The sequence below is a fragment of the Lutra lutra genome, chromosome 2, assembly GCF_902655055.1.
Source record: "Lutra lutra chromosome 2, mLutLut1.2, whole genome shotgun sequence".
In the NCBI taxonomy this organism is placed as follows: domain Eukaryota; kingdom Metazoa; phylum Chordata; class Mammalia; order Carnivora; family Mustelidae; genus Lutra; species Lutra lutra.
This window is the reverse complement of record NC_062279.1, coordinates 83641654-83713742: the sequence shown is the minus strand read 5'-3', so window position 1 is coordinate 83713742 and position 72089 is coordinate 83641654. Positions and strand designations below refer to the sequence as shown.

The 72089-nt window shown below is 36.7% G+C and overlaps 1 protein-coding gene across 1 annotated transcript; it reads right to left on the bottom strand.

Annotated features, from left to right (window-relative positions):
• Window positions 1-16565: 16565 nt before the first annotated feature.
• On the bottom strand, window positions 16566-53243 carry MAP9 (microtubule associated protein 9). Its single transcript, XM_047717830.1, is given in 18 exon segments — window positions 16566-20561; window positions 27087-27219; window positions 27400-27545; window positions 27677-27719; window positions 27721-27790; window positions 27793-27835; window positions 29470-29513; window positions 29516-29536; window positions 29539-29557; window positions 30694-30862; window positions 31895-31965; window positions 33775-34013; window positions 35490-35583; window positions 43424-43653; window positions 49807-50127; window positions 51255-51339; window positions 52093-52243; window positions 53118-53243. Coding segments are annotated over 17 exon segments (1926 nt in total). The 5' UTR covers window positions 52168-52243; window positions 53118-53243; the 3' UTR covers window positions 16566-20438.
• Between the last annotated feature and the right edge of the window lie 18846 nt (window positions 53244-72089).

Here is a 72089-nt window from a genome sequence, read left to right as displayed (position 1 = left end):
TTATCAGGGGCTGGTTTCTCCTGAAAAATACTCCACAATCTCCTTTCTCTGATCATACTTCAGGGACAGCTCATCAGATGTAGCACTAAATCCTAGGGTCTTCATATGATTTGTTCTCTTTAGCAAATCTCTCATTCAACAAATGTGTATTGAGCATGTACTAGGGATTAGGCATGGTGCTGAGAACAAAATTAGGAAAAAGAAAAAAAAAATCTTCCATGCCTCCTTTGAGCTCACAGTGGCGTAGAAAATTCAGAAAAATCTTAAACAAGATATTATGCATTAGATGTAGGATATAGGGATATTTCTGGTTGACATGGAAGTGCAAAGATAGTCAATCCAGACTGACATTGCCAGGGAAGACTGCTGGGAGGAAGAATCTTCTAAGCTGGTCCATAAAGGATGAGTAAGGGTCAGGTGGGCAAATGGAGATGAGATGGAAACAAATTTCCAGTCCAAAGGAAGCAGCAAATTGAGTGAAATTAACCAGTTTACTGTTCAACTCTTCCCCTGGAAGTCATAAGCCTTCAACGGATTCTAGAATTCCAAGGTAGTTACATCAGACAGATTTTGCCAATACAGTTGTTGTCTAAACATAGAGACAGATTCTTTGTCCTCTGTATTCTGTCATCTTCCCAGAATTCTTTCCTGCATTCATAGGTATTTGCAAAAAAGACATGAAGCTGTATGTCTGCAAAGAGCCTTGAACAAAAATATTTATAGCAGCTTTATTGATAATCATCAAAAACTGGAAACAATCAGATGTCCAATGAGCATCCAATCAACAGTCTAACGGATAACCAAGTGTTATGTATCAACAATAGGTTTCTCAGTATTTTCTACAATAAAAAGCACCAAACTGATTATACATGTAGCAACATAGATGAATCTTAAAAGTGTTATGTTGAGTGAAAAAAGCAAGAAATGAACAAGTACATACATATATTTCCATTTGTATATAATTCTGAAACCACACAAATTAACAATTATAGAATCAGACCAGTGATTGCATGGGAGGGAGAGGGAAGGTGGAGGCTAAAAAGGACACAAGAGAACTCTCTGGGATTATGGATGTGGGTGTCAGGAGGGTATGCATTTTTCATGCTGATTGAATGACAGCCTTAAGATATGAGCATTTTATTGTATGTACATTATATTTCAAAAGGAAATAATTTTTTTAAGCTCACTAAAAATCACCCTTGTAAATTTTACTTGACCTTGTTTATCAGTTGATTTTGAACATACATGTGTGGATGATAACCATCCATGAATTGAAAACATTAAAGGGGTCAAAATATGATTTTATGTTTGAATTCAAGTCATTTAATATGTTTCATTCAGGTCCCACACGTATAAAGCTGAGATACTGATATTAACCAAACTCATTAGTTAAAGATCTCTTAAATACTTAGTAATAAAGGCAAATTATTCTTTATATGCTATGTAGTTTAGTTTGTCATGTAACAAGGAAAGCCGTCATTATTTTCCATGGTTGTTACCATAATTTATATTTCACTTTTTCTGTAATGTGGTAAGATTATGTGGGAGATAGGTAAAAGTAGGGACATGTCATTGTTACTTTGCAAAATTGATATTTGATCAACAAAGTACCTTCTTGGAGATAAATTTATGTAAATATCATATCTTGGTTATTATAAATAGGAGACCAATGTATTGAGTTAGTTAGGAAAGGGGAAACGTGCTTCACTGAGCAAGTAGCAGATGGGCAACGACTCAAGGCTGGTGGAATTAAAAGAATATTTGGCCAAGTACCATTTCATAAAGAACTAAAAGACAGAGCTGTCCTGAATAGCAACAATGCTTATGAAGCAATGGAAGAATATAGGGAACCCTCAGATCGTGCCAGAAAGCTGAAAGGTAAAGAGGAAAAGGTATGATGTAAATTGTAGGACACATCAAGATATTACCCAATTCTTTATGAATTACATTCAGATAAAGCCCACATATCTGGAGATGGCTGCTTATACAAATAAATATTTAGAAATAATGGCATTTTCACCTCCAATCCTGAAAATCACTCCAGTTTCTAAAAGGCCAAATATAGTTGACAGTTATATAAACAAAAGAATATTTAGGAGGGAGGACATTCAGTCCATCTACACAGGTGACATCAATACATATCGTCAAGCCTGTCACTGGATATGATATAATTCATACTGATACATTACAGTTTCAAAACTATTCTTTGAAAACACAATATGTGCCAGAACAAGGAAATATTCCTTGTTCCCACACTGCTGACTGTTTTCTTGGGCGAGTTATTTAAACGCACTGAGTCTCAGCATCCCTGTTTAATGGTAGTTCCTACCTCACAGGGTGGATAAGAAGATTAATGATAAAATGCATGAAAAATATCAAGCAGAGTGATTAGATTAAAGTGAACATCTAGTAGGTGCTAAAGTCTAATATAGATATATACACAGACACGTATAATATAATTATAAACACTTGACAAAAGATACCAATTTGACAGATACACATCAAACTACACTTGTTACTCATGGCAGAGATTGAGGATTTATTAAACATTTCCCTTTCTTCTTGGATCTACAGTTAGCTTACCTGTGCTAACCTATCCCCAAGCAATGTGATGCCAGGTTCTGAGTTCCCACCACTGAAGTGGGTAGAAGAAAAGTGAATCGCCACTTTCAGGTCTGGCATATGAGATCCTTCCATGAATTTCTCTACTACATGTTCTTTTCCCCTCTTAGCTTACTTGCTAAAGGATGGAATATCCCGGATCTCTGACTTCAGGCACTGAGGGCCACCACCAACCACCATCTCCACACCCACCCCCGACCCTGTTTCTCAGAGTTTAAAGTGCATAAAAAATAAATTTCTATATCCATTCGTCTGTTGATGGACATCTAGGTTCTTTCCATAGTTTGGCTATTGTAGACATTGCTGCTATAAACATTCGGGTGCACGTGCCCCTTCGGATCACTACGTTTGTATCTTTAGGGTAAATACCCAGCAGTGCAATTGCTGGGTCATAGGGTAGTTCTATTTTCAACATTTTGAGGAACCTCCAGGCTGTTTTCCAGAGTGGTTGCACCAGCTTGCATTCCCACCGACAGTGTAGGAGGGTTCCCCTTTCTCTGCATCCTCGCCAGCATCTGTCATTTCCTGACTTGTTAATTTTAGCCATTCTGACTGGTGTGAGGTGATATCTCATTGTGGTTTTGATTTGTATTTCCCTGATGCCGAGTGATATGGAGCACTTTTTCACATGTCTGTTGGCCATCTGGATGTCTTCTTTGCAGAAATGTCTGTTCATGTCTTCTATTGCATTAAGGCCACTGAAATTCAGGACTCCATCTGGTGGAGTAGCTAGCATTACTTTGACCAATACACCAGTACACTAATAAATATTAAAGGCAAATATTATATAAATTATGTAACATTGGCGTCACCATTTTGCTGTGTGTATGAATAGTACAAAAGTGTATCAGTCAGAATTTCGTTTGGTTCCAAGTCCTTAAAAGCCTGTTCCCAGCAGCTTTAAACACCTAGGGGTTTAATTTCCTTACAAGAACATAGGTTAAAAAAGCCCCCAAAACAAAAAACATAGATCCAGAAGTAGCAGTTAATTGCCTTATTTCAGCAGCCAGTGTGTCTGGGAATCTCTTGCTTTTCCTGCAAGGTGACTGATGCAGCTCTCATGCTATGTTCCAGAGAGGAAGAAGGCAGAAAAGCCCACTGCATCCGTCTCCTTTCAGAAAAGTAAAAACTTATCTAGACTTCTCAACAAACATCAACTCAAATTTCACAGGCTTCTGCAAGTGTGTCCTTTGTCACCATGAGCCATAGGAAGAATGGAAAGCTTCTATTTAACCAGATACCTTGTTGCCCTAGACATAATTGTGGCTCTGTTATCAAAGGAGAATGGGAAAATAAATATTTGTTAAGTAAATGACAATAGGGTAATAATGACCTCCAACCTGTTAAATTTTTTATTCCACATATTTCTATATGGGAGATAAAAAGACTCAGAAAGAAATCAGAAAGTAGTCTATTTTTACCGAATGCCAAAAATTAACATAAATAATCATATTTATGCAAGAGCTATATTTAACTTCTGCTTCCATGTGGAAGACCACTTGCAGCATGAAAACCCAGTTACATTCAAGTGGTTGTTTCTTGTTCATGACACAGTAAGAAAGAGATAAAAACATAGATCTGTACAAATACTTTCAAAATGATGTGGGGGAAAAACAACAACAACAACAAAAAAGTACTTATGAAAGTTTTCAGGATTAAACCCTCCAAGTCTCCCATATACTGGCTCATTCAATCAACATTTTACATTTTAATTTAACTTAGTTTTAGTTTTTGATTAATGAGATAACAATCTTGTTTAGTTTGAGTATGTGATAGCAGGTGAGGAATACATTAGCTGCTTCTTCTTATTCATCTTTCCAGGAGTTTTTAATTAAGCAACTCTCCTATATGACTCATAAATAAACTTTTCATCCAGTCAAAAACATCTGGAGGCCACATTTATATATTTATGAGAGATTCTACTTGCTGTCATGACTCATGGATGACAGTAATTATCATTGATTTGAAGATCGACATTTCCTTCCTTTTCTTGATGTGGGGGTAGTTTAAGCTGAGACATTCAGCAACTAATGAAGATTTTGGTGTATTATACATGAATCTGCAGTATTCATATATTCTGTTAATTTTCCTTGCAAATGTTTCCTTCAACATAAAAAAATAATTGTGTATAGGTTTATTTACTAAATATATTTTCTGTAATTATATGTTAATATATGAATTACAATTATTTAAAGGAATTTCCAAGTAGACATATTTGTTACCTAGGGAATTTTATCCATAGCCATGTTTTTTTTTTTTTTTGTCTGTAAATATTCCAAATAAGCATTCATGTTGCCAGCTTTTACGACTGGTTAATACTTTTTTTTTTTAAGATTTTATTTATTTATCTGAAGAGAGAGAAATCACAAGTAGGCAGAACAGCAGACCGGGGTGGGGGGAGAAGCAGACTCACCGCTGAAGAGAGAGCCCTATGTGGGGCTTGATGCCAGCATCCTAGGATCATGACCCAAGCTGAAGGCAGAGGCTTAACCCACTGAGCCACCTAGGTGCCCCTGGTTAATACTTTTGTTTTCTGTTTTTAAAAGCAGGGGCAGAAATGTGTAACATTGACCTGAAAACCTTGATGGGTAATAAATCTTTGCCATATGTAGGCACTGAATTTTAATTTTATTACTCAAGACATTTTTTTCCTTATTAGATTGTGCTTGCTGAAGGAGGAAATACTAATATTGTGTGAATGGCATAGATAATTCTCATCTAAATTAGTTGATTTCTGTACTGCCTAAAAGCACATGAGGCATAATTTTTTTCATTTTTGTTAAATAATTACTGCAAGTAAGCTATAAATTCTCTATCTTAAAAACAAATAAACCCAGCCTTGACCCCACGTCCCCTTCAGCAATGATACCCACTCTCATTTTGTTTCTGGTTACAGCAAGGCACATTGACAGAATGGTGTATACTTACAATTTTATTTCCTTTCTTCCCCCTTCCCCTAACAGGTCTTCATCCCATCAGTCTGTTGAAATCTTATTTTCAGGTTACACGAACTTCTGTTTTATCCAACAGCTCCAATAGTGAGTCTCCTGATCACTTGATCGATCAGAAAGATTTGACACTGTGTATCATTCATTTCCAGAAACACTTCATTCTGTTGATTTCCAGGGAACCCACCTCTCTTGGATTAGCTCTTATCACACTGGCCTATGTTTCCAATCATACACACCGTGTCCTTTCATCTTTCTGATCTGGATATGTTGGGTCACCCTAGGGTTTAGTCTGGGATTCCCCTTTTCTTCTTTGTCCTATGCTCACTCTCTAGGTGATCTTATCTAATCCCATGACTTTATATCATACCATCTCTATGCTGCTAACACCCAAATTTATACTTCTGGAGCTTCCCTCCTTTGATTTGAAACTACATGATCTCTCCTTTTGAAAACAATATTTACAGTAAAAAAAACTTTTTGATTCCCCCTCAAACTTGATTTCCAAGTGTCCCCAGTTTAATAAAGGCACCATCATTTGATAAGGGACACGGAGTTTGATAAATGGCATTGAGTCTGTTGTTAGGCCCATTTTTTTACTCTTCTATTTTTTTTCACACCTTCCCTGAGCCCACGAGTAAATGGTGCAGCATCTCCCTTGAAACACATCTGGAATTTGATGATGCAACTCCTCCTTCGAGCACTGTCCATCTATCCTCTGAATGATTGTAATAGCTTCTGACATCTATACTCTTGTCCCTTGAAGTATATTGTCCACCCAAACACCTAAGGAAACGTTCCATATCTTAAGAGCTTGTGAGGTCACTGGTCTTAATTCTCCGATTTTATACTGTGATACTCAGAATGAAACCAAAGCCTACTTCATGCCCCATGAGATCTGACTGGTCCAAATCCTGTTCTACAGGTACTAACATGGTTTCTCATTCACTCCTTTTAGGTTTTTGCTTGGAATTAATCTCTTTAGATGGACATCTGATAATCTTCCACAGTTCTATTAACTTCTATTATTTTATCTCCTTAACCTGCTTAAAGGTTATTATACTATGAACTGATGGGCGTTACATTATAAATGTGCTTGTTTGTTCAGTGTTTCTCTTCCCTTCTAGAATAGAAATGACATGAGGGGATGAACTCTGCTTGGTCCATTCAGGTATACTCTATTCTATAACTAGACTCATACTTATCATATCCTAGAATTCCATATCATATAGAATCATTAATATTGCCAAAATTATTCCTCTATCTCACAATGCTGCTTCCCCCTCCCTTTGGATTTTTAAATTAAGCTTATCCACTTAATATTACACATATTTTTCTTTCTTCTTTAACAAAGGGAAGCATTGGTAAAAATTTCCCTACTTGCCTCTATAACTAGCATGGAGAGCGAGTTGACCTGGCCAAATCTTCGTTCTGGAAGAGTCACAACTTTGATTATGTATTTCTGAGACATGAGACATCATTCTTGGGGAAGGATGAAGCTGTGTATCCAAGATGTTTCATCTGACATCAGGAAAACAATGCTATTATTGATGACTCTGAGTGTTTTAGGTTGCCTGTCTCAGGCTTGGCTAACAAAATTAATTGGGTTTTCCATATATATTTAAAAACATAAATTAATAGAGAACAAATTAAATAGCAATTTTGTATAACATTTCAAAATAAAATATTTTAAAATTTAAATGGCAGACTTGAATTGTCTTTTATGGACATGACTTCTTCAAGTCAGGGTTTCTAGATGAGATGTCCGGATACAATCCTAATCAAGACATTTAAAGATAATCCCATCAAACTCCTAATAATCCCAGCAGACAAGATATATTATTAATATTGATAAATGATAAAATATTTTTTAAGATTTTTTTATCTGAGAGGGGCACTTGGGTGGCTCAGTGGGTTAAGCCTCTGCCTTCGGCTCAGGTCATGATCTCAGGGTCCTGGGATCAAGCCGCATCGGGGTCTCTGCTCCGCGGGGAGCCTGCTTCCCCCTCTCTCTCTGCCTGCCTCTCTGCCTACTTGTGATCTCTGCCTGTCAAATAGAGAAATAAAATCTTAAAAAAAAAGATTTTTTTAATCTGAGAAAGAAAGAGTTGGGGGAGGAGTAGAGGAAGAGCAAGATGGAGAGAATCTCCAGCAGACTCCATGCTGAGTGACGAGCCACACAAAAGCCTTGGTCTAATGATCCCAAGATCATGACCTGAGCTGAAATCAAGAGTCAGATGCTCAACCGACTGAGCCAACCAAGAAACCACTGGATAAAATTTTTGAAAAGATATTTCATACCTTACAAATTGGTGATTATAATTTATATCAAGTTGGTTGGCATAAATCAGAACATTACAATTGGAATTTTATTTAAGGAACTGAACAGATTTTTCTTTCATTAACAGTTATGAAGTTAAAATTTCTTGTGCAAAGCAAATTAACCTCTACATATAAACTATTTTTATGTTAGCTATAGTATATCAAAATAATCACGGAACTCTGGCTTGTAAAAATGGCACCCACATTATTTGAATGTTCAGAGCCGTGAGCCTGCAGGCAGTATGGATGTTACTAAAATCTCACACAAACTCTCAAGTCAGCATATACTTGAAGACAGAACTGTGCCCTTGGGAAGACTCCCCCTGACTTCCAGGAGCTATCCAACTTCCGTTGGTTCTACCTGGGCTGCCCACCATAGTTGTGATTCTTGGGGACCCAAGAAGCAAACTCCCCCCTACCCCGCCACTACAGTTAGCTATTGAAATAAATGGCATATGGTTGAGGATCTTTGGAGTCAAGGTAGAGCAGTGAATTCCACTGTTCTTCACTGTGTAGCAGTCTGCAGGTACAGAGCGGTTTACATGCAAACCTCCTTGGGGCACCCTTCTAGAAACACCTATGGAGCAGTTTGTAGCTGGAGATGATCCACTTGACCAGAGCTCTGTCCCAAGCCTCTCCTGACTGCCCTGACAAAGAGACAGACTTGTTGCCTCTGTGCCACATCAGTGTGCTTTTGCTCTTTCATGCACCCTGACCTGGCAGTTTGGAATTTGGGGGAAAGAAAACCGAAACCAGGAAGACTTGCAGGGTTGTTTCATTTGGACCTCACAGTATTAATGCTAAGAGTCTTGTTTGTTTAGTTGACGCCGTTGTTCATCTAGAAAGTCATTAAACATGTAAAGATTATGAATTCTGTTCCTGACAAAAAGCTATACTCTGTATCCCTAGTTTGTCATGATCTTTATTCCTCCTTTTTTGCCTGTTCTGTATGGAGGTCATGTGACAGTTGCCCTTATCAACATACTTGTCAAGTTCCAAAGGACAGCCAAATGTTTCTCTGAATCATGTTGGTCAAAGTGGGAAACCTGAAGATAGAGATGGCTTTATGTTTAAAAAAAAAAAAAAGCAGTCACATTTGTTGGCGAAAGTGAAACACACCTATGTGTTCTAAACCAAGTCAGTGTGGATTGCAAAACTAGGCATTAAATGTGATTTAGAGCTAAAGAAGAAAAGGAGGCTATCACATTGCATAGACAAGCATGTGCTGCCTCTTTTCACGGTGGGTACAACCTCTGTGCAGGACAATATGGCAATAGCTTTCATTGTTAAAATGCACGAATCTTTCAGTGCAGCAATCGGAGTTCTCAGCTTTGTTGCTATGACGGTGCTTATCCACGTGTAAAATGATGTGCCCACGATACTTTACAATATCGTCTGTGAGAAATGCTGATGAAGGGACCGGTGCAGACCTGGCCTGATTAAGACAAAGTGCCAACCAAAGACACTGAGAGACATTACTTGACAGGTATATTTTAGGATTAAAAAGTCTCAAGGTTGGGGTGTGTGGGTTGCTCTATCAGTTGGGTGTCTACCTTAAGCCTAGGTCATGATACTGGTGTCCTGGTATCAAGTTCTGCAGGGGTCCTTGCTCAGTGGGGAGTCTGCTTCTCCCTCTCCCTCTCTTGCTCTCCCTGCTTATTCTCTCTCTCCTTTCAAATAAATAAATAACAATCTAAAAAAACAGAAAATAAAATATATGGATGAAAACATTAAAAAAAATCAAGCTTTTTAAAGACTCCATAGTAACTGAAATTGTTTCCTTCAATGACCTATCCAGCTGTCCAAGGCAGAATATCCCCATTGGCCCCGACAACAGCCAGCTAATCAGCAGTTTACCAAAGGAGAGGAAAATATAGGTCATATTTCCACATGGTTGGTGTTTTTTCCTTCTTCCTTTCTTCCTCTTCACTTTTCCTTTTATATAAATCGTGGTAGTTTCTCTTTTTTAAAGATGAAATCAATTTATTGATTGGCTTCCCTTGTATACAAATTAAATAGCATATTAATGGTCATGTAACTATATGTCTGATTTTTTTATTTGACACTGTAATACCTGCAAAGGATTGGAAATAAATGGCCTTTTAAAAGGGAACTGTCCAATTAAATTATCAAATATCCATGTAATGCAATGGCATAAAACTATAAGAAAGAAGTATTTCTATATGCATTAGTCCAGAAAGTTTTCCAAGGTATAAACACTGTACAGCCTAGATTATCATTATAATATCATTTGACTGTGGTAAAAAGAACAAATAATTTTATGTTTTTAATATATACAATATCTTTGGAAGGACAAACAAAAAACTAATAACAGTTGCCTTTTGGAAAGCAAAGCTGGTGGCCAAGAACAGCAAAAGGAGACATTTTTTACTATATACACTTTTATACCTTGTTGAATGGATTCTGTACCTTAATTCCAATGTGTGGAGGTTTTTCCACACCATTGACAAAAAATTCTGCAACACCAGCTGAATGTTCTACAATTCTGACACTCTGTACGCAGACAGCATCTGATTCAACAGGTTAAGAGCTCAGTTCCACATGATTCCCCGCCCCTCCAACCCCTAGCCCCCACCCCACCTCAGATGCCAGTTGCAAACCCAGGTTATTTATCACCTCTGCTTCTGATTGGAGATTCCCACGACCCCCTCCTTGGGTTCGATTAATTGGCCAGAGTGGCTCATGGAATTCAGAGAAACTTTTTACTTACTAGTTTGCTGGTTAATTATAAAAATACAGAATTCAGGAACGGTCTGAGGATTCAGAAAGAGATCTATAGGGGATCCTAGCTTCCATGCCCTATCCCAGTGTGCTGCTACTCTCCCCAAATCTCTATATGTTCACCAACCTGGAAGTTCCCCAAACTCCCTTCACTTCAATTTTTATGGAGGTTTCATTTCCTAAGACATGACTGATGAAATCATTGGCCCCTGGCAATTGATTCAACCTCCAGCCCCTCTCTCCTCCCAGGAGCAGGACTGAAAATTCCAACTCTAACCCCTTGGTTGGGTCTCCTAGCAACCAGCCTGCTTCCTGAAGTACAGTCAATTTGTTAACATCACAAAAGACACCAAGGTTGCTCTTATCACTTAAGAGATTCCAAGACTTTTAGAAGCTCTGTGCCAGAAGCGAATATGGAATATTTATTTATTACCACAATGTCACCCTTGTGAATCTAGGACTTTGTGAACCTACCAGCTTTTAGCTCTGGAATACAATATTAAGTTTGTGTTTGTGTTTCGCTTAACAGCGATCTTCATACATATTTATTACGTAGAATTGGAGAATTGTTGGAAAAAGAGTGAGGAAAGTGGCATGGGGGCCAAGCAGCTTCCTGGAAGTAAAAAGACAGAGATACTTCTTTTGCATGACCCCTTGTCATGATGTACTGAAGTGCCTCCTGCTCAATGTAGTGGGAAAATGTGGCAAAAAAAGGCTTTCTGAACAGCAAGAGAAGTGCTGATCAGCCTCTGTGACTAGACGTAACACCACATGGGTTGTCTTGGGATACGACTGCTTCCTAGGACAGATCATGGCCTATGCTTGGAGTGTCCCTTGAACTGACTAACTTCTGGAAAAATAAGTGTGCTGTGGGGTTCTGTACGGTGTGTGTCAGTTAAAGAGCATGCAGGGCCGGACGCAAATTTGGGTCATTTGGCCTCTCCATTCCCTAATCCCTTCACTAGGCTCAAAGACTTCTGGCATCCATCCCTGCAAACGTCAGATCCACCCCCATATCCTGCATCCCCAAATCTGTCACCTACAAACCTCTCTGAATAAAGGGCATCGCTATCCACTCATTCACTGAGGCTAGAATGAAACCCTGATGCTGTTGTTGATTTTCCCCCTCATACCTCATATTCTATCCATTAGAAACATCTATTTCTCTACCTTCCAAATGTATATCAAATCCAACCACTTTTTATTACCTCCAGCACTACAACCCCAGACCAAATCTCCATCAATCTTTATCTGGGCTAGTAAAGAAACCTCCCGATGGGTTACTCCTCACATAGTAGTCTTGAGAGAATTTTTTAAAAATTTTATTATTTTTAAAAAATATTTTATTATATATTGACAGAGAGGGAGACAGTGAGAGAGGAAACATAGCAGGGGGAGCCGGAGAGGGAGAAGTAGACTTCCCGCCAAGCAGGGAACCCAATGTGGGGCTCAATCCCAGGACCCTGGGATCATGACCTAAGCAGAAGGCAGGCGCTTAACTGACTGAGCCACCCAGGGGCACCGACTGAGAGAATTATTTAGAGTGTATATCATATCACTTCACCTCAACCAGAACTCTTCCACTGCACTTGGAATAAAATACAGACTTCTTAAAATGCCTCAGACTCTCTATATAATCTTCCTTCCTCTCTGGCCTCATTTCCTTCCTCTCTGCTTCTTGTTCACCACCCACCATGTTGGCCTTTTCCCTCCTCGAAGCCTCGGCACGCAATGTTCTTGCAGCTTGCACTGTTCTTTCAACGAGTCTTCCCAGTGCTGCCTTCTCATTTCAGGTCACAACTCTCACGTTTTTTCTTCAGAGACGCCTGCTGAAAAGAAATCTTCCACGGCCTGGTCATGGTCTATCACACTAAACTACTTTATCTTCTTCACAGTATTTATCAGAAACTGAAATTATTTTATTTGTATATTTGCTTAGGTGATTTTTGTTTGCCTCCTCCTGACCTTACCATAAGTTCCTTGAAAGCAGGGGTTACTACTGCCAAATCCCTAACGTTCATAGAGGAGTTCCACACATGGCAGCTTGTTCACTGCTTGATGAATGAGCAGTTTTGATATGGGATAACCAACATCTGGTAACCTTGTGGAAATCACAATCACAAGCTTTAAAGATGTAACTCTGAGTTCTAAATCTAGTAATGAGATAAAAGTAGCCACAGAGTGACCATGCCCTCCACTCACCCAGAATGAAGGCTCACTGTTGAGTTTAGTTTCAGTATCCACACTTGGTATATCTGAATTTAAGCTTTAGTTAATGGATTTTTCTTTTCTTTTTTTTTTTTTATTTTTTAAGATTTTTTATTTATTTGTCAGAGAGAGAGAGGGAGAGAGAGCAAGCACAGGCAGACAGAATGGCAGGCAGAGGCAGAGGGAGAAGCAGGCTCCCTGATGAGCAAGGAGCCCGATGTGGGACTCGATCCCAGGACGCTGGGATCATGACCTGAGCCGAAGGCAGCTGCTTAACCAACTGAGCCACCCAGGCGTCCCAGTTAATGGATTTTTCTACCAAGATACGTCGTTCAGCGTGAATGAGCCAGTGATCTCTGGGCTTGCTTGCTATCTTTCCTCCCGCCCTCCCATCCTCACTCCCTCTCTTCCTTCATTCCTTCTTTTTTGTTGCTGAATAGTACCATGGGAAGGATACCAAGAAAGAAAGAAAAGAGTTCTCTTGGTAGGGCTCAATCTATTTAATTGTGAATGTTAGAATATATGTGAGGTTTTCCAACTTAATGTAGTCACACACACACATACACAGAGAGTTTTCCACTTTAAAAATTTTGTTTTGTTTTGGGCTGAAAAAGTGATGTAATGTTAAAATAAAATTTTAAGCTATTTGCAATAGTTATCATACTCATTTTAAAGCCATCTTAATTATATATAAAATAATTTATATAAATTTATCAAATAATAGGGTCTTTGCTCTTGTGTGTACTATGGTCATTATAAACACATATGCAGTCTTTTATATTCTATTTTTAACAGCCAAGAAATATTGTTCTTTATCAGCCAAGAAATATTCATCCAGGCCCCACTGATAAAGGACAAATACCAAGATGTATAAAATATATAATATATATAAAATATCATTCCTGCCCTCATAAAGTTCTTTAGTTGGGGAGATACATACACTCACCTACAAAGGTGAGACCTTCGATAACAGTTATTTAAGGCAAGGGAACAATGTAGTAAAGAAAGTAACGGTTACTCTTGAGTATATGGAAGATGTGTAGGGATCACAGTGGATTTTCCCCAAAGGGAATCCATGAGCATAATAGATTCATTAATTTTAAGAGTAAAATGGCTCTCTGTACAAAATACAAGTGAATATTAATCAGCCTCAGAACAGGATTGGTTTTATTCTTTTTTCTTTTTTCTTTTTTTTTTAAAGATTTTATTTATTTATTTGACAGAGAGATCACAAGCAGGCAGAGAGGCAGACAGAGAGAGAGGAGGAAGCAGGCTCCCTGCTGAGCAGAGAGCCCGATGCGGGGCTTGATCCCAGGACTCTGAGATCATGACCTGAGCTGAAGGCATTGGCTTAACCCACTGAGCCACCCAGGCGCCCCGGTTTTATTCTTTTTCTAACCACAGATTTTCTTACTATGCCTGATTATTGCAATTCTACCAAGAATCGTAATTTTGTTTTAAAAGCTTCAAAAAGAATCCTAAAGCTTATCTCAAAATTAGGTGGGCAAGAATATCCAAGAAAAAAAAAAAAATCTGTAAGGAGGAATGATCAGAAGGTGTGGTTGAAATGTTTCTTTTCTACTCAGTGTTTAATCTCCGTTTAAACTGAGCAGCTAGGACATTCCTCAGAACTGTAATTGAATCAAGGATATGTCGTCCCGGATAAACAAGTCGATCTGATCAGACCAAAGGAAAAGACATCTCTCTAATTAGGGGAGAAGTTTTCTCTGTATTTCTCCCATGGATGAATGAGTAAGCATTTTGTCTTGCTGTGCAGTTTTTTTTTGAATTGTGGTAAAATACACGTAAGATAAAATTTACCATCTCACCCATTTTAACGTACGGTTCAGTTAATGCTAAGCACCCTCACTCTGAGGTGCAGCCGATCTCCAAATTCCTTCCTTTGAGAAACTGGGTTTCTGTACCCATTAAACAACTCCCATTCCCGTGTAGTTCCTTGTAGTTCTGGCAATATAAAAAAGTTTCTAGTTTTGTTTATGAAATTTCTTTTATCTGTAGTGATGATGGGATCTGACAAAGTGATCCATGACGTCTTTCTTTTCTTGCACATGCGCCGTAGGGAGGTTAAGCCTGAGAAACCTTCTAAGTGACTATCTCTAAGCCTGTTTCGCAACTTGCTGGCTTTCCTGACATTCTTTTTTTTTTTTTTTTTTTTCCTCCTTAAGAAAGAATGCAAAGGGGTAAGGTGGCAGGGAGAGGTAAGGAGGGGGAGAGGGAGAGGGAGAATCTTAAGTCTTAAGCAGGCTCCTAGCACAGTGTGGAACCCAATGCAGAGCTCCTCATGACCCTGACATCAGGACCAGCGCGGAAATCAAGAGTCCCAGCACTTAACTGACTGAGCAACCTAGGGGTCCCGCCTCACATTTTAATAGCAGATACAAAGAATATGACTAACTCCTTAAATACTATGGATTCTTTTTTCATTTTATAGATTTAATGAGGTCCACCCTCTTGATAACAAGGGTAGTGACTACAAGGATGTTGGCTGTCTTATTACTTATTATAGTAAACATTTATAAGGAAACAAATTGCCCAAAATAAGTTAGATTATAGTTGCAGCATCAAAGATTATTAGAAAAAGCATAATAGCATATGTTCATTATCTATTGTTGAGTGGAAAACACTGGTAACCAGAAATTTATAGAAATATAACACATATGTATACATGCATATATTCAAACATTTTTATTCTTTAAAATTGAAATAAGATCAAAACTGCATATTTGGTTTCCTGAGTTTTGTACTCAAATATATATATATTTATAATATATAAATATATATATTTATATAAATTTTATATATGTATTTGATATATTTATATATTATATTTATAGATATTAATCTATATTTAATAAATATATGCAAAGATATATGTATACAGAAATACAACACATAGGTATACACACAGAGGTGCCATGGGAGAGAGGCACAGAGAAAAACAGAGAGGGAATTTTATCTCTATTTTCTTCACTCTCCATTTAATTCCAACTATAGGAAAAAAGGCACTGGAAATTAAAAGCTGGAAGAGTACAAAATATGTTAACTATGATTATTTTGGGGAGATGGAAATGTGGGTTATTTTTGCTATTTGCACTTTCTAATTATTTGGTAATTTTATAATTACATTACCTTTGTAACTTATGTACTACTTCAAGTAAAAGAAAAGTTTATATCCAAATTTTCAGTCAGTTTTGAAAAATTTTCAGGCATTTCTAGTAGAAGATGTAATATAATTATATCATAATATGATCATTTCATGTTTTTAAAAAAAATTCTTTAGTTAGCAGACAGTGTTATGTTAATCTGAGGTGTATAATACCGTGATTCAGCGTTTTATACATTACTCAGTGCTCATTATGGTAAGTGTACTCTTCATCCCCTTCACCTATTTCACCTGTCTCCTCACCCACCTTCCCTCTGGTAACCCTCTATTCGTTCTCTATAATTAAGAGTCTGGGTTTTTTTGTGGGGGGGCAGTTCTTTGTTTTGTTTCTTAAACTCTACATATGAGCGACGTCATATGGTATTTGTCTTTCTCTGGCTTATTTCGCTTAGCATTTATACTCTCTAGATCCATCCATGTTGCTGCAAATGGCAATGATCATTTCATCATTAGCCCACAAATGAAACTCATACCACATTTTCCAAAGTTATGAAATGAAATCTGGCACGATCAACAAATAACATCATAACCCAATAAAATAAATCTTGAATGGTTAAGTTTAATTCAGCACAACATGAAGTATGCTACTAGAAAGCAGACAGTAAGTACATCTCCTCAGGTAATTCTTAAAACAACATCCTAAATTTAATACCAATAATTTAGTTAACATTATACAATTACATGTAACATGTTTCAAAATAATCAAATCACCTGAAAGTTTAAAACAGAAAGAAAGAATTCAGGGAAGTCTCCAGTTAAGCATTTATATAGCATTCACTATTCTGTCAGCCAGTGTACCTAGGAAGCAGGGCAACTGATAATATCTTTGCTTTGTGTAGCATGGGAGCATATGGGTCTAAATACCTATTAATATAGCCCTTCTGAAATTAGAGCCAAGATGACATCAGGAAAGTTTGTTTTCTGTACGGGTTTATTCTCGGGAACTACTTTGACTAACATGCAATTTCTCCCATTTTGTGAAATTCCTTTTTCCCATTGTATCTTCGCCTATGACTCAGGGCTTGAGAAACTTATGTCTCCCCCACCCATGAAGTAGTCATGCAGGTGTCCAAAGAGCCTTGATCTGGTGGAGTTATGGAGAAGGCACTGGAAGGATAAGGGACCATCTGAGAGGATCACAATGAACCAAGCTGATAATGACCACGGTTACAAAATTCAGAGTTAAAAGTTTTATTGGGTTCTCAAAATCATGGGATGGGGGCAAATTACAACTAGAAAACTGGACACCTCATCTCTAACTCTGGATTCTTCTGGTTAGTGGTATGGGCGTGGGCAAGTCAGAGTAGTTTTGTTCAACTTGGAAATAGGGTTTGGGCCTGTTTTATTAAAGTATTAAAACCTCCCAGATGCAGTTTTATCACTCTAAGGTAATACAGCTGTGGACACTTAACTATTATCAGCTACTGCTTTGGCAACAGTGAAAAATATCAGTTTCAATACTATTAAAACAATAAACGAGCCACTAACATTTTCAAAATGTGATATGATACAAACCACTGAATAATTGTTATCCCTGAACATTTATCTTCTTCAAGAAAACTGCCTCTTCCTTCTGATCTAAAATGCCATATAGTTTCTCTTTATTTAAGTAACACTATTTTCTTACAAACACTATTTTTTATGGAAAATACATTGTATAAAAAATTTATTTTTTGTACTGATAAGTAAATTTCTAGGGAAATTCTTTTCAGTAATGTTTTAGAATATTCATTAAATTCTTATTTTCTTTACTTTGAAGTGTCAAGTGATCAATACAATTTACAAAACTAGAAGCTTCACCTGAAAATCTATAGGTTTTTAGTGTCCTTAATTTGAATTCCCTCTTATTATAAATTAATGAAAACTTAATGAGTAAATATGTATATTTACATTTGATACTTTTAAGGATATATGGGGAACTCATACCCCTTAAACAGATAAATATATTCACGAGAATACTACCAGGCTGGATTTGCCCCTTTTGATCTCAGAAAATAAGTAGTACTTTATTTTCATCCAGCTCTCAAAACTCAACTTTATTTCTGCTGCAGGAAAAAAGAGGGTTTCATTCAACTAGATAACTGGCCAGCACAGGTTGCTGTAAACGGGAAATAATATATTATTTATCATAGTAAGACAAACTTCCCCATTTGAGGGAAACAACTTGTTGGGTCTTTGCAAACTCCTCAATTTCTCTTTTCATCCTATTTCACAAGCAGTGCTAAGAAATTAGTATTTACGTTTCTTTTTAGGAACTCCCTTCTTGTTTGCTAAAAATGTATGTCAAATAACCATTATCAATGCCGCCTACATTAACCTTCTCACATACATGAAGTGGGGAAATGCAGGGCTCTTGATAGTCCCTAAATGAAAACAATGCCATGTGGTTTACTTTAATTACTAATTTCATTTAGTGCTCACAACAACTAAGAAGGGATAATGGCAAGCTACTAAATATGATAATGAAGAAGAAAATAATTGGGAAGTGTAAGCAAATATTTAATATGAAATTTATGACTTATTTATGATCTCATATCCCTGATCTTTTTTTCCTTTTACTTCCCTGGAATTTGCAAATTCCTTTTTAGCTGTGAATAGTTAATTGGGTATCAAAAACAACGATTCATTCTGGTAGGCATTATATATATATTTGGTGAAAAAGAGATGAGCTAAATCCCATATTGATAGTACATACTGATGATAACAGTTTCAATTTCATCAAGTATGCTCCTAGTTCCTGGCAGTGTGCTTCTAGTTTTGTTTATAATTTTAAAACCAATTTATTCGTAGCACTGATGTGATCATAGAAAGTGACCCACGGTATCTCCCTTATTTTGCACATGCACCACAGTGAGGTTAATCCTCTGAAACTTCCTGAGTGACTATCTCAAAGCCTCTGTTCCACAACCTGCTGGCTTTCCTGACATTCTAACGCTAGGTACAAGGCATTTGACTAAATCTTCAACAATTATGGAAACTTCTTCCACTTTATAGATCTAATAAAGTTCAACATCTCTAAATAACAAACAGATATTTCTTAAAATAAAGATAATCTCCAGATAACAATACATGATTTTAGGATCCCAGAGGTGATATGTGTTTGTAAAGTTGATATAATATATATTCTGGAGGGAGAAAGACTTAATTCTCATCCCGATTCAATCACATGCTAAATGTATGGCAAGTTATTTCTCCGAGTCTCAGTATTTTTTAATCTGCAAAATAACACCTACACTGAGTAATTGTTCTAAAGATAAGAATTGACATCTGTAAAGATCCAGCAGCAAGCATACATTAGGTGCTTAATAAATAATAATTATTTATTCTCATCTATCATTGCGCTGCATCATTGGCTAAAGTAGTCCTGCAGCTCTGAGAGCATACATTTGGTCTGTGATAAACCAGCTGACCAGTTCAAGTATGAGTCCAATTAATTTAAAGATATGCAGAGATCAAATAAATAAATAAAGATTCTTTGGGCATTTTCTACAAATTGCCTTCCTACATAGCTGTCTTCTAAATATAAACTATAAGGCTCTGGAATAAGCTAAGAGATTGAAAATTACCTTTATTACCTTTATGGCTTTAGTCTGGAAAAAATTATTAACAGTGATAATGACCTTGAACTCTCATGGAATTTCCATAACTATTGCATTAAGTATATCACTACCAAGAAATGGATATATTTTTGGTACCACTGAAATAATAAAGTGAGATAGAACTTAGAAGACACATTTTAGAGGTCTACTCATTATAAAAGTGCCTACGATTGTCACCTTAAGTGTGGGACAGATAAAACTCATATTAAAACATAAGGCAAACTTTTGAAATAAAATACCTCAACGATTTGAGTTCTACTGAACTACTGCCTTAACTGACTGAAACTCTAACTTGCACAGTGCAAATGCAACTGCTTGAGCTAAAGATCAGTTTAAAAAAAAATGTATATATATATATATATATGTGTGTATTTACATATATGCATACCCCCAGAGATGATTCCTTTTAAAACCTGAATCTAGGTGCACAATCATTCACAGATTTCATTCATAATTTCTATGATTATAGTACCTAGATGGTTTCCTATTCTGGGGAATAAAACCACTTAAATACCATGCACAGCTTCGGGAAAGTGACCATGGATCATCTGATTGTAAGGACTGTCAGGACGTGATGGTCATTCGAATGGTAAGAGCAATCTGATTATTAGCTTCTCATCTGAGGCAGTTTACCTACAGTCCAAAAAAAAAAAGCTTTCAATTATTTCACTGATTAAACTCCAAAGCATCTTTTCCATTGTTAGTGGAAATGGCTGGCATTTAATAAAAATAGACTCTACTAACTATAACTAATTGAATAAATAGTGGCTAAAATGGTGAATTGATAACTAAATAATGTAAAAATGAGAAGTATCAGAACACTTTTGAGAATACAGTTCTGCTTGGAGGGCTCCAGGGAGGAAGTGCCTCATTTTCCAGAAAGGGATGACGCTTCTTTTGTTTTCGTTCGATTCTTTCCTGCCTTTCTTTCTTTTCCTAAAGAGAAAATAGAAAACTTTAAATATATATACATATATGAACATTATTTTCAAATCAAGTTGCTTGCTAAAGAACAAAGTAATCTATTATAAGACATTAAAATGTCACTTCCTATTTAACTGGTTATAAAGGAATAGCGGCTGAGTATATTGCTCATCTATAAGTATATTACCAATAGGTACTAATGCTTCACTTAATCACTTATTTTTTAATACTTAAAGTGATAATATTTAAACAAGATTATGAAAAATGGGGGGAAAAGACCTATAATCCCATAACTCAAAGAGAAAATTATGAGAAGTTAGTGATGACTCGAGAACAGAATCTCAGAACTTAATTTACTGGGTGCAAAGGTTGAATATGCCACGACCAGCAGGGACACTTCAAACTTTTTATAAATAGTTGAAAATTAAGTCTCATGTTTCTTTGCTTATTAAGTTTGAGCACATTATATTTTTCTTTAGCCCTTTCATGAATTTTTTTGCTTATCTGGCTACAGGTATCAATGGTTTTAATGCTTAGTAATTTGTATATTTTCATATAATATATATTATCTTTGCAGCACACATTTTACCTACATTACTCTGTCCTTTTTAGCAAAAAAAAAAAAAAATGAACTATTTCAGCCAAGACAATTGTTTAAAGAGTAATGTAATCAAAACTTGTGTGCCCACCATCTGCCTTATGAAAAAAAACGAGGACTTTTGAAGGTCTCTGTGTTCATTCCTCCATCATACTGCTTCTTCTCCACCCCAGTGAGGTAACCATTACTCTCAACTTGATGCTTATCACTTCGGCGCATCTCTTAGTACTTGTATATAAATGAATTAATCTCAAAACAAGTAATTTTGTTTTGCATGTTTTTCTAATTAGAGTAAAATATAACATGCTGTACTTTTGCAGCTTCCTTTTTTATCCATCTTAATATTTCTAAGAACCACCTATGTGAATTACAGCTCTAGTTCATTGACATTCCATAGAATATTCATAGAGTTCCAGCATGTCTACTTATCACCATTTGTTAACCTATTTTTGTGTTGTTGAAAACATGATTCTTTTTTCCCCCTCGTAAACATCCCTGTTTAATGCCTTGTACTTATAAGTCAAGATTTTCTCTCCAAGTACCTACCTAGGAGTGAAACTGCTGGTATTAATACAATTTGCTGGGAAATGATTTATTTTCCAAACCAGGTGTAGGAATCCACCCCGCAAGCAGAACCTACATGGACTTTTTATGTTAACACATTAATGATTTTAAATTCAGTATCTGTTCATGTTTTCCTTTTTATTTCTATAGCACTTCTCGGTTTAGAAAAGCATCTTATCCCTGTGAGACTTGATAGTGTTTTGTTTTCCTTCAGTTCTTCTATTGTTTGGCATTTTATATTTAATGCTTAGGTGCTTTTGCTTTGCTTTGAAATGATCTCATGCCCAAATGTCACACAAATAACCCAAGTTACAGTTTCCTTGCATCTATTAATTTGTGTTATTTATTATATAGCAGCACATCCTTCCTTGTCACAGGTTCTAAGAGGTCCTGGGTGGGGGTGTCTATTATTTTACTGGTATTATACTGCTTTGATTTGTGTTAATTCACCCAACTGTTGAGCACCAAGATCCTACTCTGGGTCAAGCAGTATACTACAGGGGACCACGTATAATGTGATTCTAAAATCCAAACACAAATTTGGTCCTTGTCGTTCAGGGGATTTTCAAAACAGACAGTTAACAAACAAACAACAGATCATTTCAAATTGTGAGAATTCCTATGGAACATATAAAAAATTTGTTGTGATTGCTAAAGAATAAAACAGACTGCGTGACTTCAAAGAAAAGTGGATTCAGGGAAATTCATTTCAAAGTGAGACCAGCTAGATAAGAGAAGCCCCTTGTGAGACGCACTGAGGAGAGAGCATTTCAAGCAGAGCGAGTAGTATGTGTGAGGGCTCAGACACGTGGGAGAAACGTGGGATGTGAGAGGAAACAAGAGGGCCAGTGATAGCCAGTGTGACTAAACTGAGCAGAGGACAGGAGGAGGTGCCAGAAAAGAAAGGTGGGAGAGTGTGGGGCCCGCATGCCAATGGTAACATCTGGAACAGAGGTAAGAGAAGTCAACAAGTGCCATTGAGGAGAAAGGCAAAGAAATGAGAGATACCAGGGGAGCAAGGTACCCAGGGGAGGTGACAGTTGCCAGAAGAGGAAAGTGGCTAGGGAGAATGTTTGAGAGGTCTGGGGAATGCAGCAGCAAACAACACATTGGATTGCTAGATAGTTTGGCAAAACTAACTTTCGGAGTATAGTTTCAGTATAGTGATGGCAAAAGAGACAAGGCTGGAGTGTGCTGAGGGTGAAAAGGGTATGGAGTGTAAATAAAACTTCCTTAGAAGTTTAGCTATTAAAAAGGGGTAGTGAGATGTGTAACCACAACTGGAGGCAAATGAGGAATTAAGAATTAAGAATTCTACATCTTGGAAAGTGATGGGACAAATCCAGGAGAGGAGAATGCTGGTTCATGGGAGAGTAGGAGGTAAATTTATACTTTATTCCTTGATAGAAACAGTCCTCTACCTCATCTTATTTTGAAAATATTACCTTCTATATTCTCCCATTTTTATTATGCTGGATGAATTTTAGAATCATTTTGCTTCCCTGCACACACTCCCTTCAAAGAAAGGACTATGTGAGGATTACTATGAAAATTAAACATTAATCCAGGAATTCCTGAAATGTTAGCAGCACTAGCTCTTTTCATCCTGCAGCTCAGATTGTCTCTTCATTTCTCCAAGTCTCTGCTAGCACTATAGAGTTCGGTGGTTTCCTCATATTGGTGATTTTCTCAAAGAGCAGCAGTATCCAGGAACCTTAGATAGCGTCACCTCTACAGGCTGGACGGCTTGGGAGGGGCAGCATCTTGGTACATTATGAGGTGTCTATGATCCTTTCACCAGCAAGTGTATGAAATTAATGTGTCACAAGAAGAATACGATAATGCAAGGCTTCCATAAGCATACAATTATTCACATACAATAAAAGGAATGAAAAGAGGTATGAAATTCTTTTTTACTGTCTTAACATTTTGCCCCATGCTTGCTATTCCTACTAAAGCAAAGAGTGATTCTCCTTTTATAATCCTAACTAAGAAAAAACAGCAACAACAACAAAAAACTGTAACTGGGTCTCTGTTAAACACTGAAGTATCTTAGAGCGCGGCACACCCTCTAGCTAGGGAGCAGAAAAGCAGTGTGGGGCTGAGTCCACAGAAACTGACTGCACATACCTCTTTTTGTCCATTCCATTTCACATGGGGAGAGAGAGGGAAACATGAAACAAGTCTGGTCTTAAAAGTAGGTGCTAAGAAAGTCAGAATAGGAAACAGGCAACTAATTATCAACCTTAATATCGATTAAGATGATCAAAAAGGTTATCTGGAGTAATCATTAAATGAATCTTGTTAAATAGTCCTTTTGAGTACTGTTTTTTGGAGTGTGAATTTTTTACTCATTTTTTTATTAATGGTAACTATTCATTAATCTGGGAACCAGCATAAAGAAGAGAGTCTTACTGATCTTTGACTGTAACCTTCCCCTAAAACGATAACCCATCCAATGCTCATTACTTAAAGCAGGTTTTATAACAAAAGTTTGAGATGTTTAACTTTACATTACAGTTGAAGTTCTTAGATTTCCATATGGGGGTATTTTTCCATTCTTTCTAGAAACAAACTGCAATAAGAAACTGGCAAGTTGGAGGACTAGATCTGTAATGTGACTGGATGTTTTTACAAGTAGCATATTTGTCAAGGTTGTACTACATATCAAAACAAGTTATTTTCATCTTTGATAAGTTTTTGTTCTCCAGAGGACTGATTAGAATAAGAAAGTGGCCAAATACTGTAATAAAACATAATGTACCTAACAGTGACTTAGTCATTAAGAAAATCCTATTCCCATCATCAAAAGTATGTGAAAATAAAACTGAAAAACATGTCAATTTAGTTGCCCTAAGTGATATAGCACAGTTGGTATATGCTTCCTTGATAGAAGAAGAGTTTTTTCTTTTTTTTTTTTAAATTTTATATATTTATTGGACAGAAAGAGAGATCACAAGTAGGCAGAGAGGCAGGCAGAGAGAGAAGGAGAAGCAGGCTCCCTGCTGAGCAGAGAGTCCAATGCGGGGCTGGATCCCAGGACTCTGAGATCATGACCCGAGCTGAAGGCAGAGGCTTAAGCCACTGAGCCACCCAGGTGCCCCGAGTTTTATTTTTTCTTAAACCAAGGACTATTTAAGAGTTTAAGGAAGCCATCATGAAACACTACCTTTTTCATTCAAACCATCCAACCAATTCTGATCACTTTTTTTTCTTACTGTTTTTCTGCATGGACTTAGCATAAAGTAGCACTAAAATCAATACATAAACAAGAAGAAATTCTGTTGGCCTATTTATTAGGATTGCATTAAATTTGTAAACTACTTCAGGAAGCACGGGCATCTATAACATCATTATAAGACTGAGTGTTTCTATCCAAGAGTAGTTTGGATCCATGTTCTCAAGTCTTCATTTGTGTCCTGCAGGAGTATTCTAAAATTTTCTTCATAGTGGTCTTGTACATTTCTTAAGTTTATTCCTAAGTGCTTCATCTTTTTACCCTATCTTTAAATAGACTGCTTTGTGTCCTGCATGCCTCTCTAGCTACTGTTGGTTCTAAAGCTGATGTGAAAAAGTAAACAGTAACAGGGGCGCCTGGGTGGCTCAGTGGGTTAAGCTGCTGCCTTTGGCTCAGGTCATGATCTCAGGGTCCTGGGACCAAGTCCCGCATAGGGCTCTCTGCTTAGCAGGGAGCCTGCTTTCCTCTCTCTCTCTGCCTGCCTCTCTACTTGTGATCTCTGTCTGTCAAATAAATAAATAATTAAAAAAAAAAAAAAAGTAAACAGTAACAGTCAGAAATACTTTGAAAGACATGCTAGGAAGAAAGATTAACCAAAACAGATATGAAAACATATGAAGCCCTGATAATGAGACAGTACAGTGCTGGAATATGTACCATGAGATTTGAGATTGACCAATGGGACAGAAAGTCAAGAAATTGACCCTAAAATCTGGGAAGGTATCATATAATAAAGGCAGTACCTCAAATCAATGAATAAAAGATAGGCTATTTCATAGGAGATACATTTGGAAAAAATAACATCAGAATCATATACCCCACTATTATCAAGGTAAATTACAAGCTAATCAAATGTTAAAATGTCAAGATATTAAAATTATAAAGTTATTAGAAGAAAAATGGGAGTACTTCTTTTAGCCTCAAGTTATAAAGAAAGCCTTTTCAATTATGCTTGAAAATCAGAACCCAAAAGATAAATTTGACACCAGAAAATAAAATCAGTTCTTCATGACATAAAATACTATATGCAAAGTTTAGAAACCAACAAAACAATGGGGAAAAAGTAGTTTTAACTCCTACCAGAAATGATGGGTTAATTTCCCTAATACTTAAATAAGCTTCTAAAAATCAAGAAGAAAAAGACCAACAGAAAAATGTGGAAAGTCTATGAATTAACAGTTTCCACAAAAAATTATAAAAGGCCCTTATACAAATAAAAAGCTGCTCACGTTCAGTCCTAACCAGAGAAATACAACCACAAAATACCCTGGATGATATTTTTAACTAGCAGATGGATGTGGATTAAAAAAAAAAGGTAGACAAGCATTCCTACTGGAAAGAAACCCTATTGGATCCCAAACCCAGTGGAGCAATTTTACACGTCTTGGTTGCTGCAACACAGGACGTGCTAACCACTCATATGAATGTGTCACCAACTCATATATAAAGTACTTATTCATAGGAATGCATTCTTAGCCAAATATTGATAAACATGCATATTTATAATGATATTTTAAGCCAGAAAATGGTATTTTGCTTAACATCAATGAAAAGTGACCATAAACATAAGTACATTAAAACAAACAAAAAATACAAAAAACAAAGTAATGTTAAGTCCAGCTAGACATTTTCCTCCCACACTTTCTACTTACTTTCTTTCATTAAAAAACACCAAAATGAAACCTTCTCCTTGAGGTCATTAGAAAGATCAAAAGAGAATTTAAAAAATGGAGTAACTTTCTCACTATTCAATCCCGTATTACTATGTGTCATGAAGAGTCCCACCTAAAATAGCCTGGTATACTGTCAGCAATGCACTTGTCAGCTCTCCATGATTTTAGACATAACAGTCATTGCAAAGGAAGAACAGGCGTGATTGGTAAGGTAAATGAATGTCAGGATGCAGATGACGAAGAATATTCTGCCATGACATTTGAGTGCTTGAGGAAAGAGTAAAAGCATCAACAGAAATGAGTAAATCGAAGACAACAGGACGGACACAGAGAGAGAAACAAGATTCCACACAAGGCAGCTTCAGGTAAAAATGGTCAGTAGGCAGAGACAAAGAGAACTGGATGGAAAAGTCACGAATAAAGTGCATTCACAAGACACAAGTGCATTAACAGACAATACCTACCAGCCATTTTTCATATTCATCAATAGCTTGCTTATCTTTATCTTTTTTCTCTGCTCTTTTCAGTTCTTCTCTTCTTTTCTCATTTATTTTCTCTTTCTCCTTTTCTTTGAAAAAAGCATCCTTCTTTTCATTCCTATGTAGGATATTACAGAACACTGGATGGTTAAAGGGGAGGATAGAATAAAGATTCCTGAATATAGCTTTGCAATAATGAGATGGCAATGCTTTAGTAAATTTCAAGCAAATAACCTTTTCAAGAGCCTTAAAGTGTTATTCACTTGGAAACTATCAAATAGCTCTCATTTGGGATTACCATTTCTCAACAGCAGTTAGGTTATCTTTCCTTTTCTCAGCAATCGTCTCCTCCTCTTTCTGCTTCTTTGCTCTTTCATATTCTCTCTCCTTTTTATTTTTCTCTCTAAGATATTCCAATTTTTTCTCTTTCCATCGTTCAAAGGCCTGAAAAAGTACACAATGATTTTCTTATTAACCGTGAAAATGATCAATAAGGAGAGCCAGAGCTTGTCACTAATCTCCAGTAGTCAGAGAAGGCAAAATCATGCCACCAGGGACTTCAAGCCGCCGAGTACCTGCAGTGCTTCTTCCTTTCTCACGGCATTTTCTTCCTCTGTTTCTTCTTGTTTTGGCCTCAAGCCTTTTTTGGGCAGCTATTTTCTTTGCTTCCTTTTCTTTCATAGCCTTCAGGCCTCAAAGGATGCTAATGCTTCTTCTCGCTTAGCAGCTCTTTTCTGTTTCAAAAATATAAGAGACAGACATATAAACAAGTGGACAGACAGCAGCAGATACAGACACATACAGATTGTGTTGAATTCCCTTCATCATCGTCATTTCTAGACCTGTTGTTCAGGGCAGGTAATTTTTTTAGAATGGTTGAGACACGTAGATTTAGAAAAAAAGTATTATCGGAATTATTCATTACGTTTAAAATGTCCTTTTCTAACCCGTTTATAGATATTGATCTGCTATTCATGGGAAAGAACTCTTTTTTGGAAGCCTACTAAACAAACGTTATCAAAATAAACTATAATGGCCTGAGTGCTACTGCAAAATGCTCAGAATAAAACATTCCATTACAAGGAAAAAATCAGGAAAGTTTCAGGCTTATAAAGTAAGAGTGAACTCAACTGGCCAAGTCCTGCAGAAAGCCCCGGATCTTTGCTTTGAACCTGAATTTTGACTGACATCAAAGCATAAAACTGTTATAAAATAAACACAGCCGGGATGCTGAAACTCAGTGCCAAACTGAGAAAAATGTAGATGAGGGTATGGTAAGTATGTTATGACTTGACTTACCTCCATCTAATCCCATTATATTCTCTGCCTTATTGCTTAATGCTAAACGACATGAAGTCTTATAAAAAAACACACTTTAGAAGTAAAGGTACAAGCCACCTCAGCGAGTTGTGACGATGACAGGAGAAGGTGTCGGGCTCGGAGCTCAGCCATCTAAGGCTGCAAAACTGCTGATGGGGATGCAGGCACACCCCTGCATGCTTCTCCGTGCAGCACCAGCATTGGGAACCCGGTTTCCTTCTGAATCCTTTTAGTACTGGACAGCACAGGGAAGGGCTTCTAACTCAGAAGTCGGGAGGGAACTAAGCATGTTGTGGACCACCAGGCAGGAGTTAGAGGTAGAGACTGAAGTACAGGCCAGAGTAAAATAAGAGTCCACCTCCAGTAAGTGGGAAGGATACCAGTCAAGAGCTCACATGGGCGTTAGTATTTTTTCCCCCAAAGGCATTAGTCTTTTTTTTTAAAGATTTTATTTATTTATTTGACAGACAGAGATCATAAGTAGGCAGAGAGAGAGAGAGAGAGAGGGAAGCAGGCTCCCTGCTAAGCAGAGAGCCCGATGTGGGGCTTGATCCCAGGACCCTGCGATCATGACCTGAGCCAAAGGCAGAGGCTTTAACCCACTGAGCCACTCAGGCGCCCCTCCATAGGCGTTAGTCTTAAGGACAAGTATAAAATTCAAGATGGAAAAGAGGAAAAATGTAGGTTCATATCTGCTGATCCTTTATGCTCCTGGCTAAGTTGTAAGACTGAAGTCAATTTTTAACAGTGAAAAGTTAAGTAAGAGTGAATAGGTAGTCACAAGTAATAGTAAGTTCCTAAATCAGTAGTGTCGAATATATTCCACACATACAAAAATCAGAAATCTCTGCATATCTGTTTTCATGTGAGATGGTTATATTTATATCAAACTAAAAATGTATGAAGTGCCAGAGAAATCAGTAATCAATTCTTATATATCCATGTTATTTTGCCATTTAAAAAACAGTGGATTTAGAAATGTTACTCATGGAGATATTTTACTAACTTAAAAACCCAGAATATTTTCCATTTCTATATTTCAGAATACCTGTTCATTTTGGATCCTTAAGTTTTCACTTTCGATCCTTTTATTCTGTGCATTTCATGTAAATAACATTTTTCTTTTCTAACCACTCCTGTGAAAACAAGAAAAAAGTATATAATACTCAGTTTCCCCAAATGACTCAGAATTCTTATTCATTTCTGAAATATTTGATAGAAATTTTATTTTACGATTTTATTTATTTGAAAATGGGAGAGAGACAGAGAGAGAGAGAGAGAAAACAGAAGGGGGGAGGGACAGAAGGAGAAGCAGACGCCCCACTGAGCAGGGAGCCTAATGTGGGACTCAATTATGACCTGAGCTGAAGGCAAACACTTAACCAACTGAGCCACATGAGCACCCAAGAAATTTTAAAAAAGCAAAATACAAAATGTAGAAATTCTATATAAACTAGTATCATTTTTCTTTTTCTGATAATATTCTAATATATAAAGATGAGTTAAGAAAATAAAACTTATCTTAGTTTTAACAACAGACTTTGAAGATTGAACATAATGGCTACATAAATTAACATTTTTCTCCAAAATTTACAAGTATAATTTTCTAAAGTGTACTATTTTGTAAAACAAACAAGACAAAAAAAAAAAAAGGATGTCTTTGGGAACTGTGAAAAAAAATCAGGAAAGTCTTGTTCTCTGTAAGCTTAATGCAAAGTCTCAGGAAAAAATTAAAACTCTTTGTGTTCTTTTTTTTTTTTTTTAAAGATTTTATTTATCTATTTGACAGAGAGATCACAAGCAGGCAGAGAGGCAGGCAGAGAGAGAGGAGGAAGCAGGCTCCCTGCTGAGCAGAGAGCCCGATGCGGGGCTCGATCCCAGGACTCCAAGATCATGACCTGAGCCGAAGGCAGCGGCTTAACCCACTGAGCCACCCAGGCGCCCCACTCTTTGTGTTCTTAATATACATTTTAAGGAGAAAAAGTATAAAAACATGTATAGACCTTAACAGTATTTTTGCTTTTATCGTATTTTCATAAGTTGCTATGGCATATTCTCTTAAACAACCATGATCAGTTCAGCAAAGCTTGGAAGGAAGTATTCTAGTAAAACAAAAAAAACCTCTGGGTTGCTCAGGTATTATAAAAGAACATCTTTTTAATAAATTAAGTATTAAGCCATCATTTCTGATAGGGTCTTTTATTCCTTGGTAAACAGGTAATCTTATTACGTGATCAGTTCTTCATTTTTTGTTATATGTTTTCCTTTTTACCTGATAAACAGCTGCCCTTATGCTGTCTGCTCTTTCAGGTTCTATGTTCTGTTTCTGTGAGGGCTTTTGGTCCAAGACTTTCAAAGTCCCTAAATAGTGGGAAGAGGTAGTTGTTGACGGAGGCCTCCTTACAGAATTAGATTTCTTTAAGAACTCAGGGGTCATTAATCTGAAAAGATCCAAATAAATCAACAGAAAATATTAGTTGTACTTGGTAGAAGAAAAATTCACTAGAATTCACAACTACTATATTTGAAATTAAATTGTAAATTAATAAATTATAAGTATTTTGAAAGTGATGATAAAACAGGAAAATGATGATAGTTTTTTCTTCATCTACTAAGAGCTTCAAATGGATGCTCTTTCAAGATATTTATAATTAGAACATTTTCAAGAAAAATGGACTACATCTCAAGTTACACGGAAAGAAAAAGTATTAATAAAGTAGATTTTAAGTCTCTTTTAAGTCATTTTGTTACAATAAACAACTCTAAATATAAAGTTAGAACAGCATCCTCTATTTCAGGGGTTGGCAGGAAAATATGGCCCATGATCCAGTTTGGTACAGTCTATTTATTTCTTAAGTTTACTGCACCACAACTATTCCCCTGCTACACCAGCAGAACTGAGTAGTTACAACGGAGACCATACGGCCTACAGAGTCCAATACATGTACTAACTGGCAATTTACAGTTAAAGTTTGCGGACTCTAGTTTTATTTGATTTATGGTAATTGAAAAGACTGGAGAAGGTTCTGATTATCATTTATGAGTTAGGCATTCGCTGTCATCAGTGTGAATGAAGCAATATGGAGTCTTCTCATCTCAATAAACCAACTTAGTCCACAGAACCTCGAGGTTTTAAGTACAATTTTCATGTGTGGGACAAAGGTGTTTAATAGAGAAGTATAATGCTGGACTTCAGCTTTATTACTGATATGTGCTGTCACAGGAAAAACAGGACAGAAACTCCATCCTAGGAACAATGCAGAGGATAGAGAACACCTAACCAACTCCTTTCATAAAAGAATATGATCAACTGAGGAGTTTTATCATGAAGTAATGACCTCATTCAGTTCATGAGATGGGAGTTTAAAGAAAATCAAATAATATCAAATGAAATTCACTTTACAGAAGTTAAATTAAAACTAGCTTCATTGGAATGTACATTCATTAATGAGGGATAACGACAGCTTTATTACCTGCCAGATGCACTGGAAGCTCTAGTATTTGTTGACTTTTTAGTCTTCATATTTCTATCTTCAATTGTTTTCTATTAAAGAGAAAATACCACAGATGGATTACTCACTGTAACTGTCATAGTTACCTGCCTAGAGGCCAGGAAATCAGTGTTTTTAGAGCATCTACTATGTGTCAAGTACAGCAGCTACTGGAAACTAATAAGGATACTACATTTTAGAAAGGGTTGACGGACATGAAACACAAAACCAAATGTGAGTCATGATGGAGATAAACTAGGGTCCAGTGTGACTAGGGTGAGCGGTTACGTTAATGACAATGACCAGGAAAGGCCTCCATGAGGTCTTTTTTTTTTTAAATTATTTATTTATTTGACAGACAGAGATCACAAGTAGGCAGAGAGGTAGGCAGAGAGAGGGGAAAGCAAGCTCTCTGCTGAGCAGAGAAGAGAGCCTGATGCGGGGCTTGATCCCAGGACCCTGAGATCATGACCTGAGCCAAAGCCAGAGGCTTAACCCACTGAGCCACCCAGGTGCCCCTGGCCTCCCTGAGGTCTTGACAGCAGTGTCAAGAAAAACCATGGGGAAAAAGGGGCCCGCATGAAGGAAGGTCTGTGGGAAGAAAGAAGCAGTAAGTACTAAGAGCCTGAGAAGGGAAAGAGCTTGATAATTTTGAGAAAGAGAAAGCACAGCGAATGGCAGCGAGAGTGGATGAATTTATAGTCAGAGAAGAATGGTGTGAGGTCCTGAGGATGTGGGAAGGAGTTTGCATTTATTCTTCTGATGACAATCCAATCGAGACCTTAGCAGGGGAGTGATGTGATTTAGACTTGAGGAAGATCCCTCAGGACAGAGTAAGGATAAAGCCAAGGATCCAATCAAACGAAATGTTATGCTCTTACTTGTTATACAAAATTGCCTGTTGTTATTGAGAATTGCCACTATTAGACATTTCTAGGATCCTGTCTGTAAGTTCCAGAATACACTTTTTCTTTTTAAGGAGTAACTTCTCTACTTTACACAGACAGATCAGTGAAGTGAGACCACAGATGTAAGCACATCACTAACTTGGCATAAGAGACTTTTCCTGAAGAAAGTGGTTATGAACAATATAACTGGGACATGGTTTAATGAACCATCTCCATAAATTTTAATACAAAGCACTAATATTCTGTATTATAAAAGTCCTCCTCAACCACAGGTTTTCAACTAGCACTGTTACCTTCCCCAAGATTAGGTATACATAGCCACCAGCTAACTATAGCTATAAGGTATAAAGACTAAATTCAAGAGGAATAAAGACTAAAAGTGCTGTACCATAAATTTTAAAAAACTATAGTTTTCTGGCACATTATAGTATAGTGTCGAGTAATCTTACACACCAAAAATCTTGTTCTCAAGGTAATAATAGTAATAATAATGTTTGTGATAATAATCCTGTCCATCCTTTTAAGTAAGCAAGATGGTGATGCCATGTCTTAAGGATTTTCCTTAAAATTTGTAAAATGTTTAAAAATGATACCTAAAAGAATAACTTTCACTAATTCAAAACCTCAGAAGTTGTTCCAGATAGCTATATTTTTATAATACGGAGACCTATAGAAACCTACCCACTTATGGATTTGTATTTCTGAGATATTTAAGAGTATATTATGATCATATGCCTTTGATAATTTTTAAGAAAATACTTTTATTATATTCACTGTAAACCTTCCCCGAAGTAAAACTCTACTGACTCTATTGTCTACCTGACAATATGTCATTATCAAAAGATGAGTTTTCCACAGACAATTTAGAAGTACATAATGTGGCAGATAAAATATTTAAAAGGTCTATTTTGAGTTTTAAACTGTAGTATAAAAGGCATGATTTCATATAAATACCTTTGAAGGCTCCGTTGCATCAGTAGATACTAAGATACTCTGAGCTTTCAACAATGGTGGATCAACGGTTAAGTCATTCATCATCAGTTCAGCTTTCTCCTTTTCTTCTTCAAGGTCATCGGTTATCACTTGACTTTCCTGGGATTTCTCAATTGGAGGAGTGACAAAGTCTATTAAAAATGAATTCTCTTCATTTTCATTTGAACTCATGTGGTTTTCAGGGAGTTCTTCATTTTGATCTATTTTGAGACAGAGTCACAAAACTAAAACTCCCTTCTGAACTAATAACAGATTCATTTGCTTTCTACTAAAAGGAGTGTTTACAAACTCTTTGTCTTGCAGAATACAGTAAGGGGGAGCTGTTGTATTCAACCTGAATAAACTTTTCTCCAAAGTGATCTATGAAAGAGAAAATGGCTACTCAATCTACAAAAACACTTGACATACCTAACACTTAGAAAAAAATATATGAGTAAAAAAATGGAATAACTATCCTAAAGCAAAAGACACACCAAAAGCTCCTGTTGATGATAAACCAAGTAAGTAGGCCGGCAATATCTATTCTATTCAAAGTCTGGCCTTCTTAGCTGGGACAAGAGGCTATGTAAGCTGGAGGCACACTTCTCTATGTTACCAGAGGCACAATCAGTAATGTTGTAAACTTGTATAGGTGCAGGGGAACCAAGAACCCATGCACTTTTAGAATAGTCATCACACCAAATAAAGCCATCCTCCAGACAGCTTTATCCCTGCTAAGATGCCTGCCTTTATTAACAGGCACTAAAGGTGAGCCTGATGCTTATCCTTTCTGTGCTCCAAAGGACAGTCTCAGGCTCTGGCATGAGAAGATTCCATTTTGCTGTCACAGAACTGCTTCCGTTATTCTGTCTGCCCCACTTTGGAATGTTCAACAGAAAGAAATCAATCACCAACAGCTCTACTCGGAGCCACCTGCTGGCCAACCTTGTCTCTTTATCGTCAAAGTCTTAATTTTGCTGCTTTCATCAAAGCCATCTTTGAAACCCGCTTTGCAGTAAGCAGGAGTTAAGATAATTTTGTAATAGAGTCAGACCTGTTCATCTGGAGAGCACTCATGACTCCAAGTACCATCAGTGGATTCTTTAGAGCTGCTAATCAATGTGTTCAGTAAAAAGAACAACTATGGAGCCAAAGATTCAAATTACAGCTCCGTTACTGACCTTGGGTATGTTTCTCAATATCTCTGCACTTCAGTTTTTCTCATCTGTAAAATGGCGAAAACTATACTACACAGCAAGCACTTAATAAATGTTACACATCTCGGTCCTAGAAACAGCGATGCCTTTTTAGCTCTCATGAAGCTCTAAGTCATAGGACTAAGGAAAGAAATACATCACCCCTCACACTTACTGCATGCTTACCATGCAGTACTTACACTGTTCTCTGTGCTTTACATGTATCATTAACCCATTTAGTTCTGATGATCACTGTGTGGGGTAGGTTGCTCTTATGATCCCCAATATAAGATCAGTATACAGGGCCAGAGAGATTAGTTACTTTACTCTTGGAACTGTGTCTAGTTCTGCATCTAAAATCACATGGTTAGTAAATAGCACAATTTGAGGCAAATACAAACCTGTCATTCCTATAACTATGTATTCTTTCTTTTACAAATAGGATTCTAAGCAGTATAGAGTTCACACATAAACTAAGATGTAATAATTTGATACAACCACCTTTTATGGATGCTTTTCCTCCAGATCCTGGTGAAAAGGAATCTCCAAGACTTTCTTTAAGGGATGATGATGATAAACTTGTTAAACATGGATCCTGTTTAAAAAAAAAGAAAGAAAGAAAGAAAGAATTTACTATGTAGGTTTAGTTCTTAAGATTTGTGGTAGGGCAACAGCATTATTAAGACTATTTTGTAAGTCTGAAATCATCATAATTAGGAGTTTGCTGTTGAAACACCAAAAGCATTAAGCCTATGGAGGCTAACATGCTTTACTTGTAAGATTTGATGGCTTGATCATTAAAAGGGGTCACTAAAGAGCTATTCTAGTTCTTGAGCCAGCATCTCGATATTTTTTTTCAGTGATTTTCAAAACTCTTGCTCTCAAATAAAATCTCATAAATATTTGAGATGAAGATGTGATATCTTTTTCTCTAATTCTTATCTCTAAGAAAGCATAAAGGAGACAGTAGGCAAAAACCCTTGGTGTCAAATATTACTATTTGGCAAATGAAAGCAATTTATAAAACCAAGTAAACAACCACTACCAAATATTTAGATAGAAATAGTATAGATTTCATACACTTGAGTTTTCCTCAAAATTCTGAAAATTATATCTGAAATGAAATAATTGTGTGTCTGAACTACACATCTCTTTAGAGAATAGTAATCTAGCCAAAAGTTGATGGTATCACACTGTAAGAAGTTTGACTTTGTTGTATAAATAATAAATTCTATTTTTTATTTCCACAATATTTTATGGTACAGACAATTATTTGTTAAAAGCAGTAAATAGAAACCAACTAGGAAGATGACAAAAGGGATGAAACATAGGAATCTACCTCGAGAGACAAAGTTTTGCAGAGGAGACTGGCAAGTTAGTAGCTTTATGTCTGAGTGAGTTCACCCATCTGTGCAGCTCAAGTGGTACAAGGTTACAGCCTTACTGGGCTAGCTTAAGGGAGCAGAGGATAGAGTCTAGGACTAGAAGATCAGCCAGTAAGTTTGAGGAAGAGCTGCAGTAGGCATGAACCCCAAAATCTTCATATAAAATTCACTCAAAATTCGTTGCTCATCTATGCATGGCATAGAAAAGACATCAGAGAAGATCCTATAAAATCACAGCAGTTACAAATTGAAAGAACTAAGCAGAGATTTCCATTGGTATCTGGAGCAAGGGAGACAGAGTTGGGAATTTGAGTTCAGCCACAATATCTGTATACTAAAACGTTGTTCAGAGGAACATAACAAATCTAGAATCTCTATAACATAATCATTCACAATGTCCTGTATTCAATCAAAAAGTCACCAAATAGGTAAAGAAATGGAAAATGGTGGCACAAACTCATGAAAATAAAAACAAAAACCACAAGAACAGTCCTTGGAAACCAACCTAGAGATGACCCATATATTACAATTAACCTTTAAAGTAGGCATTATAAGTATGTTCAAGCACTTAGAGGAAATGCACGCACGGAGGCTGACACAAATGGGATCTTAAAGATACTAGAAATATAAAAATATCAATGGACGTTATACAGTTGGACACTACAATAATGAAATAAGAAATTTGCTGGATAGATAACAGCAGATCAAGATGGCAGAACATGGCCGTGAACTTGATGACAGAGCAATACAAATTATTCAATCTGAAAAACAAAGGGAATAAAGACTGAAGAAACATAAACAGAATTTTAGAGATTAGATGAGACATACCAAAGATTTCAGTACTAAAAGAAGAGAAAAGAAAACTAGGGCAGGAAAAAATATTTTAAAACTTCCCATTTTCTTAGAAAGTACCAGCTTATAGATCCTGAGAACTCAAAGAAACCCAAGCAAATACTTTTTAAAAACACACACATCTAGTTACTCTGTAGTCAAATGCTGTAATACAAAATTAAAAAAAAATCTTGAAAAGCAGTCAGAAAACAAAACAAAACAAAACAAGACATATTTAGGAAGGCAACAAAATGAATTATCACTGATTTCTCACCAGAAATAATACAGGCCAGGAACAATGGAAACCTATAAAGAGTTGCGAGGATGAGAAGGGAACTGTTGGCCCCGAAGCATATATTCAGCTAACCATCCTTAAAAAATGAAAATGAAATAAATATTTTTTAGGTAAGTAAGACTGAAGAACCCATCACTAGCGAAACAAAAATAAGTTCTTAAAATTGAAGGGAAATAATACTAGAAGGTAATTTGGACTTACAGGAAGGAATAAAAATAAAGATCCTCAGAAATGCTATATATAATTTAAGAAAACTATAAATATTTATTCTTTTAATTTTTTAAAAGTGGAAGACAAAAAATTTTGTTTAAAGAGAAACTGTAACACTGAATTGTGAGGATTATATCATAAATAAATGTCGTGTAATATGACAACAATAGCAGGATGGATGAGGGAATATATGCAACTACACTATCACAAGATTTCTATATTAAATATGAAATAGTGTAGTATCTAAGTAGACTGATAATTCATAGCTGCATCTTATAATCCACAGAGCAACTACTAAAAACATAACACAAATAAGTACAGCTAAAAAGGCAACAGAGGAATCAAAATTGGAAACTAAAACCCATGTGGTTAACTCTCAAAAAAAAAAAGGGGGGGGCAGGGAAAACATTATAGAGGAACAATAAATCAACTAAATAAAATGAAATAAACAGAAAACCCACAGCAACAAATCAGTCCCAAATTAAAAGTAAATGGACTATATACTCACAAATGGAATAGAATTAAAAAGTAGACTGTCAGACTTGATTAAAAAAAAAAGTAATACCAAATAATTATTATAAAAATGTTATTATAAAAAATTAAATAAAAAAGAAAGTCACAAATAGTTTGAAGAGAATGATAGGAAAATGTACACCATGCAAATACCAGTAATAAGAAAGCTGAGATATCAGACTAAGCAAACTGCAAGATAAGGAGTATTACCAGGGGTAGAAACATTTCATAATGTAAATAGGGTTGAGACATAATGGTAATAAATGTGTATGTGTCTAATAACAGAGTCATAAAACACTGACAGAACTAAAGGGAAGTGGAGACACATTCACAAACATAACTGGAGATTTCAACACCCCTTAGTTAATATTTGGTAAAACAACTAGACACAAGGGCGCCTGGGTGGCTCAGTGGGTTAAGCCGCTGCCTTCGGCTCAGGTCATGATCTCAGGGTCCTGGGATCGAGTCCCACATCGGGCTCTCTGCTCAACAACTAGACACAAAAACAGTGAGGATGGAGAAGATTTCAGAGACATTACCAGCCACCTTGAGCAAACTGAAGTTATAGAACATTACACCCAACGTCTGCAAAAGTTACATTCTCTATAAATGCAAATTGAACTTTCATAAGATACACTTAGGCTGAGCCATAAAAAAAAAACTAAAGAATTTTTTAAAATGTGAAATCATGTAAAATATATTCTCTGCTCATAACAAAATCAAATTACAAATCAATACAAAATTACATCTAGAGAAGATCCAAATATTTGAAAATAAAACTAATCACCACAAAATAACCAGTCAAAAAGGAAATTAGAAAATACATTTAAAGAAAATATATTTAAAGAAATGACAGTGAAAATGAAAGGCATCAAAAAAATGGGGTGCTCCTCTACTGGGTATTTACCCCAAAGATACAGATGTAGTGAAAAGAAGGGTCATCTGTACCCCAATGTTTATAGCAGCAATGGCCACGGTTGCCAAACTGTGGAAAGAACCAAGATGCCCTTCAATGGACGAATGGATAAAAAAGATATGGTCCATATACACTATGGAGTATTATGCCTCCATCAGAAAGGATGAATACCCAACATTTGTAGCAACATGGACGGGACTGGAAGAGATTATGCTGAGTGAAATAAGTCAAGCAGAGAGAGTCAATTATCATATGGTTTCACTTATTTGTGGAGCATAACAAATAGCATGGAGGACAAGGGGAGTTAGAGAGGAGAAGGGAGTTGGGGGAAATTGGAAGGGGAGGTGAACCATGAGAGACTATGGACTCTGAAAAACAATCTGAGGGTTTTGAAGGGGTGGGGGGTGGGAGGTTGGGGAAACCAGGTGGTGGGTATTAGAGAGGGCACAGATTGCATGGAGCATTGGGTGTGGTGCAAAAACAATGAATACTGTAATGCTGAAAAGAAATAAAAAATTAAAAAAAAATGGGGTGCTCCTAAAGCAGTGCAGAGAGGGAAATTTATAGTTGTCAATGGTTTTAATAGAAAGGATAAAAGGCTTAAAATCAATGAAACCATTTTCTAACTTAAGGGTGTAAGTAAATTAAACCCAAAGAAAGTAATAATAATAAGTGAAAATCAGTGAAATTAGAAACAAACAATAGTGAAAATTAACAAAGTCAAAGTTGGTTAGAAAAGTTAGGGAAGTTTAGTAAAACTGGATAATGCCTATCAAGATTTAACAAGGAAGACAGAAAACATAAACTTTTTATTAGAAATAAAAGATGGAATGTTATGATAATCCCACTGTCATCAAAAAGATAAAAAATATCACAACCTCCCATTTATAAATTCAAAATCTTAGATGAAATGGACAAATTTCTTAATAAGACATAAATTACCAAACTGATGAAACAGGGAATCTGAATACCAAAATAATGTATCCAAAAATAAAATTTACTGTCAAGTATCTCTTCACAAAGAAAATTTCACATTGATTTCACTAGTGAATTCTCTCAATTAAGGAAAAAAAAAATTGATACCAAACTTTTGGTTTCATACCAAACAAACTTTTAGAAAAAAAGAGGAAGAGATATTCCCCCACTCATATGATACCCAAGCCTGATAATAGCATTGTAAGGAAATAATTATAGGTAAATAGCCCTGTAAATATGGATGTAGAAGTCTTAACAAAACACTAACAAATCAAATCCCACAATAAAATATTCTACCATGATCAACCAGATTTTATCCCAGGAATGCTTAGTTTGACATTTGTACATATATCATCTCCACTCCCCTCGCTCTCTTCTCTATCTCTCTCTCACACAAACACACACAAAGGAAAGGTGGGAGATGAGGATGGTAAGAAAGCAAATGTCACCATTTCAAGATCCAAAATTTCAAGATATTTGAAGGAAGATAAGATAGTAGGAGGAGAGGCATGATATCAAGAGGGAGTGTACACAAAGTTAAAAAGTCTTGATCATAGTTGAATGTGGATGGAAACAGACCCTTCCAGTTTTTGACTCTTCCAATAAAGGGCCAAAGGTCATAGATATGGTGAGAGAAGAGTTGAGCGAAAAAAATAAATGGGAAATCCTTGAGAAGGTGGGTTTAAAGAAGATTCAGAGCACAGTCAGGAAGATTTTTATAATGAAAAATATGTAACATTTAGATTATTGAAAACAGAAGTATCCACAGGCACCTGGGTGGCTCAGTGGGTTAAGCCTCTGCCTTCGGCTCAGATCATGATCTCAAGGTCCTTCCTGGGATCAAGTCCCACATCGGGCTCTCTGCTCAGCAGGGAGCCTGCTTCCTCCTCTCTCTCTGCCTGCCTCTCTGCCTACTTGAGACCTCTGTCTGTCAAATAAATAAATAAAAAATCTTTAAAAAAGAAAGAAAATAGAAGCATCCAATATACCCCACAATAACATAAAAGTTTTATATTATGGGCTATGTTGTAATCAGTAAGGAGAATATGGTCTCTAGATCACCCAGCAGCATAGAAACACTTCATGATCTAATATTGAGATAAAGAAAAAGCATGATACAAACATTATGTTAAGATGACAAATGTGATAAAAAGTTTAGAAAAACAGGCTAAAGGGGAATAAAACTGATAAACATAGTTACTATGAGATGGTGGGATTATAAGCTGGTATCTTATTTGGTTAAATTTTGTCATAATATGATGTTACTTTAAAAACTTTAGGAATACCGGGATGCCTGGGTGGCTCAGTTGGTTAAGCCGCTGCCTTCAGCTCAGGTCATGATCCTGGGGTCCTCAGATCGAGTCCCGCATCGGGCTCCTTGCTTGGCAGGGAGCCTGCTTCCTCCTCTCTCTCTGCCTGCCTCTCTGCCTGCTTGTGTGTACTCTCTCTGACAAATAAATAAAAGCTTTAAAAAAAAAAAAAGTCAATATTTAAAAAAAACAAAAACAAAACAAAAAAAAAACTTTAGGAATACCTTTTTTTCCCCTTAAATCAAGGGATATGGAAATGTTAGCAAAGATCATTTAAAGTGAGGCACCAGTACCACTTTCAAGAGTTCCCTCGAAATTCATGTCTATCCAGAACCTCAGAATGTGATCTTATTTGAGAATAAAGTGTTTGCAAATGGCAGTAGTTAAAATGAAAACATACTGGAATAGGTGGGCCCTAAATCCAATGACTGGTGTCTTTTGTAGAGAAAAGAGAGGGAGACGCTGAGACACAGGGAAGAGAAGGCCACATGATGATGGAGCAAAGGAAGGATGTGATGCCGCTACAAGCCAAGGAGCACCAAAGACTGCTGGTAACCAACAGCAGGCAGAAGAAGCAAGGAAGGATTCTTCTCTAGAAGCTTCAGAGAGAACATGGCGCTGTCCATTGGACTCTAGCCTCCAGACCGGAGGCTTCTGTCGTTTAAAGTCATTGAGTTTGTGGCAGCTTGTTATAGCAGCTACAGTAAACTAACATGAAATCCACTTGACCAGATCATTTTATTAAATATAAAATGACTGGGTTTGAGAAGACCTCTTTTTCTTTTCTTGAATTTTCAGAACAAATTAGGAAAGAGCACATTGAGGTCAGAAAGATTTATATCAAATTGTCAGCTTTACTGGCAAAGCTAAACTACGAAACCAGATTTGAACCTGTTGTCTACTGTGCTCATACTTCCTATCCGAACTGGAAAGGTTTATTTATTTAGTCATAACACACAGGAGTTGCCCCCAGTTTCCCTCTGTACCACCTTCCAGGGACCAGATCTTTACACGCATCACTACTGCAGAGGAGTGAGAAGAAAAAGAAAGAAGCTTAGTCAGTACCATTCCATTCCTTTACCCCAGTTTGCTCAAGCAAAGTATGGGAAGTTGTTCTTCCCATACTTACTCCTTCTGAAATGTTAGGTGGAAGTTCACTAACCACAGTGCAATGTAAAGAGAGGAGGCCCAGCGTTCTCTCCTAATAACAATACATAGTAAACTCTCTGATGAAATCCCAAAGGGTCACATTTACTCCCATTCTGGCAGATCCCCAAAATATAGGACAGTGCCATGATCATTCAATATACCTTTGTTGAGTGAATAAAACCAAATAAATAAAATGACATTGGCTATATTATCCTTAGCCATAAATAATATAATTCAAAGAAATGTGAATATGGGACACTTGGGTGGTTCAGTCGGTTAAGCGGCTGCCTTCGGCTCAGGTCATGATCCCAGGGTCCTGGAATCGAGTCCCACATCGGGCTTCTTGCTCAGCAGGGAGCCTGCTTCTCTCTCTGCCTCTGCCTGCCACTCTGCTTGTTTGTGCTCTTTCTCTCTCTCTCTGACAAATAAATAAATAAAATCTTCAAAAAAAAAAAGTATGTGAATAAACCTATACATTCTTATGATGAAAGATAGTATTGCATAGATTCAAAAGGGCAACGTTTTTTTCACATTTCACTTTCTCTGCAATTGGATGATTCATTTTATAATTACTGGTGTCTGTAGTTTTCTCCTTTCTTAGCAGTACATAAAATAATGCTACATCTTTGTTATATCTTAGAGTTGGTGAAGTTTTAGACTCAGTGGAATACTGTATATTTAAAAAAAAAACAAACTTTAGATTTCCCTATCAACTGCTGAAGAAAACATGTGCGACACACACAAACACACACACACATCACATGCATGCACACAAATATTCTCGTTTTCATAATCAGCTGCAAAGACCTCAGTTCAAGAGCACAATCCAGCAAATCAACAGTAGTGCTAACCTCAGGATCGAGGTTTTCGGAGAACAATTTTTTCACAGCTTCTAGTTGTCTGTCACTTAGTTTTGGAAAGGGGGAGGGTGCAGAATGTGCCTCCAATTCTTCATGGAGGGCAGTGGTCTCATCTTTGCCTAGCCCATCTTTCTCCTCCCTGTGGCTGTGTTTTTTCAACATGCTCCGTGGACGAGGTAAAGGCTTAAAGTGCTTGTCTGCTTCAAGACTGCTGCTGTTTTCTGTTGAAAAATAAACCGTTTTAAGGTGAGCATACCGAACAGTGCCCATGACTTCACCTACCACCACTTCGCTGCCCCACTTCCTTCCTGTGCCTGTGCACCATGGCTCTCTGTCCTGGAGAGCCAGAAGAAGCCCACAAACGTTCTCTACACAGAGCTCCCAGAAGCACAAATAAGCAATAGCTCACGATCAAATTTTCTTTTTTAAAAGTAGCTGCCATCCCGGAAGGAACTAGCATACTTATGTTTTGTGAAAAGTTAACACTTCAATTTTATGAACTCTCCTAGCATGCAAAAAATAAAAAACAAAACACCAACTATGCCCCAGTTTCTGCCTCTCTAACAGGAGGGGGCTCATCTATGAACCTTCAGCCAGTATCTGTGGCTAGGCCGCATACAGATTACTCACATTCCCAGACTTGATAGTCAAGACAATGACCATGGCCCTGTCCAGGGGTTTTACAGGTTGGGAGGGGACGTGGTTCTAAACAAAAGAAATTCTAAGAGAAAGGTAAGTTCTGTTACAAGTATGAAGGTGATGTCGGTACTGGGGGCAGAAGTGTTCGCTCTCCCCAGAGGGAGGAATGAAGAACTACATTTATGAGCTGCTGCTTTTTGAGTCCATAAAACTTCTCTGCAGTTATTAAAAATTTCTCAGTGACTATTTCCATTACTTCCAAGTTTAAAACAACAATCTAGGGCTGGTATTCGTCCAGCCCTCAAAATATAAGAAAGTTTTAGGGGCGCCTGGGTGGCTCAGTGGGTTAAAGCCTCTGCCTTCAGCTCAGGTCATGATCCCAGGGTCCTGGGATCGAGCCCCGCATCGGGCTCTCTGCTCAACAGAGAGCCTGCTTCCCTTCCCCTCTCTCTCTGCCTGCCTCTCTGCCTACTTGTGATCTCTGTCTGCCAAATAAATAAATAAAATCTTTAAAAAATATATATATAAGAAAGTTTTTACATAAACTTTTTGCCCAAATTTTACCTGTTAAGCATATTCATTTTTTCATTGTTTTACCAGTGTTTCCCTCTGACAAAATTTCAAAACTGAAATAATCAAAACCTTCATCCTCTTTATCTACACATGGCCTTATGAACACTGCTAGAAGACTCCATCATCATACCAAGTGGCACTACTATAAATGTTTCAATTGCCAATTTTAGCTGTGTTCTAAACTCTGGCCAAACGTTCAAGCCATCCCGGATTCCTCCCTCTGTTCCCCTTATATCTAATGGGTCAAGATACCCCACTGATTCTTCCCGCTACGTCTCTCATTTAGCCCACTTTCTGCATCCTCACCCTCAGCTCCTCACCCGCTCTTTCCTAGATTACTGCCTCGGAGGTATTTGAAAAATGAAAATCAGATCACATTACTCCTCTCCATAAAATGCCACAATGGCTCCCCAGCGTCAAATCCTATGGAATAAAAGCTTAAGGTCTTATGGTCTTCTCCTGCTGGCACTGCCTCATCTACCCGCACATCCATTTTGTAATCTATGTTCCAGAAATGCTGGGCTCACTGCTGTGCCACAATCCCTCCTGCTACCATACCTTTACCCAGCTCATCCCTCTGCCTAGAATGTCTGCTTCCCGCTGCTTCTCCTGACAAATGCTTGCCTGTCTTTCGAGCCTAAGTGTAAGCAGAATATTATATAATGCCTAAAAGAAGGTGTTGAGTCAGGTTTTTTTTGTAAATTGTAGTAAGAACAATTTACAAAATTGTTAAGAGGGTAGGTCTGTAACCAGGCCTGTGGTTACAGACCTATCTTTTTAACAAATTTTAAGCACACAATATAGTACTGTTAACTAGAGAATCAGTGTTGTACAGATCTTTGGAATATATTCACCTTCGTAGTGAAACTTTACACCTGTTGAACAGCAAGTCCTCTTTTCCTCGCCCCAGAGCCCCTGGCAACTACCGTTCTACCTTCTGTCTGGAGGAGTGTATCTAGTTCAGGTATTTCATACATGAATCTTGGCTCCGACATTTACTAGCATTATAACCTTACATGACCATATCATCTCCACGAGCTCAGTTTCCCCATTAGTAAAATTAGTTAAGAATTCCTAAGGTACCTGTGGGACCTAAGTGAGAAAATAAAGTGCATAGCACAGTGCCGGACTCATGGTAAATGCTCTCAGTGAACATTAATAACTGTGGTAAACTTTTCTTTTTTTGTTTTTGTTTTTGTTTTTTTTGGTTTGTTTGTCACTCCTGTTTTCTTTGGGGTAGTCTCTCCTCTTCTCCATCCTTGTAATTCTAGTGGGTTAACAAACATCTCCTCTGTACCTCAGGGAGAGGGGTGTGCCCACAGTATGTATCACCCTCCCAGCTTATCACAGAAACATCATTTCCCCTGTCCACAGCAGATGGTCGGGTCAGTATTTTTCTATTTAGAGTTGGAGGATATGCCTTTACGGTCACAAGGCCCAAAGGATATGATTTGGGGACTACTAGTGGCATTCCTTCCAGCCAGGTAAAGGGAAGTCTGAGACAAAGAGACCCAATGACAAAAATATAGGACCAGCAGATGGAGTAACTGGGCCAGTGACAGGGGTGGGAGGAGATAGTGAGGAGGTCTGGAAATCAGGGAGGGAAGAAGAAGTAGAAGTAGAGAATGCAGATCACATAAAACTACTGTTTACAAACTTAATCAGACCTAAAGAGAGGTCTTTTGACATCCATGCTCAATAAGGTGATAAATTTCTCTTTCCACTTTAGTTTGAGTCAAGTCATTTGCAACCAAGACTCCTGACTATGGGTACTATTATTTCAGTTACAACTATTATTGCCATTTCCTCCAGGAAGCTTTACCTGATGCCCTTAGGTAAACTTAGGTGCCTCCTTTCCTGTGTTCTTACTATACCTTTCATATACCTTCCCATTAAATTGTAAAGTCTTTGCTACAGTCTGAATGCTTGTGTACCCCTCAAATTCTTAGGTTGAAATCCTAAACACAAAGGTGATAGTATTAAGGCAGTAGGGAGGTGACCCCGTCACAAGGGCGGAACCTTCATGAAGGGGATTATCAAAGAGCCTCCAGAGAGCTCTCTCACCCCTTCCACCATTGTAAAGACACAATGTGAAGTCTGAGATCTGGAAGAGGGCTCTCACCTGACCGTGCTGGCACCGTGATCTCAGACTTGTAATTTCTAGAACTGTGAGAGATAGGTTTCCATTTTTTAAAACCCATCCAGTCTATGGTACTTTCATATAGTGGCCCAAATGGACTAAGACAATCTTGGAGGATCGGTACTACGTCTTTTGTTTTTTTTGTTTTGTTTTGTTTTTGGTACAATGTTTTTTAATGTCGTATTCTTAGTTATCATCACAGTGCCTGTAACATTCTGAAACAGACTGTATTTATAATAAATATGTATGGAAAAATAAAATGATCTGCTTATGAACAAATGCTAATAAAAGCATTTAGAAAAGTGCTTTATGCCAGATTGTTCTAAACACTTCAAATATATAAACTCATTTAATTGTCTCAAACCTTTAGTTCAGGTTCAACTATTATGCCCATCTTACAGACAAATAAAATGAGGAACAAAGAGGTCATATGCCCACGGTCATAAACTCTAGTTTGTGGGATTAAAGCAAGGGCACCCTGGCTCCCAGTTCATGACTTTAGTCATTTTAATGTTAAAATAAAAGCAACACATCCTGTAAAAATTACTTTCTGCAATCACTCCCCATGTGACAGTTGCTCAATCAAGTGAAGAGTCTAGTTACTACACTTTTAACAAAAGACAGCAAGAACAAAGTAAACTTTCAGGTTCCAATATTTTTATAAAGCCTTAATTGCTACTTGGCAATGTCTCACATTAAAAACACTAAGTTCCAAACTTCATAAGAAAAAGAAAAAAGTCTAAAAATTCAGAAAAGGATAAAGCTTAGCTTGTGAACCACACTCTTTCTTTCATGAATGAAATCATTCACTTATGATTACACTAAAATACTTATTGAATTGTATATGCCAGGCACTAACCACTAATCTCAATTTTTTTCTTCAATCTGAAGAGTCTACAAATAATGACTTTAATATATTTTATACCAAAATTCCACTCCATTCCTAGAAGTACTGTCAAGCTTTCAGAAAGAAAAAAAAAACAACACAACTATACATTTTCAAAATGCTTTCTTTCCTAATTAAGTGTAAATGACTAACTGTTTTTGGTAATTATTTTTATATAACATAAAATAAATTGCAAATGGCTAATGACTTTAAAAATAAGTATTGCACATTTGTGTATAATATTTAGAATCTTGGTGCCATCTTGTGGTTTAAAGGCAGTATTTCTCTATTAATTTTAATTTGTCACAGGTTTTAAGTATTAAATAGATTATTGATGATTATCCACCATCCAGTTCTAACTAGATACTTCTAAGACTTTTAGCTTCTGTATGCTTACATTTTCTATGTAAGCATAGAAAGCATACATTTTCTATGTAAGCATAATTTCTGTATGCTTTCATTTACCTAATAAAAAGCTTTTCAGAATCAAGACAAATAAGATAAATACAATCCACAAAAATAGATTTCTAAATTTACTGGAACCAGGAAATACTGTCTGTTCTATTCTTCTTGAAGATTCCCCATTCATATTTCTTTATTAATGGCTCCAAGAAGTTTTCCCACTAAGAAATCACTTTAAAATTTCTAAAATTCTGTGTTTTTCCAATAATACCAAGCAACAGACTGTAGAATGTACTTTGGGAAATGGTGAACTACTAGATTATTCACCAAGTTCCATTATGCTTCCTTTCTCTCCATTTTTGGTGCTATTCAGTACACCGGGAAGGTACATTCAGCAGCTTAATTCTGTTTCATTATGTCTTGTGCTTATATTTTTGGTAGAACTATAGAGTTTCTGAGATACACTTCAATAGATTCTTGAAACAATTCAGTAGAAAGAGAAGAGCAGGTTTTATCCTCCTCCTCATGAGGACAATAAGGCCTACCTTATTTGCCAAGGTCACATATAATTAACAATACAATGGCTCTTCTAGTAGTCCCTGCTCTGTTCATATTTGAAAGTCAATGGGATTGTGGGGGAAGGAGTGGTTCCCTTAAAATTTCTGAAATAAAGTTCTGTCTGATGTTACTAGTGATATCTAATATGTGAAGTATGAAATATTTACCAGTAGAATATTTAATGATGATATAAAGGAAAGATATTTTTATGAAGTTTAGTATCAACTAATATTTTTTCTATAAAACAGGAAAAAATGACTACAAGACACCAAAACCTTAAACTTCTATGCCCCTGTTTCTGTATGGTGGCCCAGGGGACCTCTTGAGAGGCTGGTTCCTGCTTCACTTCGTCTTTGCTCCATTGTGTCTAGAGCTCAGTAGAACTGTGGAGAAACGACTCTACTCCCAATCACACCAGGAACTTCCCTTCAGAAAACTGAGTTTGAGTGGATTTTCCCAGGGAACAGAGAAACTAAATGGGGATTCTGTTTCCGTAAGGCAAGCTGGAGGCTTAAATACCAACACCAACAACAAAACTCTATCCCTTCACATTCTCAAATGTCAAAAAGATTTTCTGGCAAATGATGGTATGGAAATGATTGAAGGACTAGTTCCTTCCTGCTGTAACTAATTTCTGGAGTGTAAAATGGATTAGAAAGGACTGCATTGCAGTCCCATCTCCAAAAACAAAACTGAAGCCCAAAGGCCTCAGAAGGCTGGACCTAGAAACTTTGGGAGCCACAGCTGTGGAGGGCAAGGTACTCTGGCCTTCTGTTAGGCACCAGCATACATGCAAGACTAACATGCAACTGGACATCAGAATTATGAGTTTTCTATATGGTTCCATTATTTTGCTTTATAACTCTAAATTACAAAGTTATGCCTATTTCTTAAATATTTACTAGCTACCATATAAAGATATTTTGTGATTATCTTAAAATAAGTTTTCAAGGGGCACCTGAGTGGCCAGTGGGTTACAAGTCTGCCTTTGGCTTAGGTCATAATCTCAGGGTTATGACCTGAGGAAGCAAGTCTCCTTCTCCTTCTGCCACTGTCCCTCCCACCACTTGTGCTCTCTCTCATTCTCTTTCTCTCACTCAAATAACTAAAATCTTAAAAAAAAAAAAATTAAAATAAATAAAATATGTTTTCAAGAAATATAGTAACATAAATTACCTGAAGATTTGCCTTTGACTGGAAGAATTCTGGGTTTAGGTTTCATTTTAATTTCGTCTTTTTCAATTTCTTGGTCTTTATTTTGAGATTCAGATAAGGGAGTTCCAGCCATATCTCCACAACCATCAGGTGCCATTTCCTCATCATTTTTGGTGGAGAATACTGCCTCATCTTCCATTATGTCACTGTTTGATTTCTTGGTTTTCAAAAAAGACAGTTTTGGAGAATTCTTTTCTTCATCATCTGATAAATGGAAATCATTCATCTTTTTCTTATCCAAATTTTCATCTACTGAGGTGTCAGAAAAATCACCTAAGGAAACTGAAAAATGGAAGAGAAAAAACGTTTTCAATAGCCTCTTTAAAGTTGTGAAGGTCGTATTAATCAAAAAGATTACCTTAAAGACTAGAAATGAATTTACAACAATGAATGGACAAGTATTTGCAGCTCTAACACACAGCTAACTTAGGCAGTTGTTATTGGTATTTTTGAAAAAAAAATTCAATTTCATTAATTTATTCATTATTCATTAATTATACTTAGTGAGTGTGAAGTGTGTGCCAAACTCTCCACTTGCTCTGAGAAGTCATTCAAAGGTTCCTCAAAATAAAGATGACTTGGGTTATTTAAATTGGGTTTTGGACTGTAGAGCTTTTATTTGCAAATGACTTCATTATATAAAATCAAAAACACTGGTAAGTGGAAGAATTTTTCTAGTTATTTGCTAATTAAATTATTTTCCATAAAAACTTTGGTTCTACAATTTCATCCATACCAGAGTATTAGATTTTACTGTGAGAAGATTATTAAAGAATGCCAATTTAATTATACAGCAATGCTTTAACTACTGTTCTGATTATTTTCACAGAGAACATTAAAAATTATTCACTTCATATTAAAGTATAAAGTGCTGAATTTCAAGTTTGGAATTCTGTGTGCTTACATCTGAAACCTAAAATGTTAATATTTTTACAGTATTGAAAGAGACAAAATTAAGTCATACCAGCACTGATATACTAGGTTTTTAAAACTAAACCCCTATTACAGCCAAAAGAAAATCTGATTTACAAAAAGCATTACAAAAGTGATTATGACATGCACTAAAGTTTAGTTCTCTGGGCTCTAGTTTTTAATTCACTGTAGAGTCTCATAAGGTTGACACTGTTGTGTCCAACATGGTTTAGAGCAGACAGGCATACTTTTACTTCAAACCTGCTATCAGTTAATTTATATTTTCAGTATACACCATTCAGAAATAAACAAAGATAATCATACAACTTCTTGAAGCTTCCGAGTGGCTTTTTACTCACTAAAAAGTTGGAAATTTAGAACCAATTATTTAGAACCAATTATTTTGACATAACTGATTATTTTTGAAGGGATGAGTTAAACATAACTAAGGAAACAAAAAAAGGAAAAGTGGTTCACTTTTCCACATTGACACATACCAATTTCATCACTGTCAAAGTCATCTGAGTATACAGAACTCCTTTGCCTGGCTGAGCGAGCTGTAATTGCTTTTATTAGCTCATCCTGAAACGAGATAATTAAAATCAATTTCCATCCAAACATAGAGGTCTCATATTTAGAATTCTTTAAACAACGCTTGATTAATAACTGCTTTCAAACTCAGGTTTCATTCATATAACAAATATTCAATGAAAGCCTACCTTATGCCATGCACCCAAGCCCTCAGACTCAATGTGTAACATCACAGACAAGCCCCTTCTCCTTATGGAACTTCCAGTTCAACAGGAGGAGACAGGCAACAGCAAATAAATTAGTTACAGGGTATAATTAAGGCAGGAGAGTAATAAACAAGATGGACTCAATTTAGACAAGATTTATTACAAACTGGCATTTTGGAAGAAACTGGTACTTTTTAAGATCTTTTGTTTTAGCACACTGCAGTAATAAATGTAATTAATACTGCAAACTTAGAGGCTGAGTTCAAAACTGTAGTGACTGGATGGAAAAAACTGAAATGTTATTATAACAGAAAAAAACTACATGCAAATTTAAAGTTGCTATATAACTTAACTTTTAAAAGTTGATTTAAACTTTTAACTTAGTAAGAACCTAGTAGTTAAGCTAGTTAAGTAGTCTGTAAGCCACACAGAAGAGAGTTGGTAACTTGAGCCCAAACAGGACCACCTGCAAAACCTCCAAAGGAATGTAAGATACACTCCTGTGTTACACAGGGCCCTTTGTAGAATCATTTTAAATCCAACATTGCTAATACAATGTTTACCTTTAAAATAACTCAAAAACGTTGGAAATACTTACCTGGAAAGTAGTCCTTTTGGTGACTTTTGGACTCTTTGTATAAGCCAAAGTTGTGCTAAAAACTTCATCAGACATAGTGTTTTTTTATTTTTACTCTACCTTTGTAAAACAGCTAATAAATAATAGGAATAATTCAAAACTCTAATGGTATCTGAAATAAAAAAACAAATCAGACTTTTTTGCATATTTAAGAATTTCTATTACTACTTTTAGTGCTAAAAAAAAAGAGCAAACAAAAAAATTAAGAAAAGAATCTCATAACATCGCGCTACATATTCACTTAAATATTTAGCGTTCTTATAAAGAAATAAAAAATTTTCACAAGTTTATTATCAAAAAAAGGAAAAATCAAATTGAAGTCATCCTAAAAGAATTTGGCAATTATTTTAAGGATGAGCAAATAAACGACTGTAACAGCTTAGTATGGTAAAATGTTGCCAGTTAAAATACAACACCTTATTTTTCATTTCTCTTCCATTCAGAAAATTTAACAGTGCCCATGAAACAGCCATACCCTGTTTTAAAGGAGATTGGCAGCATAAAAGATACAGCTAGAAGGATAACCAAAACAAACAAGCAAACAAGCAAAAGCTTGCGTACAGCTCTAGTGAAAGACAAAGATAATGCTAAACTTCAATAGCGATATATATATATATATATATATATATATATATTTTTTTTTTTTTTTTCCAATCGCTCTTCCCTCTCGCAACAGTGCTCACAGGGCTAGATAAAACAAAACGAAGTTTCCATGATAGGCAGTATTAAAATCACTGCACGAATGGGTCCGTGAACTTTTCCCGTGCTCGGAGCGGAGGCCTGGGCTCCGGCTACCCAGCTGTCCGCAGCAGCGCGCCACCAGGGACCGCGCCTGCCCGGCCGAGTGGCGCCCGGTCCCAGCCGGCTCCGCACTGCACCGCGCCGCCTGCCCGCCCAGCTCCCAGCACTCGCCAGGCCCGAGCACACCGAGCGCCATCCACGCCCCGTTCCTCCGAGACCCTCCAAGACCCGCATTCTGTACCCACCCCAGCCGATCCTACGGAGGGCTCCCGCCACCCACTGAGCTCCTGGCCTTGGACAGTAGCCTCCCGCCCTGACCTGGGCCCGCCGGCTCTCGCGTACTGGCACCGGACTGAGCAAAGGGGAGGGACTAAAAAGCGGAGATGGGAGACGGTTGCTAAGAAACCGCGTCTCCGGAAGGAAGTGACTTCCCAACCGCCAGGTCTCTCGGGTACCCAACGCCGCTCTTCCGCCTGAAGCGTCGCGGAAGTAACGGCTGAAGGAAATGACGTCACCCCTTTGGGTCCCTGGGAAAGGGTGCATTATCATCCGCAGCGCTACAGCTGTTGCCTAGGAGACAGGACCCTCCGGCTCCTACCCGGAACCAGGAGCCTTGAGTTTTCTCGTGGAGTGAGATCCTTACCTCCACCTGCTGCTCGAGCCAAAGCACATTTACCATTTTGCCAGAGTTGGGATATGTAGTCTGTGAATCGGAATAGTGCACTGACAGAATAGCGTACAGGCAGATGGGACGGAATAGCTACATAGTGACATTTGCAGGCTGAGGAGAGGAACTGCTCTATTGAATCCTGGTACTCCTTCCCTATACCCGTGTGATGTCAGGCAAATTATGTTCCAGTTTCCTTTTCTGGGAAAAATATAATAATGATGATAGCCACCTTAGAGAGTTGCTGTGAGTACCGAATGGAATAAGCAGGTGGGATACCTGCAAGGGCGCCTGGGATTGTATTCAGTCAATATTAGATACACTTTTTATCCAACTCAGTCACAAAGCACCTGGAAAGAAATCATCCCTTGTGGACACAGGTGAAAACCCATTCCAAGTATTTCTTTAATGTAAAGCTTCCCCCTTTGTATAGGAAGTGGATAATCTGGTTAAAATCAAACCAGTCAATAAACAAAATGGTCTAAGACTGGAGCACCACATGCTGCTAAAGGAACCCAGATCAAGATCACTTAATTAGCATAGGGAATCCTTCAATAAACAAAAGACAAACACTTCTTTAAAGACTTCAAAATAACATGGATTTCTACTATTTTTAATTTAAAAGATATTTAATCCAAGCTAAATTGTCCAAATAAATATATTGACCAGTAATTAAAGTTGTACCTGGTATTTTTCCCATATCTCTAAAATTTATTAATTTTTCACTCATTCAACAATTATTTATAAAAAAAATCCCATTGAGATATATGGTTTAATAAACAAATGAAAACTAAATGTGCACAAAAATAGGAAATTTAGTTTAAAATTATGCTTTTAGCAACATTTACAACATTTACAGTTCAACTTTTTCAAAATTGTGTTTGGTTCATGTTCCACTTGTTTGGAAAACGAAGTTTGATCAACATTTGCTTAATTTTGGAATTTTCAAACATTTTTGAGTGAGTCATTGCATAAAGATTTCTCATTCCTACCAGTTACTGTTAACTTTCTAATTCAGATAAGTTATTAATAAATAAGTATGATGGGGCGCCTGGGTGGCTCAGTGTCTGTGTGTGTCTGCCTTCTGCTCAGGTCATGATCTCAGGGTCCTGGGATGGAGCCCCGCATCAGGCTCTCTGCTCAGCAGGAAGCTTGTTTCCCCCTCTCTCTTCCTGCATCTCTGCCTACTTGTGATCTCTCTTTCTCTCTCTGTCAAATAAATAAATAAATAAAATCTTTAAAAAAAAATAAGTATGATTCCATTGTGGTACCTGAGCCCACAGTGAGAAAACAGGATCTACATCATCCTAATATGCGAAGTCCTAATTCGTTCGTGTTGGATATTTATATCCATTCAAAAAAACTGTTCATTTTTAATCCACCTGCCCAATATGTAGTTTTCATTTACATATGATTTAAGAAAATAAAAGTCACACAAAATATTAATGAAAAAGCCTTTAAAATCCTCTTTTCCATAGAACCCACTGGATTTTTAATTTCAACTTAGTACAAAATAATAAACAATATCCAACTATGGCTTACAAAGCTATAGTAAACAAAAGCAGTTAACCTGACCTCAATCCTATTTCTACACAAAACCTAAAGCACAGTATTTTCCTACTGTTATCTTAAGCGGTAGAATATTATGTACTTTATCAATATTTTCAGGTAGCTTCAGTATAATATGTTAAAAATGACATTATATAATACCTGAGTTAATACTATGATTTTATCTAAGTTATAATTTGCAATAAATACATAATTGTTGCATGAACTCATGCATAAACAAATAGCATTTTAAATGAAAAATAATTTTTGAAACATTTCCAAAGGCCACATATACTCAATTAAAAAAAAAGCAAAACACTACAACACACACAATTTCAGTAGCTTATGTAACATCTTCTCTTTATTTTCTTTTTCTTTTTTCAAGTATATATTTGATCTCAGACATATTTGCTTAGCAAGTATTTTTTGAGTTTATGCCCTTTTCACTTGTCAACCTTGCCTTCACTCATTCATTCATTCATTTAGTACATCCATATCAATAACATTCTAGGTCAGATCTGGAGAGTTCAAATGTAAACCGGAGTAGGTCTCTGCCTAGAGATCTTATAGACCAGAGACAGCTGGAAGGTTGGGTAAGGACACAGTGATTATACTTTGTGCTAATTTCTCTGTAGAGGTACAAAGAGAGAAGGTCTCAAGAGAGAGCAAAGAATTCTTCCTGAAGGCACTACTAAGTTTTCACAGAGAAACTAAGTGTGAGTTGATTAATGAATTTAGGAAGTAAGAGAGATCAGAAGTATATTTTAAGCAGAGGAAATGGTCTATGAATGTGAAGTCTATCTCATTGCAGATATAAGAATTTGAACACAGTGATAGTGTGTTGCCTTTCAGGTCACAAGGGGAATGAGAAGATCTATTTCCAATCATAAAGCAGCTGAGCAATGACTCTTCTTCAAAAGTTCCCTGCCCTCCCCTCAGCAAGCAAATTATTTAATGTCCTGTGACTGGCAGCGCAAGTTAGAGATGAAGGATGTTGTACTCACAGCCAGTCCTGGGTGAATAAATAAAGCACATGTCTAACATTTTGAGAAGTGCACTACAAAAAAGCAAATCTTCATTGATGTCAAATGATAAGGACTATATATACATTAAACACTGAATGGTCATGCTGGAAGAGAATGAGAGTAAACAACCAAGATACAAGTGCATTTCTCAATACCAGTGCCAACTTCCGGGGTGAGAACTTCTAGAAGGGAAGTGTCGGAATCTTGAGGAAGCCAGTGATAAACAACTACACTGATTAAAAGTGTTTATCAGCTTCTGATGAATGAAGGAAACCAGCCACTGTTAGTCTATTATACCAGTATGTCTAATGTACCATCTTGAGACTCAGGTAGTTTTGAAAAAATATTATTCAACTTGATAATCAGGTAGTTATTTTCTTCTGTGAAATGTCAGACAAGACTGGTTTGTTATATTGACTTTATGATGCTACTGAAGTTTTAAGAAATCTTTAATTTTATTAATGTTTTCATACACACAATGACATTATTCTTACTTGGGAAGTTGAGCTAATGTGTTCTTTCTTTCCTGATCTATTAGCCCACACTGTGGAAATAATTTTACATGTCATTTCTTCCAAGTGTAGCTCCCTCTTTCATCTACCTTTTTTGGAATTTCTCAGTCCCTTCCTGCTTTGTGCCCCTTCACCTTAAGACAAATCTGGTTTGGGGATAGAAAAAGACAAACTATTACTGTTTTTGCACAAAAAATGCTTGAGTTTCTGAGGAATTAAGACACAGTGTTGAGGAAAGCCCAGGCATTGGTCAGTCAGAGTTTCCTTGTAAAAGATCACCCCTTTCAGGATTTTCAAAGAAAGAGAGGCCAGAATCCAGCTGTAGGTAGTGTGAATAAAACAAATTTTTCAACACTATGGAGAAAACCTAATTTTGCTTTAGCATTTCACTCCTGCGAGAATATAAGTTTTCCTTATTTTCCTAATCTGGGAAGTCTTCCAGGTTAAAAGAAATCCATGGCATGCATTAGTAACCTACTTCCAAAAGATGGCAGCAAAGGATTTAGCATCCTGGAATATAACAAGAACATGATCATTAATATTTTGGGGATGTTTTATTATGCTTAGAGTGATTAAAAATTACACTGAAAAATAATCTACTTTTAAAATAATTTTATAAAGCTTTTTGAATGATCAACCTTTTCCTTATATTAGAATGTTAGGAATTTAGTTTAATGTGACAAGAAAATATTTTTTTTAATAAATATATTTTTTTAAGATTTTATTTATTTATTTGACAGAGAGAGATCACAAGTAGACAGAGAGGCAGGCAGAGAGAGAGAGAGGGAAGCAGGCTCCCCGCTGAGCAGAGAGCCCGATGCGATGCGGGGCTCGATCCCAGGACCCTGAGATCATGACCTGAGCCGAAGGCAGCGGCTTAACCCACTGAGCCACCCAGGCGCCCCTTTAATAAATATTTTTAAAAGACTTGCATAACTGCTCATACTCCAAGCTATACTCTACTCTCCTGAACTCAGCCATGGTCATTGTTAAGAGTTAGCATTCTTTTACATATTATTTTTCCTATTCACATTAAAATGTTCAGGTTACACATAACCTGGTCTTTTCACTTGAGTATCCTTTCATGTTAATTAAATTTGAATTGTGCATTACTTTATGGTTATACAATTATGGATATTCTAAAATTATTATTGAATGCTCTTTAGATTATTTCCAGCTTTTATGAGAGCTGGAATTGTTGGGTCAAAGTCTGAGTACATTAGCTGGTTTTATATTCATTTCCAAAATGCCTTCCAGAAAGGTTTTTACAACATATGCATAAGAACATAAGAATAGTGTTCACCTAAATTTATTCATGACTTAGATACCTTATTGTTCCCTTATAAGATGCAATTGTGTAGACTAAACCTTTCTTCTTATTTTATTATATAACTCCAGGGGTAATTGTCTCTTTTTTAAAAATGTCATATATTGGCACCAAATTAAAAAAAACTACACATCAAGTAAAAACATGAATATAAAATATTTCCTTCAGTTTTTAAAAGGAAACATTAACGGTTAAAGAAAAAAGGAATTATTTTAAAATCTAACAGAAAAATATTCTTCTGGAGGTAAAAATAAAACATTTCAAATCTCCTAATTCCATATCTATTATTCCTAACATTAGGAAGGCACTATTTAATATAGTGCTCTTACGGAGATCCATCAGGTCACAGAACTGAAAAATAACATAAATTAAAACTCTTCATGTTTAAAACAGGCAATGATGAATGCTAAAGCATTACTAAATAGTTTATGTAACTTCAAAGACACTACATTTGCCCAATCAAGGATTCAATTTTAGGCATTTTATATATATATACTGTAGCCAAAGTTAGAATAAACATTCGTAAAAACTTTCTATTATGCAAGCTTCTTAACCTTAAAATGAACTTTTGTGATTCCTGAGTAAATATATAAGGTGATGCTTTTATTCCTTGACTTGGATTCAGATGTCAGCCTTTCATTTTAAACAGCATGTCCATACAACCCATAGCCAACTGATTTTTTTCTATTATGGAGAAAAAAAAGAGGAATGTATTCTATAAAAATCCGATGCAGGCTTCTTCTCCCCCCCCCCCCGCATTACATATTATAATGTTTCTTTTCCTTCTATAATGAAAGCCCACAAAATTTTCCCTTTAAGATAGCCAATACTATCTGTTAGATAAGATAAAATTTTCCCTATTAGCTGCCAGTGAATCTATTTTTTTTCCTGTTTTTTTTATTATGTTGGTTTTATTTTACATTTTGAAGTATTATATGTCAGGGGTTGGTAAAGTGATGTCTAAAAGATTACAGATCGTACAGATTTTGTTTTTCTTCTTCTTCTTTCATTTTCTTTCTTTCTTTCTTTTTTTTTTTTTTTTTTTTTTGAGAGGGCTAAGATTGCAAAACCTAAATCTTTTGGAAGTTTGGACTTAACCTTTTTAAAAAGGAAATCTCACTGTTTTAGATGGAGTGAGACGATGAAGTAATGAGACATGATTTTGCATCTGGTTTATGAATATCAGTTTCGAAGTTTATATTTGAGTATGTTTTAGATTCTTTTAGACAAAGCAATTTAAGAACATTATGTCTCACTTAGAGAGTTCTGCTGTCTAAATGAAACTGTGTCACTCCGCAAGAATAAGTTAGAATCCTAGAATGCCATAGAAATAATAACATAATTCTTGGTATATGAATTGACAATGTTAAGGGAAAATACGTGTTGGAATACTTCTAATGACATAGATGGAATACACCAACATCTGATGCATGTTTTCATTCTTAGCTTTAATTATCACAATTTTATTCTTCATACTTGATCAAAATGTGCTATTCTACTTTATATACATTGATTCTAGTTCTATGCTGCAGAATTTCAGAGAGTAAATCTAATACTTCTTTCACATGACAAAACTTCCATTTTGGAAATATTTAGCATACTCCCTCTCCCCATTTACCTTTTCCCTTTACTGCTATTTTCTGTAGTTTCAAAAACCCATTATCATCCTGGTTGTTCTTTTCTGGATAATGTAATTTGATTTTGTCCTTCAAGAGTTGTGTCTAAAGATAAGCAGAATAACAACCTAGATGTGGTTTAACCTATGTAAAAGAATGATTCCTTTCTAAGGTATGAAAACTGCTAACAGTCTGAGCTTATGTTGATGTCTTTCCAGAAGATGGGTTCTACCATTGGTTCATGTTGTGGACTTGTATTCAACCAGATGCTGTGATTTTTTTTAGGTACCATATGATTCAAAAGAAACTTTGAATCAAAATGTGGGATGTGATATTTTAATGTGTTAAATATCGTTGTATGGTTTGGAGCAACTCTTTTCAATCTCTCACTCTATAGAAAACTTCTTGAGTTCTTATTTTGTCATCCAGCATACATTTTTTCACTTTTGTATTATCTTTAAATTTAATAAGGATATGTATATGGCAAGGATATTTACTAAAAATATCATTTGAATGTTTAATTTACCCACATTCAGGATGTCTTTCTAACCAGAGTTAAAGCCAAGTTTATTTTGCTATTTCCCCTTTGGCAGTGGTTTAGAGAAATGGAATTAACTTCTTTCTCCTTCCTAAGTCAGCAATAGCAACATCAGGGCTCCCTTGCATTCGGTTCTCTTGTCCTTCAGTGGAACTTGGAAACTGCAGTTATATTATTGCTTTATGTGATTGGCTGTAAATAGGCTCAGTAGTTACATAATATGATTGAAACCTAAAACATTGTATAGAAAATCATAAGTGTCCAAGAAATGTTTAACTGAATGAAACTTCAGGGAAAATAGCCTATGTATTTACTATAATCTATAGTTTGTCATTTTTCTCTGCCGAGGTTTAGTGAGAATTGCTTTTCTTTTCTAAAAATTCCTCAACACTATCTACTAAGAAGTTGCTATGACTGAGGTCAAAGAGGTGTTGCCTATGTTCTCCTCTAGGATTTTGATAATTTTCTGTTTCACATTTAGGTCTTTCATCTATTTTGAATTTATTCTGTGTATGTTATAAGCAAGTGGTCCAGTTTCATTCTTCTGCATGTTGCTCTCCAATTTTCCCAACGTCCCTTGAAGAAACTGTCTCTTCCACTGGATAGTCTTTCCTGCTTTGTCTCTTGAGGCAAGAGAAACAAAAGCCAAAGTAAACTATTGGGATCTCATTAAGATAAAAAGCTTCCACACAGTGAAGGAAACAATCAACAAAACTAAAAGGCCGCATTTGGAATGGGAGAAGATCCTTGCAAATGACATATCAAATAAAGGGCTAGTATCCAAAATATATAGTAACTTATCAAACTCAACACCCAAAAAACAAATAATCCAGTTAAAAAATGGGCAGAAAATATGAATAGGCATTTTTCCAAAGAAGACATCCAGATGGCTAACAGACACATGAAAAGAAAATAAGCTCAACATCACTCATCATCACCAGAGAAATAAAAATCAACACTATAATGACATATCACCTCACACCAGCAGAATGGCTAAAATTAACAACACAGGAAATGACAATTGTTGGCAAAGACACGGATAAAGGGGAACCCTCTTATACTGTTGATGGGAATGCAAACTGGTGCAGCCACTCTGGAAAACTATAGAGGTTCCTCAAAAAGTTAAAAACAGAACTGTCCTAAGACTCAGCAATTGCTTAGTAGGTATTCACCCAAAGGAAATAAAAATACTGGCTTGAAGGGATACATGATCCCCAATGTTTATAGAAGCATTATCAACAATAGTCAAATTATGGAAAGAGCCCAAATGTCCATTGGCTGATGAATAGACAAAGAAGAAGTGGTATGTGTGTGTGTGTGTATATATATATATATATATATATATATATATATATATATATATTACTCAGCCATAAGAAAGAATGAAATCTTGTCAATTGAACTGACATGGATGGAACTAGAGAGTATTATGCTAAGCAAAATAAGTCAGAGTAAGACAAATACTATATGATTTCATTCATGTGGAATTTAAGAAACAAAACAGATGGAGGAGGGGGACAAAATCGCAGAGGAGTAGGGGACCCTATTTCAACTGGTCCCCTGATTTGAGCTGGATATCCACCAGAGCACTCTGGACACCCATGAATCCCACCTGAGATGTAAGATTATATATGTTTGGATCTCTATGGGGCAGCAGATCATCAGTTGAGAGGTACAAAAGACAGAGGTGGGATTGTGCAGAAAGATATAAGGAGGATAAACAGAAGGGGAAGGGAGCCACCAGAAGGGAGCTATTGGAAAATAATACCACAATGCGAAAGTGCCCTGTGCTTGCGGACCAATGATACCTTGGGAACTAGTGGCTGCAGGATGAGGAGGGACTGATAATAACACTCAATAACACTCAAATAGAACAAAAGGGCTTAATGGACAATTGCTGGGACGGGGGAGGGGAACCCTTGGGGTGCTGCAGGCACAGACCTAAGCACACGGTTGTGGGACTAGCCGCAGCTGCCACCCACCTGTGCCTGAGAGGACCCAGCATGGAGTTGAGTAGGCAGTCCGTGCGGCTGGCAGCTTCAGTCAGTGGTCCCTGGGGCTGGCAGGTGCTGCTGCCAGCACAGCCACCTCTATGGCTGCCTCCACCACCCCTTGGGGCTGAGAGGACACCACGAGTACTTGAGTCTGGGTCCCTGGGGCTGATGGATACCACTGCCACCACAGCCACTGCTGCCACCTCTGCCACTGCGGCAGAGAGGACCAGGCTTGGACTGGAGCCCACGGTCCCAGGATCCACAGCCACTGGGGCCAGGCTTGCCCAGACTGTATTGCTCATGGTTTTGGTGACACAGGGGAACAGAGACAAGAAGGGCCTTGGGGGACCACTGAAAAGGTCGCTTGGGGGCCCGCACTACCTTCGGAAGCCTGCAGTGTTCACCAGAGCTTGCAGAGGGGGTGTCTGTGTTCTGGAGGATTCAGAGATGAGCAGTCTCTTTCTCTCTGAGGCAAAGGTCTAGGTGCAGACAGTTTACTTTGCTCTGACCCTCCACCAGAGAATAAGAACCTTCAGAGAACAAAAGCCCCCAAAAATAGTTTCCATGGAGCCCAGTCCCTTGATAGCCTACAAAGCAACTATGCCCAAGCAGGACTGATGGAACAGCAATGCAGCAGGTTCCTCCCCCAGAAGACAAGCTGAAGGAAGAAGAGGACAACAACCACAGGGTTCCCATAAAACTGTAAAACCCTAACACCAGGGAAAACAATATATTAAGCTATTGTCTAACAGCCTGTATATTTCTTAGATACAACTTTTCTTTCTCTCTCTCTCTCTTTTTTAATTATTTTTCATGATTCTTGTTCTTTTTTTTTAACCTACTTATCATTTCAACTAGATATTTAATACAGCATATTTCATAGTAACTTTTTAACTTGAACATTTCATACACTTTTTTCTTTTTCTTTATATCTGTAGCTATAATATAGATATAGATAGATATATAGATATAGATATAAGCTTCAATGTAGTCCTTTTTTCCCTACTCAATACTACCTTTATATATATACCAGTTTTAATTTCTGTGTATCTCTGGAAAGTTGAGTTCTCAAACAAAGATAACAAGATACACCCAGGAAGAACTGAAATACCCTTCCTCACCCATACTGAGGGATAATAACCACCTTCCTGCCACCCCGCCCCTTTTTATTTTGGATTGTTTTTTCTTTTGTTGGTATTTTGTTCATTTGTTTGGTTTTGTTTTTATACTTTATAAATCTTACTCTTGGGACAAAAGATATGGTTTTGGATTTTTTTTCTTCTCTTTTCTTTTTGGTGGTGACTTCTTATTGTTCTGAAACTTCCCAGGATACACCTTGCCTGGATAGTGGTTGAAATTTTCGACTGTACATCCCCTCAACCACAACTCAACAGAATGACAAGGAGGAGGAATTCTCAACAAAGAAAAAATACAGAGACAATGGCCTCTCCAGCAGATCTAATGGATATGGATCTAAGTATGATGTCAGAAATAGACTTCAGAGTAGCAGTTATGAAGACAATAGTCAGGCTGGAGAAAACTATTAATGGCAACATAGATTTGTTAAGGGCAGAAGTGATAGCAGATTTGGCAAAACTTAAAAACTTGTATCAATGAGATACAATCTAATCTAGATACTCTAACAGTTAGGGTAACTGAGGCAGACGAATGAATTAGTAATCTTGAAGACAGACTGATGAGGAGAAGGAGGCCTGGAACAAACAGCTTAAAATCTGTGAAGACAGAATTAGAGAAATAAATGACACCATGAAATGCTCCAATGTCAGAATTATTGGGATCTCTGAAGTGGTGGAGAGAGAGAGAGGACTAGAAAATATATTTGAACAAATTGTAGCTGAGAATTTCCCCAACCTGGGGAATGAAACAAGCAATCGTCTCCTAGAGTCAGGGAGGACACCCCCCCCCCAAGATCAGTGAGAATGGACAAATGCCCAGATATACACTAGTAAAACTTGCAAATCTTAGAACCAAGAAAACCATTTTAAGGGCAGTTAGGGGGGAAGAGATGCCTTATGTACAGGAGGAGGAACATCAGAATAATGTCAGACCTGTCCACAGAGACTTGGCAAGCCAGAAAGGGCTGGCAAGGCATATTCAGGTACTAAATGAGAAGAACATGCAGCTAAGAATTCTTTATCTGGCAAGGCTGTCATTCAGAACAGATGGAGAGATAAGAAGCTTCCAGGGCTGGCAGACACTGAATGATACATGACCACTAAGGTGGCCCTGCAAGAAATATTAAAGAGGGTTCTATAAAAGGAGAAAGACCCCAAGAGTGATATACAGAGATAATCCATAGAAACAAGGACTTCACAGGCAACATGATGACAATAAAATCTTATCTGTCAATAATCACTCTCAACGTGAACAGCCTAAATGCTTCCATAAAACAGCACAGGGTTACAGACTGGATAAAAAGACAGGGCCCATCCATATGCTGTCTACAAGAGACTAATTTTGAACTAATGTACATCCAGACTGAAAGTGAAGGGGTGGAGAACTATCTTTCATGCCAATGGATCTCAAAAGAAAATGGGTAGCAGGTTTCTACTGCTGCTTTCTAATATCAGACAAATTAGATTTTAAGGTAAAGACTGTAGTCAGAGATACAGAAGGACACTATATCATTCTTTAAGTGTCTATCCAACAAGAAAATCTAACAATTGTAAATATCTATGCCCCCAACATGGGAGCAGCCAACTACATAAGCCAACTTTTAACCAAAATAAAGAGACATATTGATAATACATTAATTGTAGGAGACCTCAACATTCCACTCTCTGTAATAAACAGATCAACTAAGCAGAAAATCAATAAAGAAACAAGAGCTTTCAATGACACACTGGACCAGATGGACCTCATAGATCTATACAGAACATTCCAGCCTAAAACAACAGAATATTCATTCTTCTTGAGTGCACATGGAACTTTCTTCAGAATAGACCACATACTAGGTTACAAATCAGGTCTGAACCAATACCAAAAGACTGGAGATTATTCCCTCCGTATTCTCAGACCACAGTGCTTTGAAACTGGAACTCAATCACAAGAAAAAGTTTGGAAGAAATTCTAACACTTGGAAGCTAAAGACCATCCTGCTCAAGAATGTTTGGGTCAATCAGGAAATCAAAAAGGAACTTAATCAATTCATGGAAACCAATGAGAATGAAGACACTTCGATTCAAAATCTATGGGATACAGCAAAGGAGGTCCTAAGGGGGAAATACATAGCCATCCAAGCCTCCCTCACTCAAAAAAAAAAAAGAAAAGAAAAATCCCAAATACACAAACTATCTTTACACCTTAAAGATCTGGAGAATCAACAACAAATTGAACCCAACCCATGCATGAGAAGGGAAATAATTAAGATTAGAGCAGAGATCAATGAATTAGAAACCAGAAATACAATAAAACACATTAACAAATTAGAAGCTGGTTCTTTGAAAGAATTCATAAGATCGATAATCCACTGGCCAGAATTATCCCCCCAAAAAGAGGAAGGACCCAAATTAATAAAATTATGAATGAAAGGGGAGAGATCATGATTAACACAAGGAAAAAAATATAATGATCAGAAATTATTATCAACAACTATATGACAATAAATTAAGCAACCTGGAAGAAATGGATGCATTCCTAGAAACCTATAAACTACTAAGACTGAAACAGGAAGAAATTGAAAGCCTGAATAGACCCATAACCAGTAAAAAGATTGAAGCAGTAACCAAAAACTAGCAAAAAACGAGTCCAGAACCTGAAGGATTTCCTGGGGAATTCTACCAAACATTCATAAAAGAAATAATACCTATTCTCCTGAATCTGTTTCAAAAATAGAAACAGGAGGAAAAGTTCTAGACTCTCTATGAGTCCAACATTACCTCGATCCCAAACCAGGCAAAGACCCCATCAAAAAGGATTTCAGACCAATATAGCTGATGAATACGAATGCCAAAATTCTCAACAAGGTCCTAGCTAATAAGATCCAACAGTATATTAAAAGGATTATCCATCATGACCAGGTGGGATTTATCCCTGGGATGCAAGGGTGGTTCAACATTTGCAAATCAATCAATGTGATAGAACACATAAATAAGAGAAGAGACAAGAACCACATGGTCCTCTCAATTGATGCAGAAAAAGCACTTGTCAAAATATAGCATCCTTTCCTGATTAAAACTTTTTAGAGTATAGGGAGGGAGGTAGATTCCTGAACTTCATAAAATCCATCTATGAAAAATCCACAATGAATATCATTCTTAATGGGGAAAAGCTGAGACCCTTCCCATTGAGATCAGGAGCACGAGGAGGATGCCCACTCTTGCCACGCTTATTCAACGTAGTACTAGAAGTCCTAGCAACAGCATCAGACAACAAAAAGAAAAAAAAGGTATTCAAATTGGCAAAGATGACATCAAACTCTCTCTCTTCGCAGATGACATCATGCTCTATGTGGAAAACTCCAATATCTCCACCACCAAATTACTAGAACTCATATGGCAATTCAGCAATGTGGCAGGATACAAAATCAGTGCACAGAAATCAGTTGCTTTCTTATACACTAGCAATGAAACTGTGGAAAGAGAAATTAGAGAATCAATTCCCTCTATAATAGCAAAAAAATCATAAGATACCTTAGAATAAACCTAACCAAAGAGATAAAGGATCTATACTCTAGGAACTACAAAACACTCATGAAAGAAATTGAAGAAGACACAAAAAGATGGGAAAACATTCCATGTTCATGGATTGGAAGAATAAACATTGTTAAAATGTCTACGCTGGCCATAGCAATCTATAGTTTCAATGTCATGCCAAACAAAATACCAATGGCATTTTTCAAAATGCTAAGACAAATAATCCTAAAATTTGCATGGAACCAGAAAAGATCCAGAATCACCAAGGAAATGTTGAAAAAGAAAAACAAACCTGGGCATCACATTGGCTGATTTCAAGCTATATTACAAAGCTGTGATCACCAAGACAGCATGGTACTGGCACAAGAACACACATAGACCAATGAGAGGCCAGATATGGACTTTCAATTCTATGGTCAACTAATCTTTGACAAAGCAGGAAAAAATATCCAATGGAAGAAAGACAGTCTCTTCAATAAATGGTGCTGGGAAAACTGGACAGCTATATACAGAAGAATGAAACTTGACCATTCTCTTACACCATACACAAAGATAAACTCAAAAGAGATGAAAGACCTCCATTTGAAACAGGAATCCATCAAAATCTGGAGGAGAAAATAGGCAGTAACATTTTGACATCGGCCACAGCAACTTCTTTAAAGACACGTCTCCAAAGGGAAACAAAAGCAAAAATTAACTTTTGAGACTTCTTCAGGATAAATATCTTCTGCACAGCAAAGGAAACAGTCAACAAAAGAAAGAGGCAACCTACAGAATGGGAGAAGATATTTACAAATGACACTACAAACAAAGGGCTGATAGCTAAGATCTATAAAGAACTTCTCAAACTCAACACCTAAAAAACAAATAATCAAGTCAAAATATGATCAGAAGACATGAGCAGACACTTCTCCAAAGAAGACATACAAATGAATAACAGATACATGAAAAAGTGTTCATCAGCATTAGTCATCAGGGAAATTCAAATCAAAACTACATTAAGATACCACCTTACACTAATTAGAATGGCAAAAATTGACAAGGCAAGAAACAACAAATGTTGGAGAAGTTGTGGAGAAAGGGGAACCCTCTTACACTGTTGGTGGGATTGCAAGTTGGTGCAGACATTTTGGAAAAGAGTGTGAAGTCTCCTCAAAACATTAAAAATAGGACTACCCTATGATCCAGTAATTGTACTACTGGGTATTTAACCCAAAGATACAGATGTAGTGAAAAGAAGGGCCCCTGCACCCCAATGTTCATAGCAGCAATGTCCACAATAGCCAATATGTGGAAAGAGCCAAGATGCCCTTCAACTGACGAATGGATACAGAAGATGTGGTCCATATACATAATGGAATATTACTCAGCCATCAGAAAGGATGAATACCCAACTTTTGCATCAACATAGATGGGACTGGAGGAGATTATGCTGAGTGAAATAAGTCAGAGAGAGTCAATTATCATATGGTTCCACTTATTTGTGGAACATAAGGAATAGTATGGAGGACATTAGGAGAAGGAGGGGAAAAGTGAAAGGGGAGAAATCAGAGTGGGAGATGTACCTCTGAGAAACAAATTGAGGGTTTTGGAGATGTAGAGGGCTGGGGGGATGAGTGAGCCTAGTGATGAATATTAAGGAGAGCCTGGATTACATGGAGCACTGGGTGTTTGTTCGCAAGCAATGGATTGTGGAATTCTACATCAAAAGCTACTGTATGGTGACTAACATAACACAATAATAAATAAATAAATAAATTTGACAAAGCAAATAAATAAATAAAGCAGATAAAAACATGGCGGGGGAGAGAGAAAGGGAAACCATAAAACAGACTCTTAACTGTAAAGAACAAACTGAGGATTACTGGAGGGGAGATGGGTGGCGGGGATGAGTTAAATGGGTGATAGGGATTAAGGAGGGAGCTTGTTGTGATGAGCACTGTGTGTTGTATGTAAGTAATGAATCATTAAATTCTACACTTGAAGCTAATATTATACTGTATGTTGACTAACTTGAATTTAAATAAAAACTTGAAGAAAAAAATTCCTCAACACTATTAAATATATTTAAAATTAATATAATTAATTTAGTTACATATAATTAAATTATAGATAAAATTTAAGATGGTTTGGGAGGGATAGAATTACACTTTATTTTATTTTATTTTATTTAGTTATTTGACAGACAGAGATCACAATTAGGCAGAGAGGCAGGCAGAGAGAGAGAGGAAGGGAAGCAGGCACCCTGCTGAGCAGAGAGCCCGATGTGGGGCTCGATCCCAGGACCCTGAGACCATGACCTGAGCCGAAGGCAGAGGCTTAACCCACTGAGCCACCCAGGCGCCCCGGGATAGAATTACACTTTAAAAAATTACTATTACCAGACACTTTGAATATTGAACTACTGAAAGGTATAGTAATAGTTTTATTTTAGCAAATAAAGAATTTAAGCATGGAGTCAGAATGAAAACAGAAATTGTCCTAATAGTTCTAGAATTATTTAGGGGACATCGATAGAGTAGGCAGAGTAAATTTCAAAAATGTAAGAATTTCTTTTTTTTTTTTTTGAGTGTTACATATAAATTATTCCAAATCCTAGGATAAGCTGCATTTCTGTTACAGGAAACGCCAACAGACATGCTTCCATTTCTTTTAGTTTTTATCTTTAGACATTTGGTTATTGATGAGAATATTTATTTCTACTTGACTTTATAGTTAGACTTTTGTTGCACAAACACATAAATACACACAAGTCTTTCATAGTTTTTGAGTAGGATTCAAACTATCATTGAATAAGAAAGCTTTTATCACTTTGGGCATTGCTTTTATTTTTTTTTTATTTTATTTTATTTTTTTTAAGATTTTATTTATTTATTTGACAGAGAGATCACAAGCAGGCAGAGAGGCAAGCAGAGAGAGGAGGAAGCAGGCTCCCTGCTAAGCAGAGAGCCCGATGCGGGGCTCGATTCCAGGACTCTGAGATCATGACCTGAGCCGAAGGCAGTGGCTCAACCCACTGAGCCACCCAGGCGCCCCTGCTTTTATTTTTTGGAGTTAGATTTTACCTTATTCTATCACACCACTCTCACCATAGTTATCCCAATAAAATCTCAACTGGATTTCTTGTATCCATGCCAATACAAAGCTACATCTTGAAAAGGGAGAATAGTGGGAGCTTCTTTTTTTTTTTTTTTTTTTTTTTTTTTTTACCACAGGCATGCAAAGAGGATCATGGTGTGGTTGCAGGTTCTGCACTCTGGAAGTTCACAGAGAACTGGTAGAACCAACGGAGTAGTGAGATCAGGCACAGGAAACAATAAACAGGACTGGATAATCTCCTCACCTGTTCAACAAATCAGTTGGAAATTAGATATGTCTATTTCTAAAATGGAGGTAATAGGAATATATGTAGAGTGGAAGAATATGAAAACTAGGGAGTGCTACCCAGAAGATGGAGAGAATGAAACACAGGGTAAAGGAGGGAGCAGAAAGTGCTTTCAACTACATCAGTGTCTGTGTGCAAGGAGGGGCAGCATTTCCCAAACTGTGAATGTGACCCACTAATGACTTATCACATTAATTAGATCGTAATCAAGATTAAAAAGAAATTCCTGGCATAAGCTAGATTAGAACAGTATAAAAATACACAGACATTACAAACCAGAAAAGTATGTGCTATTTCAGAAAGCCTATATTCCACATATATAATGAATATATTATACATGGAAAATATATAACAAATATTTATAATACATTACATAATATACAAATATAATATGTATAAAATAGAAATTTAATACACATATTGTATATGCACATATGTTGAGGTGGTAGAATAAAATATATTTTTTTCAGTATGTAGGGGCAAAAATTTTGATAGCCACTGAATTGTTGAATGTAGTCTGCCTTTGTAGGCAAGAGAATGGGAGGAGAAAGATAAGAATCTCCTAGTTCTTATACAACCTGAAAACCAGTTTCCCTAAAACCGTAATACTTAATTTGTCTACCATTATGGGAGGACAACTCCAATTTGTGTGACAGCTTTACAAATGGAAATGGACTAAGCACTCTAATCTTGCAGGGGTTGATACAATTAATAGCATCAAAAATGTAAATAAAAGAGAAAACAGAACTCCATGACTACACACCTGCTTCCAACCCACAATCCCACTCTTTTCAGGCAAACCTATGTTTTATTATTACCCATACACTGTGTTTTGGAAGCATCTTTTAAATAGAAATGCCATTTCTTCTAATCCTCCCACATACCATCATTCAAAATTCTTTCCCACATTTATATCCTCCACAAAAACTTTCATAATTAACCAAATACAATGTGATAATTTCTCCCTGAGTATCCACCTTTATTCCACACTATCCAGATCTTAAAATAGATAGATTCCATCATTTAATCTCTATTATATGTGGGTGTTTATAGAAAAAGTGAAATAATTCTTATATATAACTTCCATGGATTCAGAATTAGGGATATTGTGTGTTCTCTGTGTGTAGATATGATATAGATCTTACATAATTACATGTTTTTCTAGTCAAATGTTACTTCAGATAAAGGTTGCATTTATTTCGATTTGTGTATTTTTTAGTGGAAAGGGATGAAATTTGCTTAACAGTCTTTCCCAAGGGCAGCGCAATGGACATAAGAGAGATTAGCTACTTTTAGATTCTGGTAATGATAGAAAAGGTGCTAATTTCACGCTGAAGAACAGATTGTTTCTTGAATCAGTTACCATAACTTCTTTCAGTAATCTTATTCCATATCTTTTTCAGCATAGAGTATTTTATGATTTTTTTCTTACTATGCTCCCCAAATAGTGCAAGCTTGGACTACTTTGTAATATATTAAAATATATTAAAAGTGCTTGCAAATATGATAGTGAAATACAGTACAGAGGACATTTACAACAATTGCACTGCATGTGTGTTAGAATAAATCTGTGAACTCACCCCTGCTTATCTTCTTGTATCCTGGGTTTTTCTTACTGGTTTATGGGTGGAACATTCCTCTTTCAGTGGTTCAAGAGATTTTACAAAATTAAATTGGACATTTATGATTCAGAGATGGCATTAATTGTTGATATTTCCTTTAAGTTTAGAATATTCTTATTGTTGGACTTGTATAAATGGCAGATAGAGAAAAATAAATTTTTGAAAAAATGAATCAAATTATATTTTAGAAAGAAAAAGATCAGAAACAAGATAATAGGCAAGGTTGGAAATCAACTCAGTGGGGGCAAGAGTGTTGATTAATTAACAGGAATAATGCTGTAAGACCATACTCATTCCTGTGGCTCTGCTCACCAATTCTTTGTTGTAA